We start from the raw sequence: 71,381 nt of genomic DNA on the forward strand, positions 1-71,381 counted from the left end.
AGCACGTTAGGCAATATAGAATATTCTCTAGGCTGTTACAGCGTTAAGTCTTTAAGCTGTTGATATGGTGACATATGTTGGGCTGCAATTCTAGGGGAGACACATACTGATGTACTTAAAGGCTTTTCAATGTTTAAACAGTTTTTACAGCCTTGCATTGGGAATATCTCTGCACTGGGGGCAATATTCCTAATGCAAGGCCATAATGATTGTTCGAATGGAATTTGCACCGACTGAATCCGGTTTCTGCTTATTCCTTGTAGTTGTCTTTAATGAGTACTGATTCATTCTACTAAGAGATGTCCGCAATGGTTTTCTTAAGTCCATCCCCATTAACCCCCCTGCTCACTTTCTAAGGAGGGAGAGAGAGTTAAGGTTAGTGGAAAATGGTGTAAATTTTGTACCAATTTTTTAGAAGCTACTTTACACTTAGTGCAGATGAGACAAAAAAAGCTAATTTTGTATTGAGTATAAAATTTGCGTAAATCATAGTTACAAAGCAATATATGCAACTGAACTGGTCGCAAAATGTGTGTCTAGTTCAAGTTTGCAGTTTAACCAGACCAACATTCCAAAGAAATTCTATTAGTTGTATATTACAAACTAATGAAACCATGCATCTTTACGGTATTGGGCGTTTTATTTATTTATTTTTAATTCGTAAAATACAGTGCTCCTCTCTCTGTAAGTCTCATGGGATTATGTAAAAATTCATGATAGTATGTATACAAATGAAGAATAGATATAGATTAATTAATTTAAATCTATTAAAAAATCAACATAATAATTATTGGGAATAGTACTTTGAAATAATTTGAACTTTTGTGTTGAAACTATATTGGATTCATAAGTTAATTATTGAATTTAAAAAAAAAAAAAACTAAATTATGAAGAAAATTAGCCCTAAAATTATATCTTCTATTTTTCAGACAAATATATAACTAACTTCAAAACACCTAACGTTCCCAAATGTTACTGATTTTTCATCAACCTTTAGCCTGTAAAATAAACCAACCCTTAACTTAAAAAAAAAACCTATTATCATCAATATTATAATGGACCCAAAGCCATCTTGGTTCCTCTTGATTTTGCTGCTGTAAATCACAACAGCAAGTTGGCCTTCGACCACCCTTTTTGATATGTGAAACATATTATACATACGCCTCTCATATTGAAGAGAAGTACTCGAGAGGAAAACCAACTGCAGGTAAAAATAGAGCAAATGTACATAGAATTTAGATTAGGTTTGGGAGAAGCCCTACGTATAAAAGCAGAGCAAATGAAAAGATCTGCTTCCCTAGAAAGCTAGAGTTTAAAAAACAATACCTGTTCTTCTTGAGGTGGTAATGTCAGTTCACCTTCCATGCACTTTACTTTGCCCCCACCCTTTAATCTCTTGGCAATATACTAATATGTATACCAGAAAAGTGTAGATAGTGAAAGACTCATTTGCACAAAAGTAGCTACGGATGTCAATGGACCAGGACCTCGTCTGAATCAAAATCAATTTGAATAGATTGGATGAACCAATAAGATAATTGAATTGGATCAGTCCAGATTTAATGGTCCAAAATATTTATTGGACTGATTGGACCCGGTTAATGGATTTATATTAGATGGGGTCAGATTGAACCAATATCTGGTCCATTATAGAAGATAAGAATACATGTGGCAATGGACCAGGTTTGGTTGGAACCAATTTGAATAGATTGGACAGTCCTGACTTTGAATTGGACCGGTTCAAAGTATTCATTGGATTGGATTACACCAAAATCCAATACATTGACAATCCTACACATGAGCCTCACATATCATGCTTCAAAAAATTAAACATGAATATAACACTCTTTTTGGTATTGTTGCTGCAAAAAAAAAAAAAGTCATTTTCTAAAAAATATTGGTATGGTTCTAAAACCATACCATACATTTTTAGAACCATGTACTAGTTATGCTTTTGACTAGCTAAGATATCATTTCCAAATTGTACCTACGAGTTTCAAGTAGCTAGTTCTAAGTACGTGTAAAAATCATTCCAATTAGTAAAACAGTAGGCTTTAAAAAATGAAAGTACTACACCAAACTAAGGTTTTCTCAAAGGAGAACAAGAGAAACTTAATCGTGTGATTATATCTATCTATATCTATACTATATTATAAGGCGATTAGGTCCCACGTCAGCGGCCATCTCCTTCTCCTATTCCCCTTTCTCTCTTCTCTCCTTAAACCTCTCTCTTTTCTCCCTTACCCCTTCTTAGGCTCCCAGGCCTTCCATGCAGCCACATGATAGCCCTCTCTTCTACACTAGAGTGTCACTCCAAATCACTCTCTCATGTTTTCAATCACTTAACCAATCCCCTCCTAAAATTTCTCCTAGACTATCTCTTATACCTAAAATTCCTCCTAAAACACCTTTTAATCTATATTCCCACGTGGCAGCCCTCTCTTCTTCACTTAGAGTTTCACTCCAACTCTATCTTTCATGTTACCAATACGCTCAACCTCCTCCGAAAATTTCTCCTAAATAATCTCTCCCATCTAAAATTCCTCCTAAAACACCTCTTAATCTATATTATAAACCATCTAAAAACCTAAAACGTGGGTAAATTAATTTGTGAAATATTTTTTATATTTTCAATAATTATTGATATTATTGAATATTATTTAGTAAATATCACCACCTAAACTATAATTTTCGTAACTTTGATAAATTGAAAATTTTAATTACTAAGAATTACTTGCTAAGAATTACTGGTTTTGGTAATTTAATTTCAAAATTTTTTGAAAATTAATTATTAAAATAAATAATTACTAAAATGTTAATAATTAATTAAAATATTAATAGATACAAATTTAATAATTAAAAATGATCAGTTTTAGCAATAAGTAGTTATTGACATTTTCAGTAATTTTGGTCAATTTATTAATATTTAATGATATTATAAAATTTCAGTATTTTTTTAGTGGAAAATTAATTTCAATAAATATAAATTTATTTTTTTCTATTTCCAGTAATTTTGATATTTACTATAAATTTTTAACAATAATTAGTGACTTTGTTAGTTTAGTGAAACTTAAATCATAAAACTTTCAAACTTTCAAATAAATAATTGGAAATTTTAATAATTTCCATAAGTATAGTTGCCATAATTAATGGAACTATATCTATGGGTTTGGGGGTGTTATAGGTTAAGGGGATGACCCCCAAGGTACGAATGGCAATGGGCAGGTTTGGGGCAAGCCCATCCCGACAACGAGTTTTAAATTAATCCCTGTAAAAAATTTTAGCTTTCATCCCCAGTCCTCAACAAAGAGGGTTTTCCCATCGGGGACCTGAATACTTGAATTTTTTAATTAAAAGTTTGTTTTTAGAAAGGTATTTATTTAAAATAAAAAATTAGAATGTAAATAATATTTTAAATATATTTTGATATATATAATATACAAAATATTATATATAATATTATATATTTAATATAATATATATACATATATTTAATATATATAATCGGAGTTGGGGCAGGGTGTGTGGGCTTCACTCCCTGTCCCCAATCAGGTATTCCTTTTAATTCCATCCCCACCCTATCCTTGCTAAGGCAATCTCCATCCCATCCCAAACTGATTAGTTGGGGCAGGGTGTGGGCTTCACTCCCTGTCCCCAATCAGGTATTCCTTTTAATTCCATCCCCACCCTATCCTTGCTAAGGCAATCTCCATCCCATCCCAAACTGATTAGGGAGGTTGGGTACTTGGTGGGGATGGAGAAAATTGCCATCTCTACCCCCGAGTTGTATAGCTCCCCAGAACAACAAGTTTTAAGTCCAATTCTGTGCATTGCACGAGCCTACTAGTACTATTATAAAGTCGCTAATCTCAACTATTTGAGGTTAAGGCTTTGATGTGTGATGTGATAAATTTTATACATACATACATATATGCATGCATACATACATACATATGTATATATACTTTGAACGTTGGGTGTTAGTATTTATTCTCACCAATCAATTTTACTAATTTTATCAAGTTAATATAAAATCATATATTTTATCCGTTTAATGAAAGAATTGGACCCAATTGGACAACAATGAGGCTTATGCCAAGCAAGGCAGGCACAAATCCAACACATAGGGGTGTCAAATGGATTGGGTTTGGTCCAATTTGATCCAGTCCAATGTGAGTCCATTACAAATGGACCAGGTCCATTCCAATCCAATGAATATTTTGGACCATTTTGGGCTAGTCCAGTTCAATGTCCAAACTGTCCAATCTATTAAATTTTGTTTTTAAAATAATTCTGATCCAAACCTGGTCCATTGAAGCCTATATTCTTACCTTCTATCAGAAGACCATATATTCCCTCAATCCAACCCAATCCAATATAAATTCATTATGGATGGAGACCAGGTCCAATCTAATCCAATAAATACTTTGGAGCATTAAGTCAGACTAGTCCAATTCAATATGTCTTACTGGTCCATCCAGTCCGTCCAAATTGATTTTGATTTGGATAGGGTCCTATCCAAAACCGGTCCATTGGACTTTGCTTTGATGCAACTCCATGAAATGGAAGGTAGAGATTCCAAATCCCAGCAATATGGAGGAAAACTCAAAGATTTTAAACCCATTGGAAATCACCTATACACTATGTTATATACGTAGGTACTAGGTAGGGGTGTCAATTGGACCAAATTTTGGACCAATTCAATTAAATGTCTGTACCATCCAATTTGTTCAATTGGTTCCAACCCAACCCTAATCTATTGATACATGTATTCTTTATCTTCTATTAATTATCCAGATATTGGTTCAGTCCAACCCAATCCAATATAAATCCATTATGGATGGACCAGGTTCAATCCATTCTAATAAATACTTTGGATCATATGGTTTGGACTAGTTCAACTCAATGTCTTATTCATGGTTTTAAAAATGACCTAAAAATGAAATTGTTCTGATTACCGGTTTTTGGGTCGACAGTTCAACTGATGGACGGCCCGTTTTAACAACAAAAATAAAAAAGAAATAAAATAAAAATGACTAAAAACCATTAAATGGGTCGATGGTTTGACTGCCTGAATCAACGGATCGTTGACTGATTTAACGGTTTTTGGCTAAGGACTAGGTTTGGAGTAAAACGGAACCAATTTCCTAGATGGTTCCTGGGCCGAACGGTCCAATCGTCTGAATCAATGACGGTTCAAAAACCATGGTCTTACTTGTCCATCCAATCCATCTAAATTGATTTTGATTCAGACGGGTCCAACCCAATACTGGGCCATTGACACCACTATACGTACCTGTATACATGAAGATGTACGTGTATATTTTACCAAAACAAGAAGTTATACATATACCACCATACAAGTAGGACACAAGCAAATTACATATATATTCTACTCCATGTAATTTAGTGCTTTTTTTTTTTTTTTCCTTTGCAGTTTTATTCCATATTTCCCCGGTTCAAGTTGGTCTTGGCTTCTTGGGCTTTACTACCAACTTGGGCCATTGGGCTAGACGTAAGTCATCCCAAGTCCGTCTACCCTGGATCGTGCATCTATTTAGCTGGAGTGAAATCGCAGCCGTCAAAATTAGGGTTTAAGGGTTAAGTTTATATTTCTTTACAACCAAGAGTTTTTGCAAGTGGACGAGAGAAGGAGCGAGGTAGAGAGGGGCAAGTGATCTCTCCAAACACAGGCGGCGTTCCGGAAACACTCACAGCCTTACAGGTGAGATTTCTCTTATTTCCGGCTTAAATCATCAGCTGTCTATTTCTCCTAGCTGATCTCTCTTTGTTTCTCTTCTTTTCTCTTCTCTTCTCTTCTCTTCTCAGATGTATTTTAGTTGTAGGGAAATCTTATATTCCTGTATCCATACTTGAAATCTTGAAAATCAACACTTGATTGTACTTCTTGGATTTCATTCATTGTATGTGATTTTTTACATTAGTATGTTTCTCCATGAATTTTCGTGCTGTCTTCCGATTAATGGCGTGCCTGGAGGATTGTACAATCTGTGAAAGTACTTGGTTCATGAGCTATATGTTCTATTATTTGGATTTAAAATGATTATGCAATTGCTATAGTTTTCGTTTGCTCTGAGGATTACAGATGGGAAGTGAATTTGTTCATTGTAGTTGGGCTTTTTAGACGAAATTATCTTAAATGTGAAATGAAGGTATAGAATCTTTTATTTTGTTTATAGCTGCATGAAATCGTTTAGAACTTTCACATGTCGGGAAAAATTTGCACTGTTGATGGGTTTTTCCTTTCGCATTTCTTGATGAATAGTTCCCCAACCTAAAATTTTCCCCGCTATTTACTCATCTCTCTTTGGATATATGGAGATGAAATCTAGTTGCCCAATACAACCAAATGCTAGTAGCGATGGTAGTAACGGTGGTAGTAACGATGGTAGCCTAATGCTAGTAACGATGGTAGCCTAGGAATGTTGCAATTTCTCTTCTATATGCGTGTATTTGGTTCCGTCCAACTCCCTTACCTTGGCCAAGATAGAAAAAAAGATATAACTCCCTTTGTCTTATATGCTGTGAGGATCTCTTGTCCAGTGCTTGATTCAGTAAGTTATTTATGGAAAAGCAATACGGGGATTTGATACTGGTAATAGAGTTTCACTCTTTCTGCTATTTTTCAGGTAAGTCATGGCTAAGCATAATAATGTTGTGCCTAATTCTCACTTCAGAAAGCATTGGCAGAACTATGTTAAAACATGGTTCAACCAACCTGCCCGCAAGACAAGAAGACGAATTGGTAAGATGTTGTATCCAACTAATGTTTCTCTCTTATGTTTATATCTCTTAGCTACTATGATGTTTTTTCTGTACCTGTTGATGCTTTAGTTACCATGCTATGGTTGGTTGTTCACATGGATGGCCTATGACAAACTTTTCAGCTAGGCAGAAGAAGGCTGTGAAGATTTTCCCTCGCCCTACAGCTGGACCACTTCGTCCAATTGTTCATGGACAAACCCTGAAGTACAATATGAAGGTTAGAGCTGGCAGGGGATTTTCTCTTGAGGAGCTGAAGGTGAGTATTGAATATTATTATTGGTTGCATTAGCACTAAGTGCTGAATAGTTCCATCATTTATAAGTCTTGGACATACTAGGGCAACTGAGAAATATTAGAATCCTTTGCTGCTGCAGTTAAGATGTTTGTGTATGTCGTGTTGACTGTTGCCTCTTCAGGATTGTTATTTTTCTCCTCGATTCTCTTTCTGTTTTCTGAATCCTTTTTGTATATTCTTGTGGCTTTTCTAGGCAGCTGGTATTCCAAAGAAACTTGCCTCAACAATTGGCATTGCAGTTGATCACCGCCGCAAGAACCGTTCCCTGGAGAGTCTCCAAGCTAATGTTCAGAGGCTGAAGACTTACAAGGCTAAATTGATTGTGTTCCCAAGGCGTGCCCGCAAGCTTAAGGTAAAAGTAACTTGTAGTAACTACATTTCAAGAAACTGTGCTGTAGCCTGTAGTAGGGATTGTTAGCCTTCAACTAACCTTTCCTTCCACCAACCATTTATTTGTTAAATCGACCTTTGTTGCAGGCTGGCGATTCTGGTGCTGAGGAATTAGCAACTGCTACTCAGGTCCAAGGTCCTTACATGCCCATTGAACGTGAGAAACCGTCTATTGATTTGGTGAAGGTTACAGATGAAATGAAATCATTTAATGCCTATGCCAAGCTTCGTGTTGAGCGGATGAACCAGCGCCAGGTTGGTGCAAGGATGAAGAAAGCTGCAGAGGCAGAGAAGGAAGACAAGAAGTAGAATTGTGGCATGTCATTTTTTTGTGGATTGTGTTTTGAAAAGAAAATCTCTCAATATAGAGTTCTAATTTGTGTGGGATTAGGTGAAAAGTTAATTTTCGTTAGCACAATCAATTTTATTTTTTAGCCTGGTTTTGGTTCTCATGCGGTCATGCCCAATGAAAATGAACTTCTACCCAGATTGGGGGAGGCTGTCTCATGATTTATCTAGTTTAATTCCTAGTGCTTTTGTTTTGACGTTTGTTTTGTTAGTGTTTTAGAACCTTGCTCCTACAATTGAGGTGGCTCAGGGGTTTGGGTTCGCAATGCAAAGTACATTCTTATGGCTGAGTTCGGTTGAATTTTGCACTGATGTAAATGCAGGGGAGTGTAAATATGGGAGGATATAGAAGCGTTTTGATCAAGTGGTTTGGATCAATATGATAGAACTACAAATTCTTATGCCCATTTTCTAGCTAGTGGAGATCGCATAAATGGCCTTTGGTTTCTATTCTGGAAGGATCATCAAGCAATTTGCAGTAGTTGGGCTATGTAATCTAACCCTGCTGAGGCTTCTGCCCTCTCTGAGTAATTAAATTCGTGTTAACTGAGACAAATACGAATCCCCTTCAAAAGAAGGTTATGTGCTGACTGCTGAGTGGGTTAAATATACTTTTAATTAAAAAGACATATAAAGAAGTGAGCGTGGTTACATGTTATAACACCCTAGGCTGTTACTATGGCTTTAAATTTTAGAAATTCTCTCAATGATAACAATCTTAAACTGAATGTGGTTCAAAAACCCTTATGCTCAGTTTGGAAGGAGTACAAATAGAAATATGTAGAGTGCAAAGCCTCTTCTTATTTTGTATGTATTAATACTGTACATATTTGTATCTGTACGCTTTCCAAACGGAACCGTATCTTATGTTTTAAATGCTTTTACTATAAAACATGTTGATACTTTGAACTAGGTTCCTTTGGTATATAGGCTCAGCAGGGTTTTAGAGATTAAAGGATCGTTGCAATCTTGAGTTAGATTTTGAATTTGGATTGGATGATGGAGACTGCCGAACCTTCTAATTGCTGAGAAGTGTTGTAAACTGCATTTGATTTTTTGATTTTGTATTTGATCATTTATGCAATGAAATCGAACTTGGGTAATTTAAATGTAATAGTGACTGAATTTGGATAACAAATTTCTATCAATTAAGGAGGCATTGTTTAGGAATCACCACATCGGCACACACACAAAAAAAAAAAAAAACCCAAGTCATTCTTGAATTCTGTTTTTGTTTTTGAAGAAAAACATACTGGTTTTGTTTCAAGAGACAATACATGTTTTTGGAATCATCCAAACAATGGTTTTTAAAACAAAAATAATTTTTTTTTTTTAATATAGAAATTAAGGGGGTGTTTGGCAACTTTTTTTTTTTGAAAACAAAAACTACCACATCAGCAAAATTATATGATTTTTGTCTATGTGGCAGTTGCTTTTGTTTTCATAAACAAAACCAATCATGTTCTTGAACACCCCTAAATGGTTCATGGAATATGATATTAAATAACAAGATGAAAACATGTTTTTGAAACCAAAAATACAAGAACCCATTTTTGGTTTCTGCTTTGAAAAAAAAAATACACTCAACCAAGAACATGTTTTTTGTGTTTTTGTTTTGAGAAACAATCTACTTTTAAACTAGATAGTTTTGATAAATTTTTGGAATTGGCAATAAGAAAAACAATTGAGTGTTGTAGAACACCCCCTAATTTATAGAATTGAATTTTGGCCCTGTTTGGTTCGTGGGAATAGGGGTCTGGAATCGGAATCGGAATGGGTTATTCCAATTCCAACTGTTTGATTAGGCGGAATTGGAATCCCATTTCCATTCCTGCTGGAATGGCCATTCCCTGCCCCTCCCTTGGGAATGAAACCCTATTCCTGCTGGTTCCAATTCTCATTCTCATTCCTGTTTAAACCAAACAGACTATGGGAATAGACTATTCTGATTCCGATTCTGACAGTGAACCAAATGGACCCTTAAATGCACCTTGATTCCATCCGATGAATATTTGAATCAATTATGATATGAAAATTATGTATATAATTGTTGTTTAATTATTGTAAAAAATAATTTTTTATTTCATAGATTTTACCCTTACGGTCCAGGTTTCCAACAGTCCTCACTTATGAAACATGAGCACACAATGTAAACAAAAAAATGTTCGATTTGATGTTATGAATTTATTTGCATGCTTGCCTCTCCATATTTCATCGGGGGACTACAAGGGATTACTGCCACGAGATCACTTTGGCTGTTTTGGGAGCCTCTGCACATGACACCTTAGCTAATTAGGTCTTCATTTGTAAATACCTTTTTGCCCACACTTATGATTAGATGTCATTCATACCTTAACTAATTCAGGTACTCATTTATTTTGAAAGCTTTTCCGCAGCAAATTGTTACAGGTAGGAGACCATCTGAGGACATGTTTAGAGTCTTCAGACTTTAAAGATGGTTAAAAGCCTTCATCCGTTTTCGAAGATGACTCATTGATCTACTTAATTAAGCCTACTCATGGACGAAATATACAATGAAGGCATAAAAAATGTTGCAAAACAACAGGAAATAACAAGAGTTAGAATGTATGAATGCTTGATATCTATATTTATAACTGGAGAGTAGTACTAGGTCTTACAATAGAGACAGATAGTTGCATTATTATTCCTACAGACAGAGATTGACCTTTGAATGGTCTTTCAATACAGACAGAGATTTGCATTAGTAGTGGTACCAGCACTTCAAGCATTGGAATGGTACTAGCTTGTCCAAACAGAATTCAATGCATACATCTACGGATCTGTAGTATTTTCTGCGATAATTCTTATTGTAGAGGAGAGGCCCAACAACACCCCAAAATCCCAATACATAGGACAAAGCCATGCACGAATAGAAGAAGAGAGGACTGTCTGTATTGATTCTACGTCCTTTTCCTTCTTTATCTTCTTTACTCCCAATATCGTTGTTGTCATGGTCATGGTCATCTCTTTCTGGTTCTTGTTCTCGGCACTTTCTTTTCAACGGCTCTCCGCAAAGAAATGGATTGCCGGTGTAACTACTGCTTACCCTTGTCGGGTCAAATGGGATCTTGCCGGACAGATTATTGAAGGCAACACGAAAAATAGAAATCGATTCCATTCTTGTTAATTCAACTGGAATTTCTCCAGTCAAGTTGTTATGGGAGAGATCTAAGCTTTCCAAGCTTGATAAATTTTGAAAGGATTTCGGGATTTGGCCTAGGAGAAAATTATTTGACAAATTCAAGGAGCGAAGCTAAGACAGATATCCGAGATTATTTGGAATACTGCCAGTCAATTTATTTGAAGACAAATCAATACCAGTCATTAAGGTGAGGGGAATTCCCTGGAAAGAGTATGAATTGCCTTTTATTGTGAAATCAATTGGGACCCAAGAGATATAATTTTGAAACTTGTTCTTCCAGAAGGGGTTGTTGTTGAGGCAAGATGGAATGCTCCCTGAAAACCCATTTCCAGAGAGATCCAAGAATTGCATTCTTCTCATTCGACACAAGATCTCTGGAATAGAACCTTCAAACTGGTTTCCACCCAAAAGAAGTGCTCCCATGTCTAGATGGACTGGTAATTCACCTGAAATTGTGCCTGATAGGTGATTATTTTTAACATTTAAGGTTATCAAGAACGGGCTATCCAACAGGCATGATAGTATACTCCCAGTGAAGCCATTGTCCTAAAGTAGTAACCATATGAGCTGTGGCATATTACAAGCTCCTGGAAGCATGTCACCTTGCAAGCTGTTATTGGATAAATTCAAGTACCACAGTGAAGAATTTGTGGTCAATCCATCTGGTATGCTTCCTGTCAGTTGAATGTTAGACAGATCTAAATGCTCTAAATTGGAAATCTTACCCAAGGATGATGGAATGCTATCATGAAGACCATTTGTTGACATGTTAAGCCCGTATAAATTAGGAAGAATTTGCTAATGTTGGAAGGAAGAGGCTCTGTAAAATGATTGCAGGAAATATCAAGTTCAATGAGCCGAGATGTATTCTGGTAGGCTGGAAGTAATGAACCACTCAACATGTTGTTCCTTAATCTCAACATTGAAGTACCATTATGTTATGGACCCGCACGTAGGATTTCGTCACGGGTCGGTCCACAGTGAGAAAGCCCTGCTTTCCCTTGCGCCTTCCCTTGCGTGTAGACCCTATTGTAGAAAACAAATGGGTGATTTGTCCAAGAGACCACCCGAACTCTCCTAATGGGTGATTTGTCCAAGAGACCACCCGAAGTCTCCTCACTCTTTTCTTGACTAGAAAACTGAATACTTTATTTCAACTCGTAGCTCCTTAAATAGGAGATTACAGAAGGGAATTCCTTGTTGGATTCGGCTAGGCTAGGGTAATCCAACTCAAACTAAAACTCCTAATTACCAACTCAAACTAAAACTCACAACTCTTACTTAAGAAGATAAAGTAAGATAAGGATAAGATAAGATAAGGGATAAGGGATAAGGTAAGCTGGCGGTGAGTTGGCGGGCAGAGCTGATGTGGTAAGATAAGTGTGGGCCTAGCCTGATGAGCTGTCATGTGGGTCCCGCCCTACTAATGCTGCCGGGCGGTGCGCGCGTCTCGCGGTGCTGTTGCCGTGCGGTGCGTGCTGCTGCCGTGAGGTGTGTGCTACTGCCGTGCGGTGCGTGTTGCATGCTGCCGGGCGGTGCGTGCTGCGCGCTGCGTGCTGCCAGGCAGTGCGTGCTGCGCACTATCGACGGTGCGTGCTGCTGTGCGGCGCTGCCAGGTGGTGCCTACTGTTGTGCGGCCAGCTGTTCGTGCTGCTGCTTATGACTGCGCCGCAGTGCGCTGCCGGTTGGTGTGACCATAACATTACACCCCTCCTGGACAACGAGCTTGTCCTCAAGCTCGAATTCCGGATACGGGGCTTGGAACTCTGCCAATGGATCAAACGACTGCACACTATCTCTCAGTCCACCAACAGCATGAACAACAGGGACTGCCCCGTAGCTTAGTGCATAAAGCTGGATTATTTGATGCAGACCCCAGCCCCCTTCTTTAGTTTCCAGTTCCCAGGCGTAACCATGGCTTACAGTGACTACACGATCTGCTGCACTCAGGCCAACCCCAAGGACATTGAAGTGTTCCCCACCTCTTGGGTCATATAGTTTGAAGTAGTTTTGTGGAAGATCCACATAACAAAAGTCGCATACTGGACCATGGCCCCGGTGTGCTATGTTGTGGATCACAGGAACGCACCGGGTATACTTATAGAAGGGAACCTCAAGAGCAGCCTTACCGAAGAGAACCATGTGTCTTAAAATATCCTCCATATCCTACCCATCCACCTTATATCTCTTGCGCACTCCTGTTTCTTGGGCTTCTGCATGGTTACCATGCCATGGTGCCACAACCATAACTCTATGTCCACGCTGAGCCAAAGCCTTCGGTAAAGCCCCAACAACATCACCAAGCCCACTTGTCTTCAACCAAGGAGCGCATTTTGCAAGTACCAATATAATGTTCGTGACATTGTCCCAGCCAAAGGAGGAGACCTTACAATTTCATCCTCCGTGCGCTGATCCTTGGGAATAACTACGACTATAGGGGCAGCGATCTACTGTTCGCTGGATGCCTCTGCCCAGTTTGGATGGCGACTGTTTGTGTTGGCGATTCCCTCATAACTCCCTTCTTTATTGGAGAGGAATGCTTCCAGCAGGCGTCGCATCTCCCAGACATCTTCCCTGACTTCACGAACCTCCATGCTGGTTTCTGCTAGCCTATGTTCCAATTCGTTGACCTTGAATGATAACTGCTCCATATCGCCCGTGACGTTTGGCTCTGATACCAAATGTTATGGGCCCGCGCGTAGGATCTCGTCATGGGTCGGTCCACGGTGAGAAAGTCCTGCTTCCCCTTGTGCCTTCCCTTACGTGCAGACCCTATTGTAGAAAATGAATGGGTGATTTGTCACCCAACTCTCCTCACTCTTTTCTTGACTAGAAAACTGAATACTTTATTTCAACTCGTAGTTCCTTAAATAGGAGATTACAGAAGGGAATTCCTTGTTGGATTCGGCTAGGCTAGGGTAATCCAACTCAAACTAAGACTCCTAATTACCTACTCAAACTAAAACTCACAACTCTTACTTAAGAAGATAAAGTAAGATAAGGATAAGATAAGATAAGGGATAAGGTAAGCTGGCGGTGAATTGGCGGGCGGAGCTGATGTGGTAAGATAAGTGTGGGCCTAGCCTGATGAGCTATCATGTGGGCCCTGCCCTACTGTTGCTACCGGGCGGTGCGCACGTCTTGCGATGCTGCTGCCGTGCTGTGTGTGCTGCTGCCTAGTGCTGTTGCCGTGCGGTGCATGCTGTGTGCTACCAGGCGGTGCGTGCTGCGCGCTGCCAGGCGGTGCGTGCTGTGCACTGCTGGGCGGTGCGTGCTGCGTGCTACCAGGCGGTGTGTGCTGCCAGCTGTCGGTGGTGCATGCTGCTGTGTGGCGCTGCCAGGCGGTGCCTGCTGTTGTGCGGCCAGCTGTGCGTGCTGCTACCTATGACTGCACCGTAGTGCGCTGCCGATTGGTGTGACCATAACACATTATACATCAGCCAAGGGGGAATGATCCCTGGAAGTGAGTTATGAGATAAATCTAAGGAGTGGAATACATGTTGGGTTGGGAGGAAGCTGGGAAACTGGTGACCACTGTGATTATTGAGATCACAGGCTGCCAAATGTAGATGTTGAAGTTGGAAAGATGGGGTCCAATTTGGAGACTCAGTATCGACATGTAATTGGTAATTGTATGAGAGGTCAAGATGATTGAGCTGTGAGAAATTGGCAAAGATGGACAATGGAACTAGACCTTGGAACTGATTATATGAAAGATCAATGTACTTAATCGTAGATTGGTTTCTGAATATGAAGTGTATGTTTCCCTGAAATTGGTTTTTGGATAAGTCCAGAATCCTAAGAGATGACATGTTGCCCCAACATGGAGGTAAATCATTCTCGATTAAGTTAGATGAAAGATCCAAATGCTTTAAGTTCTGAAGTTGACACAGTGCTGCAAACAAATTACAAAAGATAATAACTGTCATTATACATCAGAACATTAAATAGAGAGCTGATGCAGATGCTTCAGACCATTTCTCTTCTGGGCTTTACTATCAATCCAAAGGAGTTTTGGATTCACTCATCTTAGATCCCGTTTAGTATTTACTTGTCCGACTTAACAATTTTACATGGCAACACAAATAGCTCATTAGCTTAACTGTGTTACCTGTTGATAAATAGTTTTCATGGCATTACAAATAGCTTACTGGCTAACTGTGTTACCAGTTGATAAATAGTTTTCTTTCTATATTGTAATTTGCGTTTCATAGTTAGAAGTTATAAATTGTAAAGATTAGTAGAGATAATGATCTAACTCCATGTTTATATCATATATATCCGATGGACTTAGAAACCAAAACATTGACCTTTCATTAACCCAGGGTTGTAGAGTATCTAACTGATATAAGCTTTGCCTAGCTAGATTCAGATTCACAGATATTATTTGGACTTGGGATCTAGTTAAGGTAGCGATAGGGATGATCACCAGCCAGGTTTTTACAAGGCAGTAAAGGGTATTTAGAGCCGCCTGGGTTTGGCCAGGCCCACAGACTGGGAAATAATATATTTCCTAGCCTAAGCCGGGATGCAGGCCCACTGACTCAAATATTTATGCCCAAACCTAGAAATTTTCGGAACAAGCCAGGCACAACAATTCAAGATAAATGACAAATCTGATTAGATGGCAATTTTCCCCATGCATCCCCGCTGGGTACCTGACTTCGTTAACCTGATGGGTTGAGGATGGAGATTGCCTTGGTTAGGGGTGATCATGAAAAACTGAATTGAACCGACGATATCAAACTGAAAATTTTGGTCAATAGAATTAATTGGTTTAGTATTTTCGAAAAACCAAAGGTACTGGTTGAGTTTCAGTTTACTAATATAAAAAACCGACGGTTAATCACACTAACCGATATACATATATTTATATGTATATATTATATATTTATGTATATATTATATATATATATATATAAATATGCACTTATAATGTATAATATATCATTTATAATTTATAATACAATATTTTACATGTATTTTTAGTTTTTTATTATATATTTATATTTATTTATAATACATATTATAAAAATAAAAACTTAAAAGCTAATGAAATGAATCAACGGTTAATCAAACCGATGAACTAGTGAACCAATCGGCTTCGGTACAATTTTGTTTAAATTACTGGTATTATTAGTTTGGTTTGGAAAATAGGCCTATAGTTCGGTTAATCTTAATTGGGGTGGGAATGGGGATTGATAGTGATACCTGATTAGGGACATGAACAGGTATGAGGGTGGAGAGTGAATCTCCTGCCCTTTCCGACCCTGATGATATATAATAATATATTATATATTAAATAAACACATATAATATTATTTACCATATTGTTGATATTATTTATATTATATATCTCAAAATATATTTAGAAATACTTTTATATTTAAAAAAAATACTTATTTTGAATAAATTTATTTTCTAAAATATTTTTAATTTAAAAACTTTGGGATTCGGGTCCTTGGCAAAGAACCCATCTCCGTTGGAGATTAGGGATAGAGGGCCATTTTTATTCCTAGTGGAAATTAGGGTTCAGTGATGGGGAATATGGTCCCTGCCCCGAATCTGCTCGTTGCCATTCTTATAAACCAAACATCATCAGCCAATCTTTTGTGCTTCCCTCATCAAACTTTTGATATTATTCCCACTCTACTTTTTACTGGGGAGCAAGTAGCGAGGGATGGGCCCAGTTTAAGGTCAACCTAGGCTGAACCCTAAAAATATTGGAAGAATGATCAATCAGCCCAAATCAGAATTTTATAACCCCATAGTACAGGGGGAATGCATTCTGACCATGATGAATTGATGCCAAATTTACAAGTAGAATGTGGTTTATGGGGGGGAGAGGGATAGTAGTGGAGGGGCTGGAATTCAGAATTCTGCATCGGATGTATCCCTACTTCTCCGAAAAATATTATGGACCAAAGTCATGCTCAAACCAGAAACAAGAAAATCAGAAAATATGGGCCTAATCCATGCCTAAGAACTAGAATTCTAAGTCCAGTGTAAAATTGTCAGTGTGATCGATGTACAAATTCTTTCGTACAAAGCGCCAGCTTAAGGGCAATAAGCCAATAATTAATATAATTCAATAAAGTAGAAAAATTATAAAATATTATTATCAAATTTATGTTTATAATTTATACTATATAGTGCGAATCTGTATTTTTCCCTAATTAATTATTATTTAGGAAAATGGATAGAGAGAGAGATACCTTCAGGGCTAATCAATCGGCCAATGTGATTGCCTCGCAGACTTGGTTCCTCCATTCCTTGAACTGTGAGAATAGAGTCATGTTGGGGAACCAAGGTTGCATCTCTTCTTCCATGGTAAAATCCAAGAAAACTCCAGTCACATGAGAAGTAGACAAGGCAACAATCATCATCATACGTGCTAGATAGGAAACGATCAAGCTTATGATCCGTAGAGTCTCCGATCTGCCGGAGAGCTCTCCTCTCTTCATCCAGACATCCTTTGCACCCACAGAGGAAGCAACAAAAACTAACAGTATTCACAACCAAAAGAAGAGCAAGGTAGACACGGAACGTCTCCATGTTTGAGGTCTTTCTCTTGTTGAAAGTTGAAACACCAAAACACCAAAGCAATTAATGGATCTTTTCTTTACTATGATCATCACTATTCATCAGTAGTGTTACGACCAGAGTTTCCTCATCTTAAAGACTACTGAGGTGCCTACCTCTAGAGTCTAGACCATCTAAGTCAAGACTGGCTGAGGAGATAATCCAATGGATCTGATGACCTCACCTCATCAACAAATCAACTCGTTCTCAGTGATAATCCAAGTCTTTTCTGTACTCATTAAGGTCAGTGAAGGAGCGCTTTACGAGGAGCAGAACCTACCGTGTATTGAGAATATCTCGATAAAATGTTCCCGACGTGACACAACACAGCAAATCTCTCTGGCTCCATGGCCTCGACATTTCGTCAACGACCGTGTAATCTACGTTCTTTCATGCTGTTACCGACGATGCAATTTATGGTGAAGAACGTCACGACTGAGAGGTAGTTTCCCGTTAACATCTGTATTCGTGAAATGCCCCCTTCCTCACGTAAAGCCACAAATAGACTTAGGGCAAGGTAGTACTACTGTACTAGTAATATCAATTGGGGAATTCTATGAAAGTAGACTGTGGTATCTTATGCCGTTGGCATGTTCGGCTTCTGTTTCACCACCCAAACTAAAGTTGGAGTTGAGATGAGATCCCCACAGAGCCCATCCCGTCTCTAATATAATAATTCTTCCGAAATACATTTGCTATCTTATGCCGTTGGCGTAGCCTTTGGGTTAACACCAAAAAGATCGGGAAAGGAAGAAAAAGGTAAAAAATCTACATGTATTTTATGGTCCCACCTTAACATCAATTCATCGAGCATCTGTAGTGCATACAAAAAGTCATTGTTGTGGAGGCTAAGCAGCAAACTCGGGCGTTCATCATCATATCTCAACCATGAGATTTCTGTATGCAGACACGCTTTTGTTGCTTCTTCTGCTTGTTTCTCTAAGCTATTATTGTTTCAACTGCTGTCAAGGATGTAGGGAGGAAGAAAGAACAGCTCTGCTACAAATTAAAGACTCCATGAACTACCCAGATGGGTCTGCCTTCCCTGACTGGTTGGGAGAAGATTGCTGTATATGGGAAGGGATCGACTGTAACGAGTATACAACTCGTGTTGTTAGAATCTCCATCCCTTATAAGAGGGGAGATATCAAGGGCCAGATGAATAGGCAATCAAGGGCCAGATGAGAAATACTATCAGTAATAAATTATCAGTAATTAGTTAATATCAGTAATTAAGTATTATTAATAATTATTATCAGTGAGTTATTATTATTAGTAAGTAATAGCTGAAATTAATTAATTAGAAGTCATTAATTATTATCAGTACCCCTCTTTCAAAAAGTTGACTCATCATCATCATCATCAATGACAACAACTTGATAAATACATAATTTGTTAAAAATAGGTAAATATCATTAATTTGTTTTTTATCTTTTGAAAAACTGAATAAAAGAAAAATAAAATGGTTAGCATTGCAAATGAAAAATTATTTGGATTTTTGCAATATATTAATAATATATTAATAATTATGAAATCAGTAATAATAATAAGTATATTATTATTAACTAATAATATATTCTTATTATGTGTGTATTGGTTTTGAAATCAGTAATATTAAAGTATTATTATTATTACTACTACTACTACTATTATTTTATTTTATTTATAAAATATTTAATTTATTATAATTACGATTTTTAGTTAATTCATAAAATAATATTTGCTTTTATAATTCTTTAAGTTTAACAATATTGAATAATTGAAAGTTTTATATTTAGCTTTCACTAAATGAAGTATTTATTGGAGAACAATAATAGTATCAATTATAATTACTCGTAATAATAATAATAATGTAAATAAGTAACACTAATTTTATATTTATAAAATATTTAACATGAATTAATATTAATATAAAATGATTATATTCCAATTAATAATTAACATTTTTAAAATGCTTATTAATTATCATTAATTAATTAACATTCCAAAGTAATAATTATCATCATTAGTATTAGTAATAATTAATTATAATTATTGATAATAATAATATAATTACTTATAATAATATAATTTATTATTTCATATAAATGTATGAATTATAATTTCTGATAATAATTATAATATAAATAGTTAACATTAAATACTTTTTTTTGGAAAAGGTAATGTAATATTTATTGAAACACCATCTGCACATGCAAACTGAGATTAGTCCCAGAAAGGCAGACTAATGTACTCACTTAATACAAATATAAAATGATTATTTCTGAATTAATAATTACCATTATGAAAATAATTATTAATTATCATTTTGAATTAATAATGAACAATATTGTCAGTAATTAAGTGTTAGCAGTAATTATTATAAGAAATTATTTTCCAAATTAATAATGAGCAATATTATTACTAATTAATTATTATTAGCAAATAAGTAATAGTAATAATTATTATAAGAAACCTCAACAGTCATAGCGGCAATATGATTCCAAGTTTCATTTCCACCCAGCATTACCTCAACACCCTTGATTTGTCCAACAACCCCCTTGTTGCCAAAATTCCTTCTTGGTTGTTGTACAATGCTACTGAAGTGCTGAGGTTGAGTGGCAACAGCTTGAGTGGTCATTATTTTCCTGATCCGCCTAATTGGAATACAACCTCCCTGCTTTCCATACTTGAAATCTCTGACAATTTTGTCAATGGAACCCTCCCCACAAATCTCAACATACTTTTTCCTAATTTGAATCGGTTCGACATGTCTAATAATTCGTTGAGTGGATCGCTCCCTCCATCCATGGGTGAAATGGCTCGACTACAGTACCTAGACTTGTCGTATAATTTCTTCAGTGGACAGATTGTAGAGGGAATGATAGAAAATATGACCTCATTGGAGCACTTGAGCTTGTCGCGTAATGGTGTGGAAGGGCAAATCATGTCTGGAGATTGCAACTTGCCATATTTGAAATGGCTCTATCTTGATCGCAATGACTTCACAGGATCCCTCCCACATTGCTTGCAAAATCTCACTTCTTTGATACATCTAGATGTTAGGAATAACTTGTTGTCGAGTATTTTTTTCAAATCATTGTCTAATCCCATTAGTTCAAAACCCCTTAGTATCGTATGTTTTAAACGCTTTCACTATAAAGCATGTTGATACTTTGAACTAGGTGCGCGCATTTGGTATTTAGGCTCAGCAGGGTTTTAGAGATTGAAGGATCGTTGTAATCTTGAATCAGACTTTGAATTTGGATTGGTGGATGGAAAGTGCCGATTCTTCTAATAGCTGAAATCGAGAAGTGTTGTAAACTGCATTTGATTTTTTGATTTTGTATTTGAGAATTTATGCAATCAGAACGAATTCAGCCAACTGAGGGGTGCTCAGTTGGTGTGTTAGCTGGATTGCTCCAGATGCAAATTCAATTCCTAAAACTACCAACTTTAGGAAAGGGGGTTATTAGTGGTGAATAAGTTGGTGTGGATTGGCAACGATATATTTAGTTTCAATCCACACCACCTCTATGTCATGTGTTCGGTTAGCTGTAGTGTGGATTGATCCACACCACAACGCATTTTCTCATCCACAGGTTTATCTTGTGGAAGCATTTATACCACACCGTTTTGCATATGGAATAATGATTCCATATTTTACATGGATGTTTAACCCTAATATAAGACCTCATCATTGTTATTCTTCTTTATTTGAGCTATTGCTGTAAACGGATTTGTCTCAGATCGGATGCAATAAAGCCCACATTCAATCCAACTATTGATAACTTACATCTGAATCCAATTGGCTTGTATTTGAATTCAAATCCTAACAGACCTAGATTGGATGCAGATTTAATTCGACTCCACAATAAATTTTCTAAAATACCAAAAAAATAACATTTATTTATTTTTCAACTTTTATATATAATAAATTAATATAAATATAACATACTAAATTATTATATATGAATTCATATATAATATATTTTTATAATATTAAATATAATTATATAAAATTTATATATTAAAATTAATAAATATTATAATAATTAGTTTCATATTTTAATCGGATCGGATGGGGTCAAATCTGAATCCAATATGATTATTAATCGGATGTAGATTGTAACACCTGGATCCGATCCGATTACATAAATACATCATTTGAATACGAGATAATAAGACTGGATGTTAGATCAGGTCTTGGATTTTCTGGTATTACTGACATAACTACTTTAAACCTCTCACCTCTCCTCCTCCGACCACTGTTGCATCGGATTGTCGATGGTAACTTGACCAGTCACCTAACCGGTTCTCAGTTATTTCAATCCAACTGTCTGGTCCGGTCCTGTTTTGAAAACCATGGAAAAAGTAATAACATTTAATTGGATAAATGTATGTTTTATTATTTATTATTTTACAAGGTTTTTAAAACCGACTCAGAGAACGAACCGGTCAGGGGTCCAGTTCCCAGGTCGAATAGTTGACCTGTTCTAACAGAAAAAATAAAAAATGATCTAAACCATTGAACGATTCGAATGGTTCAACTGCTCGGGTCAACGGTTTGTTGACCAAATCAATTTTTTTTTGCTAAAATCCAGCTTTGGTGAAAAGCGAAACTGGTCACCTAATAGGTTCTCGATTTTTCCCATCCGATCATCTAGTCCGATTTTGAAAATCATGGAAAAATTAATAAAATTTAATTGGATAAATGTATATTTTATTATTTATTATTTTACAAGGCTTTTAAAACTGACTCAGAGAACGAAGCGGTTAGGGGTCCGATTCCCAAGTCGAACAATCAACCCGTTCTAATAGAAAAAAAAAACTATCTAAATCGTTGAATAGTTTGAATGATTCGAACGGTTCAACCGCTCAGGTCAATGGTTTGCTAACTAAATCAACGTTTTTTTGGCCAAAATCCAGTTTTGGCAAAAAACAAAACTGGTCACTTAACAGGTTCCTAGTTTTTCCCGTTCGATCGTCTGGCCTGATTTTGAAAACCATGGAAAAAGTAATAAAATTTAATTGGATAAATGTATATTTTATTATTTATTATTTTATAAGGCTTTTAAAATTGACTCGAAGAATGAACCGATCAGGGGTCCAGTTATCGGGTTGAACGGTCGGCCTATTCAGATAGAAAAATAAAAAAAATAAAAAATAAAAAAACAATCAAAACCGTTGAACGGTTCAACTGCCTAGGTTAGTGGTTTGTTGGCCAAATCAATGTTTTTTTGGCCAAAATCTAGTTTTGGCAAAAAACAGAATCGACCACTTGATCGACTCTCTATTTTTACGATCCGATTTTAAATACCATGTTAGTTTACATAAATAAATAGTAGTAATGTCAAATTGTCAATAACTTCATAAAACAATTTTAGTAATATTATTAATAATATTTTTATTAATTAATAAGCTTTGAATATTATTTTTATTAATATTATTAATCATTGTTAATTATTATTATTATCAAATATTATAAATATTATTATAATTATTGTTAACATTATTTTATTAATCATTAATTATTAATATTATTTTTATGATATTAATAATTACTTTTTAATTATTATTACTAATTTTAGTTAATATTAATATCATTATTTGTTAAAAATATCATTAATATTATTTTTAGTATTATTAATTATTAATTTTTTTTGTAATTTGTTAAATTTCTATATATTACTAAAAAATAAAATATTGTACTTTAATGATTAACATCATAGATAATCTCACATGTTGTAGTTGAGATGCATGGAATCAAACACAAGATGTGGACAAAAGCGTGCTACACTTTGTAGAACGCCCATTAAGGTGTGGTATAGATCAATAGACACATCTTTGTCCATGATGCAAAACAACTATCCTGTTGAGGTGTGGTGTGTTTTCATCCACACCACACCTGTGGTATGGATGGAAACGCACCACCCAATTTCTCATCTACGTTACAAAACACTCCCTAAGTATCACAATATACCAATTGAATTTCGATAATTTAAATCTAATATTGGTTGAATTTGAATAACAAATTTCTATCAACTAAGGAGGCATTCTACGGTGTGAATGTTTCTGGAATCACCACATCAGCACCAAAAGAATCAAAGACATATTTTTGAATTCTATTATTTGTTTTCGAAGAAAAACAAGTTGGTTTTGTACAAACAATACATGTTTTTGAAACATCAAAACAATGTTTTATATATAAAAACAAATTTTCTAATATAGAAATTTAGAGGTTGTTTGACAACATGGTTGGTTTTTTCAAAAAGAAAAACAACTCCCACATCAGCAAAATTATATGGCTTTTGCCAATGTGGCACTTGCTTTGTTTTCAATAGCAAAACCAACCATGTTGTTAAATACCCCTTAAATGGTTCTTGCAACTTGATATTAAATAACAAGATGAAAACATGTTTTTAAAACCAGAAATTCAAGAACATATTTTTAGTTTCTGTTTTATTGAAGCCAAAAAATACACACAATCAAGAACATGTATTTTATACTTTTATTTTCAGAAACGATCTATTTTCAAAGCCAGATAGTTTTGATTTATTTTTGGATTCGACAACAAGAAAAACAATTCGTATTGTAGACGGCCCCTAATTTATCAAATTGAATTTGAATACACCTTGGTTCCATTCCACAAACATTTGAATCAATTATCATATGAAAATTTATTTGATAGATTTTGGCCTTTCGGTCGAGATTTGGTACTATTCAGTCTTCTCTCCCCTCTCTATTATACTAACAGTTCCCACTTATGGTACATGAGCACACAATATGTTGTAAATAAACAAAAAATGTTCCATGTGATTTTATGAATTGATTTGCATGCTCGTATCTCCATATTTCATTGGGGGAGGAGCTGAGGACATACTTAGAGTCTTCAGACTTAATTTAGAGATGGTTAAAAACCTTCATCCGTTTTCCAAGATGACTCATTGATCCACGTAATTAAGCCTACTCATACTCATGGTCGAAATATACAATGAAGGCATAAAAAATGTTGCAAAATAACAGGAAATAATAAGAGTTAGAATGCATGAATGCTTGATATCTATATTTATAACTGGAGAGAGGTAGTTAGAGCTTCTAATTGAGAGGTCTTACAATACAGACCGAGATTTGCATTATTAGTGGTACCAGCACTTCAAACATTGGAATGGTACTAGCTTGTCCAAACAGAATTCAATGCATACATCTATGGTGCTGTAGTATTTTCTGCGATAATTCTTATTGAAACAACATCCCAAAATCCCAATACATAGGATAAAGCCATGCACGAATAGAAGAAGAGAGGACTCCTTTTCCTTCTTTACTCCCAATATCGTTGTGGTCATGGCCATCTCTTTCTGGTTCTGGACACTTTCTTTCCAATGGCTCTGCGCAAAGAAATGGATTGCCGGTGTAACTACTGATTACCTTTTCTGGGACGTCAAATGGGACCTTGCCGGACAGATTATTGAAAGCAACACGAAAAATAGAAATCGATTCCATTCTTGTTAATTCAACAGGAATTTCTCCAGTCAAGTTGTTATGGGAGAGATGGAGGCTTTCCTAGCTTGACAAATTTTGAAAGGCTTTGGGGATTTGGGCTAGGAGAAAATTATGTGACAAATTCAAGGAGCGAAGCTGAGCCAGATATCCCAGATTAATTGGAATACTGCGTACCAGTCAATTTATTTGAAGACAAATCAATACCAGTCATTAAGGTGAGGGGAATTCCCGGGAAAGAGTATGAATCGCCTTTTATGGTGAAATCAATTGGGACCCAAGAGATATAATTTTGAAACTTTCTTCCAGAAGGGGTTGTTGTTGAGGCAAGATAGAATGCTCCCGGAAAACCCATTTCCAGAGAGATCCAAGAAGTGCATTCTTCTCATTCGACACAAATTCTCTGGAATAGAACCTTCAAACTGGTTTCCACCCAAAAGAGTACTCCCTGTTGGTAGAGTGGCCATAGGCTCTCATTTGTTCATCCTCAACATGTTGGACAATCCAGTGGCCATGTGACAAGTCACATGTTGATGGAAAATAAGTTAATCTCTGTGCTACACTTTTGCACTCACAATGAAGTTTTTTCTTCTTTAATTATATTATTATAATTATCTATTTTTTATAACATTCTTTTAATTGTTCTTTTTTATGAAAGTGTTTTTTCTTCAATTTTTATGCACAGAGAATCCATTATTTAGAATCTTTATTAGATCCTATTTCCAGCTCTTACTGAGTCAATGACAAATCATTTGACTTAGTATAGATTGGATGATCAAGTGGCAAAATCCTTGACCAGTGAGACACTTGTCTCAATCCGGAGGGGCTTGACTCAATCAACCAAATGGTTGCACTTTAACGTTCCAATTAGCATTTATTGCACACAATAGGGTGTTGTTATAAAAGGGCACTTAGCTTATTTTTGACACACACCCGAAAGGAAGTTATTGGGGGAAGAGCATAGAGCCTCCCAGCTGGCCCAACTATTGATGAAAGAGCATAGAGACTCCCAGCTAGTCCAATTCGGATTAAGCAGTTTCAGGTTGCACTTTGCTTCCATGGGATACTGTCTCGGATCTCCTTTGTTTCCTTTATTCTTGCAGGTTGAAAATTGGAACGGATGACAAGCGGATAGAAATGGGTGATTTATCGAGTGGTTCATCACTCCCATGCCTAGATGGACTAATAATTCACCTGAAATTGTGCCTGATAGGTGATTATTTCTAACATTTAGGCTATATTTGGTTTGAAGGAAAAGGTAGGGAAAGAAAGGGAAAGACAGTGAAACATTTACAAGTCTTGTATTTTGTATAGGTTTCCCTATCTTTCTCTTTCTTTTCCTACCTTTTCCTTCAAACCAAACATAGCCTTCAAATTATCAAGGACGGGCTACTCAACAGGCATGATGGTATACTCCCATGAAGCCATTGTCTTGAAGTAGTAACCATCTGAGCTGTGGCATATCACAAGCTCCTGGAAGAATGTCACCTTGTTGTTGGATAAATTCAAGTACCACAGTGAAGAATTTGTGGTCAATCCATCTGGTATGCTTCCAGTCAGTTGATTGTTAAACAGGTCTAAATGCTCTAAATCGGAAATCTCGCCCAAGGATGATGGAATGCTACCTTGAAGACCATTTGTTGACATGTTAAGTTCGTATAAATTAGGAAAGAATTTGCTAATGTTGGAAGGAAGAGGCTCTGTAAAACGATTGCAGGAAATATCGAGTTTAATGAGCCTTGATGATGTATTCTGGTATGTTGGAAATAATGAACCACTCAACATGTTGTTCCTTAAGCTTAGGACCTGATGTAGGCGCATTCGGCTAAGTCAATGCTGGGTTGACGCGTGTCCAGCCAATAGGTGCCAGCCGGGATCCATTGTGGTACATTTAGGGCTGCTCTAGGCCCAATTGTAGGACGTGTCTACGACTCGCATCTTGTCCATCCGAGTCCACCTATCTGTAGGCAGCTCCAAGTATAAATACAGAGTAACTCTCACAAGGTAAAGGATCTAGACCTAAGAGACTCTTGGTATTCTTATTACTAGGGACTTGGTGCTTACGAGTGACCTCGTCTAGGGCCTTGTCTATACCAGACTCCTTTCCTCTCCTTCTGTGTGAATACTAACTTGATCATTAGAGTCTCCGCTTTGGGTCATCACCTGAGGCCTCTGACACCTTCTCCCTTGCAGAGCTTTCTCCCCTGCATCTTTCGGACAACTCGTACGACCCCTCAAAGAACCACTCCTCGGCCTCTCCGGTCCTCATGGAAGTTGCCCACCTCGGCCATTAGTCCTTGGCTTCTTCGGTCTTCGGTGCCTCGAGTCCTTCAGTCCTGCCCCAGATCTTAGGAGTGGATTTACAGTGCTGCCCTTAGCCAATCCGAGCAACAACAATTGGTGTCGTCTGTGGGAAGCGTTGCTAAGGCACTCCCCTATTCATCTTAAGTCTAGAAGAACTCTCCTAAGCTTCGATCGGCATGGTACGAAGAACCAGGAACGCACAGAACCTGGTCACCAACGAACAATTCCAGGTAGTCCTCGACCATCTAGACTACCTCACTTAGCGTGTTGAGCAGGTCTGCCCCCAGGCAGGAGGTCGCCCCCGAGGTGACCGCCCCGTTTGACCACCTTGTCGGGGTATCAGGCCACCAGGGTTGATGCGAAGTCGTAGAACCACCAACCCTCGGCTCCATCAACCCTCAGCAGGCAGGAGGTCGCCCCCGAGGTGACCGCCCCGTCTGACCACCTTGTCGGGGCATCAGGCCACCAGGGTCGACGCGAAGTCGTAGAACCACCAACCCTCGGCTCCATCGACCCTCAACAGGCAGGAGGTCGCCCTCGAGGTGACCGCCCCGCTGGGGCGTCAAGCCACTAGGAATGGCGTGAGTGCATGGAACCACTAGGCCTCGGCTCCGCCAACCCCCAACTGGCCGAGCCCTTAGATTTTGACAGCAGCCCCCCAGCCAGCCCACCACAGAGAAGCATGAGACCTCCTAGCTGAAGGGAGGAAGAAGCAGCGCAGTCCGATGACAGTCATCAATCCTCTGAGTAGCATCACTGTTGTAGAAGGGAGAACCCCCAGGACGAAGGCGGGCAGTTTGGCTACCATATCACCCACTCAAGAGTAGGGGGCAAGCGTCGTGCCTCTCCCCCATAGGTCTCAGATCCCAGCGACATCCTGAATGATCATCACGCTAGATGGGAGGCGCATAGTTCCGCATCAGAACACTCTGGGGTTCGTGTCGACCACCATTGCGCCCGTGAAGACAAGGATGGGGCACAAGCTCCACCCGATCCTCGAATTACGGAATTACAAGCTGAGATCGGAGCCGTCAAGGATGAACTCCGCTAGGTTAGAGAAAGCTGAGCGGACGCCTTGGCCGGCTAGAGCAATCCGACGAGAAGGATAGATGCCTTCACTTGAACATCATCTCTGAATTGCTCTCCCAACATTTCAAAGCTCCTGTGCTAGAGATGTACAATGGGAACACAGATCCGGAAGATCACTTGAAAAGTTTCGGGGAACTCATGATCCTGTATGGGTATTCCGATGCCTTGATGTGTCAAACTTTCTAGGCTACTTTCAACGGGCCACTCGTCAATGGTTCTCCAGCCTCCCGTCGCGGTTAATCAACTCGTGGGAGTAGTTTTCCAACCTATTCCTTGCTCAATTCATCAATAGTAAACGATGCCAGAAGAGTGTGGTCTCGCTGATGTCTATCAAGCAGAAGCAGGGTGAGAGTCTGCAGTTCTACATTGACCACTTCAAGAAAGAAGAGCTCGAGGTCTAAGATCTCGACCCCATGGTCTCCATGCACACTGCCATCAGCGGACTCCCCCCCGGCTCGGCCCCGAAGTGCTTAGTTGCCAAGACCCCACTGAAGTCAAAGATGGAATTCTTCAAGAAGGCCCAAAAGTACATTGCAGTCGAGGAGGCTTCGGTTGGAGAACCAACAGAGGGAGCCGAGCACCATAGTAGGTCCCTAGAGAAGAAAAGGAAGAGCGGAGACCACCGCAACAACAACAACAACAAGGACAACAAGAAGCCACCGGTCTCGGCCCTAGCTTACAATCAGTACACACCACTCAACTTCTCCTGGACCCAGATATTGATGTAGGTCGGTGAGGAGAAGTACATGAATTGGCCAGAGAAGATGAAGAGGAACCCCAAGAGAGGGAATCCGAAGAAATACTGCAAGTACAATCGTGGCACCGACCATGATATAGAGGACTGTTATGAATTGAAGAATGAAATAGAGTTCCTCATCCGCCGCGGACACCTTAAACAGTTCGTCGGAGAAGAGGCCAGTGCCTCGTCCTCCTAGCAGTGGCAGCACTAGCAAGTTGCCAGTGTCATCGATGTCATTGTCAGGGGTACAACATTCGGTGGGGCCTCGGTATCAGCCTGCAAGGCTTATGCCAGGAAGTTGAACATCCAGGGGCCTGCCCCCAAGAAGCTGAAGCATCAGGAATCCCTTGCCTTCACAAACGAGGACCTGAAAGGGGTCACAATCCCCCATGATGACGCCCTCCTGATCTTAGCCGTCATCGCCAACTTTGTAGTAAAGAGGATCCTTGTTGATAGTGGCTCCTTAGCTGACATCCTGTTCTACGAAGCGTTCCAGAAAATGAAGATAGCGCCTGATCTCCTCCAACCTACCGACATCCCACTAGTCAGCTTCTCTAGGAATGTGGTCAGACCTGAGGGAAGAATCACCCTATATGTCACAATAGGGACTGAGCCACGGCAGGTGACGAGGATGAATGAATTCTTAGTTGTGAAGATTGGCTCACCCTATAATGCAATCATGGGGAGGCCGACCCTCCACGCTCTCAAGGTAGCCATGTCCTCCTACCACATTGCCCTCAAGTTCCCCATTGAATACGACGTCGGATTCATTCGAGGGGATCAACAAGTTGCACGCCAGTGCTACGTGGCAGCGCTAAAAGTTAAGAACAAGGAAGCACTGCAATTAGAGGGCCTCGACCTCAAGGAGGAGCCAGCAAGTCGAGGCTAGTCGGCCAAGGATCTCATCTCGGTTCCCTTGGACGAGGCCGAGCCCAAGAAAACAATCCATGTCAGGTCCAACCTTCCTCCAGAACGCCTATCTGAACTGGTAAGTTTCCTCAAAACTAATGCCGACGTCTTTGCTTGGTCTGCGTTTGACATGCACGGAATTGACCCCTTGATCATCACTCATAGGATGAGCATGGACCCAAACTCTAGGTTAGTTCGACAAAAGAATAGAAACTTTGCACCAGAGCGTTGGAAGGCCATACGAGAGGAAGTTGACAAGTTGCTCGACGCCAGATTCATTCAAGAGGTACATTACCCTAACTGTCTGTCAAATGTGGTTCTCACCCGAGGCCTCTGATACCTTCTCCCTTGCATCTTTCGAACGACTCATACGACCCCTCAAAGAACCTCTCCTCGACCACTAGTCCTCAGCCTCTCCGGTCCTCATGGAAGCTGCCCACCTTGACCATTAGTCCTCAGCTTCTTCGGTCTTCGGTGGCTTGAGTCCCTCGATCCTGCCCCAGGTCTCAGGACCGAAGTACCGTTATACATCAGCCATGGGAGAATGATCCCTGGAAGCGAATTATGAGATAAATCCAAGGAGTAGTGCATGTTGGGTTGGGAGGAATCTGGTGACCACTGTGATTGTTGAGATTATAGGCTGCTGCCAAATGCAGATGTTGAAGTTGGAAAGATGGGGTCCAATTTGGAGATTATGTTTTGACATGTAATTGGTAATTGTATGAGAGGTCAAGATAACTGAGCTCTGAGAAATTGGCAAAGATGGACAATGGAACTAGACCTTGGAACTGATTATATGAAAGATCAATGTACTAAATCATAGATTGGTTTCTGAATATGAAGGTTATGTTTCCCTGGAATTTGTTTTTGGATAAGTCCAGAAATCGTAATAGATGGCATGTTGCCCCAACATGGAGGTATATCATTCTCGATTAAGTTAGATGAAAGATCCAAACGCTTTAAGTTCTGAAGTTGGCATGTTGCTGCAAACAAATTTCAACAGATAATCAATGTCATTATACATCCGAGAGCATTAAATACTAATTTAAATTGAAGTAGAGTGAATTCTGTTTAGTTGGTCACTCCAAATAGAGAGGAGAGCTAATGCAGATGCTTCAGACCATTTCTCTGCCGGGTTTTACTATCAATTCAATGGACTTTTGGATGTTCATTCAGCCTAGAACTCGTTTAGTAATTTCTTGGCTGACTTAACAACACAAATAGTTTATGGGCTTAACTGTGTTACCTGTTGATAAAATAGTTTTTACCAAGAAAAAAAAACCCAAATTCTATCTTACAAAATTCCAGCTTAATCTAATCAAGGGCAATGGGCCAATAATTAATATATTTCAATAAAGTAGAAAAATTATACATAGTATGGATCCGTATTTCCCTTAATTAATTAATTATTAATTAGGAGAATGGAGCTTTACAGCCTGACTTTGAAGATTGAAGTTACATGGTGGGATGCTTGGTGAATGTGGCCAGACCTACTTCCTTACGTATATATATTATATATATATGGTGGGTTGCTTGGTGCTTGTGGGTTGTCTCTTGTCAGAGTCGGGAGCGGTTCTCTTTGTAAGATGGGTTACCTACATCTATGGCTTGCGCCTTGCGGCTGGATTGAGTATTGACCAATGACCATTGAGATATATTCTTAAATCTGTTAACAACCGGAGCGGTTGGGTTAGTCACTCAGACAGCTATTCCAGTCCGACCAGCTTTAATTTCAAGGGAAAAGCAACAAATTGGGTGAACAATTAATGGGGGCCGGAGAGAGAGACCTTCAGGCATATACTATTTCATATCTATATCAATTATTTTTTATTTTAATATTTTTACTTTTCAATATTAATAAAAAAAAGGCCAACCAAATATTAAATTTTGAAATGTTTGATAAACAATATATTTATTTTTCTAAATAATAAATATGTTATTATAAAATATAAATCAAAGTATCAATTGATAATTTATAAAATATATAATGTTAACTTAAAATATTTCATATCTATATATTAAAATTTTTAAAAGCATATAATATTGATAATTCATAATTTTTAATTACTAAAATGATTATTCCATTATTAACACTTTTATTTCAATAATTTTTCTAAAATAGTAAATAATTTTTATATAAATTCAAATTAATGTATTTAATAGATACAATATAATATTATTTGTTTGAATATTTTTGTAAAAAAAATTATTTTTATAAATAATAAATATGTTATTACTTAGTGTAAATTAAAATATCAATTAATAATTTATAAAAATATATTAAAATTTTAAATATATGATTTTTAGGAACTAAAATAATTATTCTATTATGAATATTTTATTTGTATAAATTTATTGAGTAAAAAATCAATATTGAGTAACATCTCGGGGATCTATACATTCAAGTCAACCTACAAATCTTTTGAAACCCAACAACCATCTTCCTCACAAGCCCGCTTCATTTGGAAAGAGATATGGAAGCTGAACATCCCCCATCGATGTATGGTTTTTGTTTGGAAATTAGTGTGGAATGGAGTGCTCACCTGAAACAAATGTGTGAAATGGTTACCCCAATCTGAATTACATTGTCCTTTCTACCAAGTTAGCAAAGAAACCATCCAATATATTTTCTTGGGATAATAGCATATAAGGGCAACTTTTGGACCTTAATATCAATAAAAGTAATATATTTAAAAAAAAATTAAAAATTAGGTTAACTTCTTGCAATCAGTTCAACAGTGCCGCCGTCGGCCTCCGGCTACACGCTGGTGGTCGTTCCTCTGCCCAACGCCTCCACCTCCGCCTTCGGCAACGTTGTTGGAGGTGGGCGGAGATAGAGGCGGCGGCGGGCGGTGGAAGTGGCGGCATTGGGCAGAGGAATGACTACCAGTGCCGCCACCGCCATCTTTGCCTCCACCCACCTTCGACAACGTTGCTGGAGGTAGAAGCGGAGGTGGGTGAAGATAGCCAGAGGCGGTAGCGGCCAGGGGCGACGTTGTTGAACAGATTGCAAGAAGAAAAAGATGAACGGTGATTTTACCCTTAATTGATATTATTTTTAAAAAGTTAACCTAATTTTGATTTTTTTTTAAAATATATTACTTTTGTTGATATTAGGGTCTAAAAGTTGCCCTTATATGCTATTATCCCTAAAAAAATAATATTTTTGTATAATAACAAAAACGAGATAGATTTTTTGGGAAATATCAGACAAGGGCAGTGGAGGGCAGTGGGCACTGTTGCTCGTCTTCCTCTGCCTCTGTATTCAGTGAATGGAACTTTTAAAGAATGGTGATAGAAAACAAGAAACCTAGTGATAAATCGTCACCTTTTTCTCACGTGCATAATCGGAAAAAACTATAGGGCATATTTTCGGCAAGATTCAATAACCTTTGCAATACAAATGACAACGAGCTGCAGAAAAGAATCTTTTTTTGGTATGGTATTTCCAGCAGCTCGTTGGATTGTAGAATGACCGACAGCTCATTGCAATACAACCTTTGCATTACTTAAGTAGTAAAGCTGGCAAAGGGTTTCTTCTCTCATTCTCTTTTACAGCTTGATCACAAGTTTCTCACGAGTCCGTTTGCTAAACCTCTTTGAGTTTCTAGTGAAAATTCCATTCGTATGAATACAGAGGAGGAAGATGAGCAACAGTACCTAATGCCTTATTTGATGTTTTTTTCAGAAAAAAGCTTTATCATTCTAATTATTCTATGAAAAATGTTACTTTTATTGATATTAGGGGCAAAAAGTTGCCCTTATTAGCTAAAAACCTTTTTTTTTTTTTGAAAAAGGAAGGCAGCCAATCCATTACTTAGGTAAAGAAGAAAACTGTACATGTTGACATGCTGTCGAGTTGTATATTATCCTAAGTTGACCTTTGCATGCTAGATATGCTAATGTATGAGCAGTAGTATTGTAGTTTCTATTTATATGTACAAAAGTGGACAAAAACCTTCTCACGTGTGTTCCATGGAGCTGCTCGATCCAGTTTCTTGCAAAAAGTTGATCAGCCTGTAGATTTTTAATACAAATATCTTATTGTTAATGGCTGCCTTTAAACCTTGGACTAGCATCCTAATTGTCAATGACCCAATAGGGTTTTCCTTTCGCAATATTTGTACTTCCACCGAGATATTGGAGGATGAGAACTTATCTTATAAAACCTGAATTTGGATCGTATGAAACATCAATTTGTAGTGTAAACTGTAGGAAAATCTTCCCTTGGCTGGTTGTTGAGGCTGAGTTCCATGTGATTCTCATGCAATGGTCTTGACATCCTTAGGACTTAGGAGCGATGTGAGAATTTTAAAAAATGACTTCATTCCCCACTCTCCAAATGACATATAATAGAACTCATGTCATGTGCTCCACACCCAAGATTTAGATTTAGCCATGAATCCATGATTGATATCTTTAGCTTGGAGAAAAGAAATATAATTTGCTTTAGAAATGGTGGGTGGGCTTCTGGGCCTAATTCACATGGCAATTATGAGGAATGAGGAATCGTTCCAACTTTGAAAACTCCGCCGCTACACGACCCGAATAGGGATACCACTGGGACTGGGACAGTGGCATCGACGTTATTTACTATGAAATCTTAGGTTCGTTTCGAACGATCATTATATTTATACCTCCCCTGTTTCAGTGCTTCGACACACAGAGTAGAGCACGCATCTCCGATCTCTTGCCTTCGAATACGAGTGAAGCAGAAAGGACGAGATGGGTTTGAAGGTTCGTCCCTTCTCTGTTTCAAAATTTCTATTGCTTCCTAAATCCGTTCATCTATAATGAGCTTTTATTTTTCCCGTTAGTCTTCATTTTGTACTGCATTTTGTGTTCGAAGATTAGATCATAGAGCCATTTGTTTTACTGTGAGATACAGTGAGAATTCATAGCTTAGTTGTCTCCTTCTTGGTGTTAGTGGCCGTCTTTCTTTGTTTCTTGCATAAGTTATATGTTCTCAATCTCGATTACATAAACTTTTCTCCTGATCTATTATGATTATCGATATGCTGAAACAGGCATTTTGCCCTGGTCCATCAGTTTATGTTGAATCTCAATATACGTAGTTAAAATTTTTAATATTTGAACAAAAATGTTCTGTACAAAATTTGTATTCTTCAAAAAATTGTAGAATGAGTTGAAAGATCAGGAAATTTTGGAGTTGACGGGCAATCCCTGATAGACAGATTAGATCATAGAGCCATGGCAGAAAAAAATTGGAGTTGGCTCGCTTATTGAGTTTTTCTGCATCTTTAGGAGTTCTGTGCTTCTAGTTTGGTTTGAGATTTTCGTTATATGAATGAGTTGAAAGATCAGGATTTAGTTGGCGTTTTTAGCCATCTTGATTAAGAACAGGTTTTTAATGCTGGAGAGATTCTGTTGCCTCATGAACATTTTGTTGACCTTGTTAGTACCACAAGGTGATGGTTCAATTTAAAACGAGTAAAGTCGCTTAAACTTGGACTGAGATAAGTTGATACACAACAGATTAGATTGAGTCAGTGTGAGTCTTTCCAAGTTTGGGTGAAGCAATGTTCATGCTTCAGTCTTCTTGAGATTCGTCCGCTCTGGCTTAAACATTTTTTAGTTACATCGATTCTAGTGTTTACAAATCTTGTTCTGTAACAACTGTTTTATTTTCAATTTAATTTTTTATTTTTATTTGGTGTACAAGCATGTGACCCGAGTTTAGTTTAGCAACCTGGACTTCACAAACTGGTATCGTAGAATTTACATAAGATCTCTTGTTAGAAAAGTTCCTCTGCATGTGAGGAGTCCTTTATTAAATCACCATCTTGTATATAATATTATAATATGAAAAAATAGTACAAGCTAATCAAGTCAATTTCAGTTTTTGCTGGACTAGTTTTTCTCCAGGACAACTAGAATCATCAACTTGCCATGTGGAAGTGTTAATCCATACCTACCTCACCAATGTCTGCACATGCCGATATAATTGTTGCTCAGAAACCTATGGTTTGATGTCTTGACCTGCCTATGCTCAGCCAAGTACTAATAGTTTTTGAGATTGTTTATGTTTGAACATAGGAAACAACCATGAGAAAATTAGTTAATCTATGAAAATACAGCATCCGTGTTGCTTCTATTTTATTATTAGTATTGATGGAGCCTGCTGAAACTTAATGTGAACATACGTTTTCCTTTTTTTTTTCAGAATTAGTGTTTCATGAAAGGTGTGCCACAGCCGGATATAATTGTTGTTTTTTCCTAGGAAATTTTAATTACTAATTTGGTTTTAGACAGACTTTTCTCACCTCATGTAAACAAATTCAGATTTGTATCATAGCATATTCAGCTTACAACATCGTGTTTCTGACGGACTGGTCTTGGCCCTTTTGCAGGAGGAATTTGAAGAGTATGCTGAGAAGGCAAAGACCCTCCCAGAGACTACAACAAATGAAAGCAAGCTCATTCTTTATGGGCTGTATAAGCAAGCAACTGTTGGACCTGTGAACACCAGTATGAGCTTTTCTTCTTCTACAAGTCAAGTGATAATAAATTATTGTAGTTATTCATAAAACAAGTATATATCCCAACTCCCAAGCCGAGGTTTCATTACACTGGGATGAATTTTCGTGGCATAGAAAATTCAGAGATTTGTTTTACTTTTGTTGATGTTCAAGTAATAACTTATGACTGTTCTTTCTGTAGGCCGCCCTGGTATGTTTAACATGAGGGATAGGGCAAAGTGGGATGCTTGGAAGGCAGTTGAAGGTATGGGATGTACATGTACCTCAGAACATCTAATTGGTTTTGTGTTTTGTCTCTTCTGGGATGCATTTAATTTCTCACTACGATTACTCCCTCTTGACAGGAAAATCTCAGGAGGAAGCAATGGGTGACTACATCACCAAGGTCAAGCAATTGCAGGAAGAAGCTGCTGCCTCTGCTTAGTATTTTGTCCGACTATATTGAGCTTGAAATGAGGGATCATATGTAGCTTTTAACTAGAAAACATGTTTAGTTGGTTTATCAGGTAACTGTAGTTGAACATTGCTTTGCCAAATGGATTGTCCACTCTGCTTGGTTGTATGGTTTTTCTTCTTATATTATGTTGCTGCAAAATGCATGCAAGTTACTTTCATTGTTTGGTTTGTTGGAGGAAGTATGTGATGGAATACCACATTCCTGTACCTGCTTCCAGGGCCAAGTGCTGTATTGCATATTCAATGCTGTCAGACTCAAGACAGATCACCAACCTGAGAAAGGTGGTCACGCACATCAAATGGTCCGGACCACTTGGTTGACCCAGTGACTCATGATGTGATATATAAAATATTAGGATTCTACAAGTTTGATTAAACCCCTAGATTCGATGGGATTCAGATTTAAATTCTAAATAATCGGGACCCGATTACAGCCCTAATGCCTACATAAAAGTTATAAACCATCCATGACTATGATCTTTCAAAGTTGAAGCTAATATTACCAAGTTATTCTTGCAATTGCTTGATCGGATCCTCTTTGATGTGGGACTGGGACGTATGGCAAAGTCCTGAGATTCAGAACTATTGCTTTTGCCAGTTTTTGTATTAGTTAAAGTGTAAGTGATAGAAGGCAATAAATTCTTTGAGACTACAACACAAAAGGGAGTTCGGATCTTCTCTCCATGAGAACTCTGCCTACGTTTAACATAGTCACACATGGAGAACATCTCATTCTCTGCATGATATTATGTAGGGGGAAATGTTCTTAATTCACAGGGGGATAATGTATTGTGGGTAAGCATGGGCGGAGTTCTTGTGGGCAAAAGATCTGGAGTCCACACACAAGGTGGGAATGTGAGAGCATTCACGAGACATAGATGATAAATCTATAATCCAAAAAAAAAAAAATTCTCAAAAGACAATTCCTACCAAATCCTGATAATGTTTAGACATTAGACGGCCTCCCCATGATGTTGATTGAACATCTTCACATCTGTGCTACTTGTACCAAAGAATTTTCATGTACAAACCCACCTCCCCAATTGGCCTTGTTCTCGACCGTGGAATGGGAGCCACTAGAAACAAAACTGCGAACAGAATTTCGGTGGCAGCCTTTTGAGGCTTACAGTGGTAAAATTAGGCGGAGTTGAGTTGATGGAAGAACTTCAAAACCCACCTCCAGGCGAAATATTTGTCTCAAACAAACAAAAATGGGAGAATGACAGTTCAGCCCAAGGTCAGAATTTGTATGCTCAAAGTATTATTGAGATAGGTGTCAGATTGGAATTGATGCCAATTTATGGGCGGACATTGATGTATAATATGTGGATTATTGACATTTTGAATGTTTATAGCTTTACAGTGGAAATAAAAAATCTGCATTTTACAAGTATAATTTGCTAGCCCATGGACAGTTCAAAGCTATTTATTATATATGATAAAATTTTGAAGGATAAATGAACACATTGGATACTCGATCTAAAGAAGAAATCTCCTTTAATTTTGCAAATCCTTTGTCTAAAATTTCCCGACCACATTCACATGCATATTTGTTCTCTTATTTTCTTTCTTCATTCTAAGGACAGTCTTAAAATAAGAAAATAAATGCTTGACCCCTTCAAAGCCTTCCTCCACCAACTGCACAGCATGTCAACATGTTATTATTGCATGTTTTATTTAAACTACTACTATTTGTAAGCAACTGAGAACACCAAAAAACTTACCATTACCAACATAAATTGAGAGAGAAATTTAGAGAGATTGCACTAGGATAAATGGACCAATGAATTAATCAAATGTTGTTCTACTACCTAGTCGGTTAATAAATTTACGACTAAATGTTGTCATCAACACTTTTCAACTAAGTCATTATTTGTTTGCAAAATCATCATCATCAAATATGTCCACATCCGGAGACCAGAGAGTCCAGATAACAGATAGTCCTGGCTTTCCTAGATATCCAATAGGCCCTTTAATATGATCTCTATCCTTCCCCACCTCATTAAAGTGCTCACCCTGATTTTAACCAAACCTTACTTGGCTGGGACTGATATGGGGAGTATTAAAAGAAATTTTAGCGAATGACAAACTGTTGCTTAGATTTGAGGGAGACAACATAAATATGGAGGAATAGTCGTTGAAAGATCCACTTTTTTGGGGCACATCTTGATAGATGGAAAAAAAGAAAGAAAGAAAAGAAAATCAAAGGTACATAAAGGGTGCCGTTCTATTCAAAAGCATAGCTTGTGACCTAATCACAACCCTTTTGACAGTGTCATTGGGAAAGGTTATTCTTCAACATTTGGACAGGGGATTTTTACGCCACCCTTTTCTTATGGAAAAGTTATTTTTCTGCAATATTGTTTGGTTATTGTAATAAAAAAAGGACTAAGCATAACGCCTGTTTGGATTTTACACAATTTGGAGGCTGGATAAGCTGCACTTGATGGCTGTGTTAGGGGCTGTTTAACCATTAATAACACTCCACATCAGTCAATACATGGGTCCTATCATTGGTCAAACAGATCAGCCCCTAACACAGCCATCAAGTGCAGCTCATAAGTACCACCATTGGTGCTGTAGCTGAACTGTTAATCCCTGGTTCAAAGGAAACAAAGTCTTGTCATATGCAACAGGGGCATGGGTTTGTTTATTGTTAGACCAAGACAAGGCAATTGCAGCTCCTCATCTTCAGCCTCCAATCTATCAAAGATTAATTCTAAACTACTAATTTCGAGATTATTCTTTGGTCTACTTGTGTTGACAAATGTCCACAGTCCAACGCTTTCTTTGCATTTCGCAATGAGAATTAAAGAAACGAAATGAATGCCTATGAATGTTAGAAACTTTATAAATTTCCACTCTTGTTTTTGATTTATCACCAAGCTAATGAATGAAATGCTTCTTGCCTTCAAAAAGCCCTCCTCCCAAATGCTGCCTTAGTGGTTCCGTATTTTGGGTTGAGGGAACCTGTTGATTCATTTGCACCAAGATGCCCTCTTTTAGCTGAGCCACAAGCCAGGCCAGGTTAATCGGACCAGACCAGCCCATCCATTTGATCAGAAAATCAGACCAGACCAGACCAGCCCATTCTAAGATTGTTCAAAATCTATTTCTTTCTTTATGATTTTTATTTCTTGAAATAACATTTTTCATGTGTTTAAATCATAGATTTTGATAATGGAGGAAATCTAATTCAACATTCTTAATACATTGTTCAGCAACCATCTTATGCCTATGCCTCTTGTTAGTAATTACAGTCAGTTGGTTGAAATAACCAAAATCTTGACTGCAGAGGAAATTGAGAAGGCATGAAATAACTGTGATAAGGATTGGGAATTGGATAGTTGAGGCTCTTCTATGGTTTACCAAAGAATCTTATAAGACATAGAAAAAAGTGGCCGGGAACTAAACTGTCAATTCATAAAGCAGATCATTATTCTCTCTCAAATCAACCATAGAAATGTGATGAAGCTCTTTAAGTTGTTGTCTAGTGACAGACAAGAACTGTGGGAGTGCTTGCCTATTTACTAATGACTCGTTGGCTGCTATGCCAATTATTCATAGAGAGATAAAGTCAACAAATATACATTTAGTGCTTGATATTGAACCAAAATAATTATATTTGTGCAGGGGACTTTGGGGTACTTGGACCCAGAATACTTTTACACAGGCCAGTTTACAGAGAAAAAGCGATGCCTATAGTTTTAGACTAGTATTATGGAACCATTAACTGAGAAGAAAGAAGTTTTTATTCATTAAAAGAAAATTATTTGTTTGAAATTTTTGCAAGGAGGAAGGGGTGTGAGCAAAGGGTTGCTTCTGGATAGTAGAGGAATTAAGAAGTTTCATGGAAGATCCATGATTTCAACTGGACATTAAGAAGTCACTTCTTGGTTCTATGATACAATCTCATGCTGACAAGAATGAAAACACAGGTCTGAATCTGAGAGCAGTCACTTTGTGACAAAAGAAATGCCAAAGATTAGTTCCTTACCAAGTCCACCCCTCCCAAAACCCAGATAGACAGGACAGTAACGGCTCTGTTAGAGATGTCTACACAGACATACACATATATGTAGATTTTTCATTTTCAGTTTCAACTAGACCCAAGTGTACCCTTTGTGCAAGGACTAACAAATTCAATACTGGAAATTATAAATCCCGTACTAATGATAACGCAATTAAATCTCAGTAAAGATCATAAAGAATATGTGGTGTACTCCTGATCTGTGGTTCCACAGCTTGCTAGCTATGGAATAAGCAAGATAGGAACCCTGAACTTAAGTAAAATAGGTAATTTAAGGGCCAATAGTATAACATTTGATATGGCATTAAACAGAATGGAATAGCGAAAAGGATTCATGTAGCCAACCCCATATAGTTGGGATATGGCTTGGATGATGATGCGGAGATGGGAATTAGTCCAATGGATGCATCTAGTCTTTCATCTAATAAATAAATACTATCCTGAAAATCATTTTCAAAGCTTAAAAGTACAAAAATCCTGAGAAAATTAGCATGTAACAGTGTTATTTTATCTCTGGACAGGCCAAGGACAAGAGCAATGACCACATATAAACGACAAAACATATTGGCCTTTTGATTCAGTAAGATAAGGCCTGCAAAGTGTTACAGCAAAAGTATGCACCATAAGTAATCAAACCATTTACATTTACCACTTTAAAAGCTAAATTACCACAAACAATTACAAGAGGGTAATTGCAACAGTTCTTATGAGCTGATTTTTATGCTGAAACACAATGAATTCGTTGTTCTAAAGCATCATGTTTCTTGTTATTCTCTTTCTCCAACAAATACATTTGCTCAGCCTCTGGTATTGCCAACAGGATTGCATGCATTTTGACATTCATGTCTTCAATCTTTTTAATGAGATTGTCATTTGTAAACATGCCAAGAATGACATTTTGGATTGTCTCCCAGCTTTCATGAAGTGGTAAAGCAATAATCACAGCAGATGCAATGGTACCCCATGCAATGGAAATAACTGCCCAAAATGTGAAGTACTTCAAACTGAACTCTCCTGTATCAACAAAAAAGGCACCAAATTGAGAATAGTGAATCAGTACAGATTTAAAGGCCTTAATAATTATCAGTCAGTTCACTAAGGGAGTAGCATATCATTTTACTTAGACATATATTTGGAAGGTACTGTCATATTCAAGTTTTACCTGCTGGAAGTGAGAGAATAGGCCATAGTATCACAATCACGACAGTAAAACCAACACCCCATCTCACTATCCAAGCTTTAGCTCTTAATAGCTTTTCCTCTTTAAACTCTTCATCTGGTAAATCACTCTTGTCCTTTTCAACCATGGTTATCTGTTTAGTTGTCTCCCAATCATAGTTTTGGGGCCATAAGAAACTAAATATTGCATGAATAGCTCCACCAGTCAGTATAGACACCAGGTTTCCTGCAAGCATTGGTGCATTTCGGCCTGTTGTGTCCAGATTAACCCGACCATACTGAATGCTGGTGACCGATAACCATGTTATAATTCCGACAATGCAGCCAACAATGGTTCCAAAAATAGCACCTTTTGAGTTAGCCTTCTCCCATAGAAGCATAAAAGCAATAGGAAGAACTGCTGAGCCAATAAATATTCCCATGGCTAGATACATCCAACCCAGTGAAACTCCTGCTTTGTTCAGAACCACTGCTAGAACTCCCATGAAACATCCAAATCCTAGGATGACCCCCCTTGAAAATTTCAGGATTTGTTTCCCAGTTGCATTTGGGTTTATGTACATACGATATATGTCATATGTGCATAAGGAAGAAACAGCTATTAGCTCAGCAGAACCGGCAGATGTCACAGCCCTGAAATGTAAGTGTATCCAAGTTAGCCACTTTTTCCTTGTTAAGATTGTCATTAGAAAGAAATAAATTCTGGCAAGAAATCTTAGGACTAGGCTCAATCCAATATGAGTATGCTTTGACCCAGATGGGGGGGGGGGGGGGTGGGGGTTGTTTTCCAAAACAAATGGTGGACACCTCCTTAGATGTTCTGTTTCAGTGTTCTTGAATTTGTTTGTCCTATTAAAGTTGGAATGATTTTGGAGGCAATTTGGCCATCTGTAGAGTTATTTGCATTCAGCTTGGATAGTTACATTTGCTTAAACAATACAAGAGCAAGCTAATATTTAATGCTAATTATCATTGGATATGCTATTTGGTATTGGCATGCATCACCAGCTCAACATGGAGTGAACCATTTTTTGGCTTTGCATGTGAGCTATATATCTTTTATTCATTTATTTATTTTTTTGCTTCCATGATAATGCAAATAAATAAACTTAGAAGGGTAGTGAAGCTCACATAAAAAGCATTGTGAGAAGCAGGACAGATCCTGCTTTTCCCATCAAAGCTATAGCAGTAGCAGGAGGAACAAGTCCATGGCTGGCCTCACTTGCTGTTATTGGTAGATCAAGAGCTAGAGCTCCTATACCCAGTGATGTTGCCAACGAGAAAGGCACGGCAAACCAAACCAGCCCACCCAACAAGTAGCCTTTGTGAGTTGATGAAGGTCGTGCTGCTATGGCACTAACCCAATATCCCTGTGAAGCTCCATAGAAAAAATTGTAACTGGTGGTAACAAATTGCTGATCTAAAGCTTATAGAATAACTAGAACTGTGATACTCTCCCACCACATATTGCCACATTGAAATTGTCAAGAGGACATTCATACTTACATTATCAACAAAAACTGTGCCAAAGTTTCCAACAATATTGATAATTCCAAAAACAAGGCCACCAGAGCTCAACATAGTTAAGTAGGAGCCCTTGTGGTTTCCACTAACAGGTCCACAAGCTTGTCCATTATGAGAAAGTGGTTCCTGACATATTCTTGATTTGCTGGCAACTTCCAAGAGACGATTATATACAATGCGTGGACTACCAAGATCACTACTAGAAGTGTATACAAGGTAGACAAAGATTACCAAAACCACATGCACTGAAAGCATAAATAAATATTAGAGAAGCTCAACAACAAATATAAATGTAGAAGTTGTCAAAGATTATTCAGATGCCAGGTATACCTATAACAGAATGTATGTAACTGGCCAAGAAAGTAGCTTTTAGTCCTCCAGCTAATGTGTATACTATCACACCAAGAGGAATTAGAAAGCTTGCAGCATAAATGTTGACCCCAGTAAGTGCATTTACCACAGCAGAACCACCAAGAAGAAGCATAGCAGTGACAATAATGTTTGTCAAGAAGCAGAAACAGAGGAAGACAACATGAGCAGCAGTTCCCCATCTGATGAAGAGCAATTACAATTACATTAGACAAGGCACAGCCTGACAGACGGGTAAAGTGTATCTATCACATGAGAACTATAGAGGAATAGCTTCTATCTGCACAGAGAAAGCAATACATATTCTGTGCATTCAGTGGTCCATACTGGCTTCTGATGGAGACTCTAAATGCATAAAAAGAAAGACCTGATTAATTACTGCATTTGATGCTTTTGGTTGGATTGAGGAAGACCCATTAAATAACAGGCATGCCTACCAGATATAATATCTTCTCCATGATCAATATTCTGTTTCTTGACACTAACTACCACACAGAGTGATCAAGATTATAGCCTTAAGCATTTGAAAATTTAAGAAACTGTATGGCAGGTGATACTTACCGAGCTCTTACAATTTCACAAACAGTATGAGCATGAGGAGCTTTTCTCTTGATCTCTATAGCCATGACACCAAACAAGAGTACCTGTTTGATCGAATTGAAACACCACCTATCAATGCTCTCTTTTTCTTTCTCCTCCTGCCCAAGAAAGAATAAAGATTTTTGAGTTGACAGTACAGACCTGGATGGTGGCCCCGCTTGCATACCAAAATGGCCCGCTAATGCCATACTCCCAGGCAACATTTGAACTCTGTAAGATTGTGGCAGCCCAAGTCCACTGCAAAATTCGAATACAAAAGCTGTATATTAACAGATTTCTCCCAAACTCAATCTAAGTTTTCAAAAGATTGGCACTGGAGAAAAAGAATGTCACCTGGGACACAATCACACTAGCAATCAGTCCTGTCTTAACATTTCTGCCCGCAGTGTTGAACCATTCAGATGTGTGGCGAGAACCCACATATCGCTTCTCAAGCCATACCTAATTAAACAAAACAAAGATGAAATCAAATACAAGAAACATGGATTATACCACCCTTAACATGGTCACTGTGTTGCTGTCAGTGTTGGAGAAAACTAGAGACCGTATGCTAAATTGCAGGTCAAAATTCAATATTGAATTTAAAAAAAAAAATACACATACAATTTTGTATCAACAACAATACAATTGAAAACCAATTAAACTAAGATTCTGGGACACTAGACGGGTAACTGGTGTGGGGCCCTAAGATTTGCCATCTGTCCTGAATTAGGGTGATCAGGAGATTCAAGACCCACCATTTAATGGTTCTGACGTTAAAGATTATTTGGAGCAGAAATCATCACTCATGGACAGATAATTTATATATTATGCGAACTAATTAATACATGTATAAAGGTTACTATTATATGTCGTTCAGACTTCAGAGTTTAAACTTGTCTTAAAAGGAGTTTAAACTTTAAACTAATGAACTAGAGTCAGGTTGGGCCTGTAGGCTGGGCCGCTATATATCCCAATGTAGAGGATGACTTTGGGTCCATTAAGAGAGCCTTAGACCAACACTACAAGATAAGGCTTGTAGGCCCAATTTGTAGCAATAACTGTTACCTCAATTGGAACAGGCAAAATACACACACCATGTTGTTTGGCAGGACTAGAAAGTGCTTTCTAACTACTTCCATGTCTGACATATTCAGTACTGGCACAACCACCAACACCAACAACCACAACGAAAATCAAAAAGGAAAAACTTACAACCAAACAAGAACAGTGACGACTACATACATATGATATTTATGGCACCAAATAGATATTGGGTTTGAACAGAAGTATAAATTCTGCCTAAGTGAATAGAATAGTCCTGATGAATTTAACAAGTGAGAGAGAGAGAGAGAGAGAGAGAGAGAGAGACCAGGAAAGAGGTGAAGACGGCAAAGAAAGCCCCAAAGCCCAGAATAACAGAGTAGCCAACTCCTTGATTGAGAACGGCTTTGCCCTCAAAGAAACTACTCTGGCGCATGCAGCTACCTCCATCGGAGACATGGTAGTACTTGCTGGCGAAGGAGAACGGCGGGCACTGCGGGGAAGAAGAAGCCATGAGTGAGGGGTGGATGAGTGGGAAGAACTGTCAACTGTGTATCTGTAACACTTTCAGGCTTTCAGTTATCCATCTTCTCTGATCTCTGCTATACTATATATATAATAGGAAAAAGAGGAAAGAGGAAAGGATATTATATTAGTTGCGAAGGTTAGTTCATAGTTATATACAAAATGGAGGTCGAACACTAGAAAAGTAGAAAGTAGAAAACAGAAAAAGTACCTTCGAATCTTGGCCCTACCCGTCGCTCTCACCTTCTCAACTTGGAATATTCACTACGTTTTCCCCCAATAAAGTCGTATATTTGGAAGGTGGAGACATTTGCTTGCTCTTGCTGGGTTGACCCTAATTTGTAGGACAAATATCTGCTGTACGTTTTTTGTTTTAATTCGTGTATGACTTTGGTGTGTAGGTCCCATGATGAGCCAGTTTGGATCCCCACCTGACAATGAATTAAACATTCAAATGTTCAAGAACGTACATAAAATCCTATGCACTCATACTCGTTAGTGAATTAGCATCAATTCCGATTTGGGCCTATGAATTCTAACCCAAAAGACAGTTGTATTTAGGAGTCTCAATGGACCGATTTTGGGTTGAACTTTGTCCAAATCAAAATCAATTTTGCAGAATGGATGAACCAATTACATATTGAATTGGATCTGTCCAGTCTTAGTACACCCATAATAGATTTATATTGGATTAAGTCGGATTGAACCGATATCTGGTCCATTGACAAAAGATAAGAATGCAAGTGTCAATGGACCAGGTTTGAACTGGAACCACTCTAAATTAAAAGTGTTGGACAATCTAGTCATTAAATAGCACCAATCCAAAATGGTCCAGAATATTCCTTGGATTGGATTGAACCTGATCCATCTATAATGGACTACTCATATTGGACCATGCCAGATTGAACCAAATTCGATCCAATTGACACCTCTAATTGTAGTATGATGTCTTCTAATATAAACTCGTAGAATTGGAATGAATAAATAAATAAGTTTTCCAAACAAATCTCTAATTGTAATGCATGGATTCATTGACTAATTTAATATATCTTGATCATCACCTAAAGCAGCAGACGTGGCTATTTATGAACCGCGGGTGTTTTCTTTAGACCAAGATTTTTATTGAATTTTCTTATTGGAAGTCTAATTTAAAAGCTAAAAATAATCCAAATACCAAGCTCCTAATGTGAGTTATATAGGGAAGCATGATAAGGAATCTTATCTTAATTAAATATATAACCTTTCCTAAGCCGGTAAGGACAGAAAACTATTAAGATTATCACTCTATCAATCTCTCTTATAGTGACGGGGTAAAAGGGTACCTTTTTCTGCTTGCGAAGAGATCACGTAGACCATGAAGAGGTAGACTGGAATAGTACGTTTGCAACGTGTTGCTGTCGACCATAAATCAATCCAATCCAATATGTTCTAACAAGAACGAGAAACTTTCTACCCAAAAAAAAAAAGAAAACAAGAACAAGCAACCATTCCAGTCTAACCGGTTGATCAGGTTAAAGAAACTAAAAAAAAAAAAAAAAAACAAGCTAAAATTTCAAATTATTCTGCAGGAAAACCCAGATAAGAGATCTATTATCGTCGTGGTGGTGAATTCCTTTCTCTCATTCTAATGTCGATTCAAATGTCGGTTAGAAGCAGTGGTGAAGCTAAGAATTTCTTTTTTTGGAGTCAAGTTAAACAAGAAAATGGGCTAAGAAGGTTTGGGTTTATTAAAAATTTTTTAAAGAATATATATAACAATATATATTATATTTAATTTGGCGAATTGAAGGAGCCTTTGCATTTTATTTCAAGATTTTTTTTTCCGCCCCTCATTCAAAGTCAAAACTCTTTCCTTTCTACATTTATCATTCTTAAATTGAGATTCAACAAGTGGATATGGCTCATCTGTATGTAGGAGATTACCTAGAGTAAATGTGATGCTCTCAATTCTCAACTCTCTATATATCTTCGCTCTTTTAGTTGTATTATTGTCCGATAATAGAGCTTGAAAGCAGTCCACTCAAAATACCAAGGGCTCAGTTTGTTTGCTCATTTGCACTGAGTGCAAAGAGGATGTGTAAACTTGGATTTATTTTTGCTTGGCATTTCAATTTGTCATTGATTGTGAAAAGTTAAATAATGTGCCACCTTATATAATAGAGAATGGAGGTAAGAGGTTTGTTTGTTTGAGAATAATGTAATTAGCAAGATGATGTAGTCACCACTTTAAATAAGAGAGAATTTATGTACGAGGAGGGTGGTGTAAATTTTGATCAAGTTTTTGAGATGCAAAATTTGCACTGCCAATGAGTGCAGATGTGACATTAATGACTACAAATGTTGTATAAGATAGGTGTGCAAATCATCGGTCAAAACTCATCGGATTAATCATGTTTCTTTTATCAGAATGTCCTTAAGATTTGCATGTTATGGAACTTATACTCAGTTTTGAAGGAGTACAAATACAAATATGAAGAATACAAAACCTTGTATTTTGTATTATTTTCTATGTATTTGTATTATACAGTATTTGTACTCTTGGAAGGAATACAAATACAAATAGGTACAGTATAAATACACACAAAACACATAGTTTTGCATTCTACATATTTGTATTTGTACTCGTTCCAAACTAAGCCTTAATTACAACTTTCACTTTCACACTTATTTTCTCAACAAGCAAACACAATGTAACTACGGAGCTCTAAACTTAAGCCTGGTTATCTGTAATTAAGTAGGGGTCGTTTGATACACTAGTGTTGCCTTGCTGTTGCGTTTTGGATTGATTAATACAAAATTGTGACAGAATATGTGTTGCCACATCATACATAAGTGTTATTTCAACTAAAAGAGTTCATGTATATAAGAAATATCAAATTTTACATTTTAGGTATAAATAAGATTGTATTGATCAATTCAAAACATTTCAAGTAGATTAATCACTTTCCCACAAAATTGTATTGAATTATTGGTCAATGCAAAATGCAACAATACAACACCATTATATCAAACACCCCCTTAATTGGGCAAGGATAGAAATATTAGAAATACCCAGAATATTTATTTCTCTCTCTAATATGATTAGGCTAGAAAAGATAAAAGGCAATACTCCTAAGCTTTTCAGCATTATATCCTTTTACCCTTGAGTCTTGACTAGTTTATATTGTGTCCCTCCAAGTTTGGATCGGATAAGCTGCCTTTAGTTGCTATATTTGGGGCTGTTTAACTAATAATAACTCCCTATGTACATCCGTCATGCATGCCAAGGAAGAGATTCAAAGTGGTTGTGGGGCATACTTGTTATATAGTGTATGCCTTTAGTTTTAATTAGACTAATGTATATAAATATTTATCTATAAACAAATCAAATACATTATTGTTTCATGTTTATATTGATATATTTTTTATGTATTACTCTTTAAATTAGACACTTATGAGACTCATGCTTGTTTATAATGTTATCAGCTATTAGATAGACTTGGGGAATTTATCCTGACAAGACTAGCACTGGTATGTTACCAAATAGTTGGAGCAGCTTATCTCAGCTATTAGGGTTAAACCCAAAGCATAAGTACTGGGTGTTTGAAAGAAACATTAAACTTAGACCAATTTTCAATTATGCCCTAGACCTTAGAGATAAATGGGTAAAACTGAAATTTTACACTTTACTCTGCATTTGATTATGGTACTACACTAAGTGTTGGACTGATCTATCTTTGATGTACCAACCAATGAGATCCATCAATGGTCAGTTTGGGAAATCACCTGAGTGGGTGATCATAGTGATAAGATCGATCCCTTTGTCGGATAAAGTGAATATCAGGGTTTACACACTCTTTCTCATGGAAACCTAAACTACCTACAATGGATTTCAATTGTATTTGAAATCCAATTTTGCAAAATATATTTATATTTTATACTAGTATTTTATGAAAAAAAATTGCAAAAGGTAATCATAAGATCTATTCGAGTAGAGAGTGTGAAACTGCACTTTGCAGTTAGGGGAGAGGTCATTCCTTGTCAGGCAATATTGTGATCATTATGGGACAAGAGGTTAAGTGTAAGAGAACATTACAGGGTTGATTATCTGATGAGCTTCACCTCATATAAGTCCATTATCCTTGGGTCTTTATAGGGTGGTTGAATCCAATGATCATTTAGGTGTAAATGTTGGGCCTAAATTGAACCAATGCTAATTGGGTCAAGGGTTCGCTGCCCTGAATAGTGAATTCGACCTAACATCTTTAAAGGGTAGGGCAGAACCTTTATGGACTTGTGTGAGACCTTTGTGGGGTCCCACCCCATACAATATCAAGCCCAAAGCGGCCATGCAACACCTAGGGACGTGAGCCTTTGAAGAAAATGGGCCAAGGGCCCATTATTAATGAGATTAGTTAAGTTATCACATGTGTTTTGGGTCGAAACTAGGCATGATTCTAAGTATAGAGCATCTATCTTCTTAAGAGGATAATGCTTATCTCTTACAAGAGTTTAGATCCAAATCAGATTTAGATAATCTCTTAATCACATTAGGAGAGTGCTCCATAAAATGGGATTAAGAGGGAGAGGGCGAATAGAACTTATTCTCTTCACTCTCTTGCTTTCTCCTATTCTCTCTTGTTTCCTAGAAACCCCAATTCGACCTAAGCATTAAAAGAACTGATTTTTATCAATTTTCCCGTTGTGCTTTTGCAAGAAAAAAGTTGGGGAAATCAGGCTAAAAATTCCAGTCAATCCAAGGCAATTGGATAGTAGTTTTGCAGAAAACAGTGTTGTTGAATCGACTTCTCATTCACTATGTCATCTTCAATTGGAGGCCAGTTTTGGGAATGATTTTGGGCATAAACTACCACTCTGAGATATGTGATTTGTGGGCTTCGTAAATTTTGGATTCAAATCTAGTCTGGTTTAGTGAAAGATCGATCCAAAAATTTCAAATTTCAGAATCACTTAGAAATCGGTTCACGGGATGGATTAGAAAAATTTTTGAAATTCTCCTAGCCATTTAAAATGGTTTGGCCATCCATATGATGGATTCTAACCCTTCCAATAATACTTACACTTGATGACTGATATGGGGCAATATTATTGGTTAAACAACCCCTAAATATCTAGCCAATGCACCTAACCCAGATTCCTATTATTCCTTCTCTCTCCCTAGTATATGAGATTAAATACATGAATCCTATTTCAGCAATCGTTCTATTTAAAACCATATCTCCTACATACATGTTAATATATCTGTCCCATTTCTTTCACTTATCTCTTTCAACCTGATTGCATGTAAACCTCCTCCCCCCCCCCCCCCCCATGTGCCACGTGGCATGTTAAACAAAAACGAATTAATCTAAAGTGAATGTCTCTCTAAATTAAATAAACTCTAACTGATATTTTTACTTTGGCTCCAAGGAGTACAAATACAAATATGCAAAGTACAAATAGATGGAAAATAATACAAAATACAAGGTTTTGTACTCTACATATTTATATTTGTACTCTTTCCAAACTGAGCCTTAGGTTGTGTTTCGTTGCAATGCAAAAAAATTTGCATGATGCAAAACCATGGCATTTCAAATTATTTAAGTGTAAATTCTGACCTATTTTTGTTTCAAATTTTAGCTTATTTTGTTTGATTGCAGTATAAATGAAGTAAATTAAAACATGAAACAGAATAAAGTAACATTCAAAACAAAATTAAACCAGAATTTGCATTTTTTTACATTTGCACTCACATAAATTTGTACTAGTGCAAATAAAATTGCACTACACCAAACACAGCCTTAAGTTTTGAACCGGAAGAAAAAGAAATAGTAAAAAATATAATTTTTTTTGGGATATATAGACTTCACTCCACCTCAGAATTCTAAATTAAACTACAAACATACAACAATTCAAAATTATAAATACCTCCACCTATAACACCCATACCCACCCATAAATTGACATCAATTCCAAGCTGACACCTACTCCCAATTATACGAGAGGTAGGATTTCTGAAAGTGGATTGAACAGTAAAAACCCTTTTTTTCACTTTTCTCTTGTAGCAGCTCATATTACAAAATTCCATGTCGGCTTAGGTCCCAGGGCGAATCTAAAAGAGAATAAATATTAAATAATATATATGATCAAGTCGATATGGGCTGGGTCGAGATGGGCCTATGCAGATCTTCTGGAATCCGCAGCCATTAGTCAATGAAACAGGAAAAGAGAGGCCCAAATGAGAAAGTTAGTTTTGATATTGATCTCATTAAATCTAAATTAAAATCACTCTCTTCCACAAATTTATTAAGTTGATGGTGTTGTGTAGCCCATTACAGGTTTAAAACACGATTCAAGGATAATTAGAACATTAAACCCAGAACAACTCTGTGGCTTTGTAGGTTGGTCCAAGAAGTCAAAATAGGAAACCTCAACACTTCTATTGGTCAGACGAACGAAAGGTGATGAGGGGTAATTTAGCCTTTCCTATCAACACCCGAACACGTGGAAGTGATCTGCCGATTGGATGACAATTCAGTGTTCTTTGCCACCTCAACAAGTTAGGTCAATTTGGGTACCTTGGCTAAGACCAAGGTCCGAACAGCTTGTGATGGCCTGATCTGTCGAGGTGATATATAGCCAACCTTTAGAAGCTAGCCAGTTGTCTCTGACCTCTCTAGGATCACATTGTACATCTGCAAGCCTTATCCTTATCCCGCTCACGCCTTATCAGCTCAGACGAAGTGCACCTCCAAGTGTGGAATGGATTCCTAGTAGCACGGGCCAGGGATCTTGGAGGTGTTTCGTAAGACCTACGGAAGCTAACCTATATAAGGGCATCAACCCCAATGTTACAAAGTACGCAGAATTATTTGCTCACTAACCTTTTAGCATATAAGTTTTCAGCTCGCAAACAAACTACTAACTTAAGCATCGGAACACCCACACCGGATAAACCACCCTAGATTCTCTGAGCGTTTTTCTCTTGCAATTCGTCCGGCCAACTAAATGGACCAACGTCCAAACTGCCCTCCAGGTAGGAGCATCCAGACCGTGTGCCATCAAAACGGACGAATAAGATAACTGTAACATTTGTTTATATACAAAACAGGAGAAGCAAATTTTTGGCAATACGAATTTGATTATGCATCACACAGATTTCTCAACATAAGAATGCATTTCCTCATACGATGATACGATATATAGAGAATGAAGTTGAGAATTTAATATGTCCCATCAAGAATTTCATTGCAATGTACTCAAATCAAAATAGTGGGATCAGGCCAAAAGCCCAGCCCACTTAACACCCATAACAACTAACTTATTACTTAATAAAGACAATACAAAAAAAAAAAAAAGACTAAGGTCACTTTTATTTATTGACAAACAGAACACTATATTATTCAGCTTTTTCTGAATCATAAATCACTTTTCCTCCACTCTAAAAGTTCAGTGATACCCCAGTGGAGCAGCAGTTTCCCTCAGCTCATAACCTTGGTTGTGTATGTCCTACAATCCAAAACAAACCAAACAACACAGAGTTGTGAACTAGTCAGATTTGGATCAAATATGACTAGTTCTAAATTCTATCCAATTAATATTCAGATTCATTTAAAATCCTACCAGTAGGATCCAGATCATGACCAAATTTGGATATTTTGTATCATCAATTACAAACTAAAAATGATAACAATTTATATATTTCAACAAAATGAATTAAAACATGAATTGAACATTATCTACCATTAAATTAAAATGTGTTCAAAAACAAATTTCTTTTGTTTTTGGGGGTTTTAAAACAATTTTCAAGATCTTTAAACCAAATTTGCCAGAAAATATATAAATGCTTGTTCATGGCGTAGGGAATATTTTTAATTGGAGCCTATTCTTGAACCATATGGGAGATGTGGCTAGTGATGGTCCCTAGAAGGCTAGACCCATATCACTGATCGTCCGGTTCTTGTCCAAAAAGTACCAGAGCGAAATCTACTAAATCAGAATAGAATAAGATTGAGGAGCCTTGCTAAAATTAAATTCTCATCAACTATATATATGTTGATAGGGAATTTTCATTTATGATCGGTTGAACCATCATCCTGTCAGAATTATGGGTCTGTTTTTGCCCTATTGTTCAGAAAAGTCTTGACTGAGTCAATGGACCAGGTAGTTCAGTCATTTCAACCCTTGGCCCCGTTCGACCAGATCAGTTGGGTACGGGTTAGCCTTTTTTTTTTTATATACCTTTTATGGAATTTTTAATCACTTCCATCGTTAATAGCAATAATTCTTTTTCATTATTTGCTAAACTCATTTTTATAATACGATGAATATACAATTTATATAATTCCTAAAATTTCTGAATTTTTATCTGCTCTTTATGTTTTTATTATTGGATTTAGACTACATGATCCCAAAAACTAATTCTCATTCATAATAAGAGAGAGATTATAAAGAAGCATTTTTTTCTATTTTAATTCTTAAGTGGTAGAATAATAAAGTGAAATAAATGGATTCATGAAGTTGTGCTAAATTTAGAACATAGAGGGTATCTAACTATATCTATGTTATATTGTGGAAAATAAGGCTATGAGTCCTCCATGCTTACACGCACTTACTTTTCCCTTCCTTTCTCACACATGTATTTTATTTACTTTTAAGTTAAATTAAAAACATAAAAATCACTAACCATCTCAAGCCCTTTTAATTTCTAATAAAATCCTTGTTTAACTCCCCCCTCTCTCTCGTGGACATGGTCGGTGTTTGTAACTCTTTCTCTCATCTTAAATCTCCCAAATTCCTTCCACTAAAAAAGTTGGAGTATAAATGGAATGGGCTTGTAGAGTTAAAGGACCAACCCAAGCTCATCACTAGATCTGGACCTTAGGCTTGGCCATGGACAGAGATCAAAGCCCATTTAATGTGACTCGGGTGGATTTTTTGCCAGAAACCGGTTTGAACCGTGATCGTCCTCTCCCGAGTCCCGAGTGCCGGGTGGTCCGCTTGAATAACATTGAATAGATTGATGGAAGGAATCAAGATAAATATGGGGAATGGAGCGAGGCTTACCGATGCAAAGTGGTTAACGTCGCGGTGATGCGCCTCGTCGGCTCTCACGGCCACAACCACATCACGGAGAGTCGAATTCGGCGGTAAACGCCAGTAATCAATAGCGATGGCCGGGGCCGGGACGTTCTCGATAGTACCCTTATCCAACTCGTTCAAGAACTCAGTGTACGAGTGTATTGCCTCCTCTTCTAGGTATCCGACTGCTCGGTGTGCCAACTTGGGCGATATCAAGTAAGTCAATAAGTAGGCATTGAAGAAAATGCCCTGGACCGAAAAAACCAGAGCTCGCTCATACCATTTGGGCTGCGACACCTCCATGAACGTCATGAGATGCATTCTCTCGTTCTCAGCTTCTTCTAGAAGAGCCTTGATCCAGCCCCCACTATGCTCAAATCGCCTCAGGGATCTCAAGTGCAAGAGAATCCCTGCGGCCACGCCGGGGATTGCAGCCACCGTCTCCAGCATCATCGCACGGCATCCATATCGCTTCTGTAACACGAACAAAACCGAAAATTAATGTATTACTGTACTGTACATTCAATATATGGCCGAGTTGACTTGGACGTTTCTCCGTCCGCATCTGCTACCTGAAAGAAGAGGTCGGTTGGGTATCTGAGAGCTTTGATAGTCCGGTAAGCAAGTTTGTCCACGAACGATCTTGGTTGGTGGTGCTTCTTTAGATCGATCGACAGGTTCGCATTATACGAGTCAATTGGCTATTCATTTCATTTCAAGAGAGTAAAAAATACAAAATAAAACGATATCGTCAGTGTTGAATAAGCCAAGATGCAAACTAGCCAGTTGGCAAGTAAAGAATAGCTCTACATTGCAACATAATAGTAGTAGACCGCGAGTGCTAAAGAAATAATATAGACACGTGGCAAGTGTTGTTTTGGGTCTCTTAGCTGCCACGTGACTCACCCGGTCACTGATGCATAATGCATGCCATTTCATCCACAAGTACCAAGGGATATACGTACCCTAAAACAGCTCCACTTCCAACCGGTACCGTCGTCCTTGGTCACCCTGGCTGGAGTAATGTTCCAGTAGCTAAAAATGGCTTTGTTTCCCGAACCATCAGCTGGGAATCCGGTCGAACCGGTTTGCACCCCGGTCTTTTGTTCTTCTTCACCCAATGCCAAGGTGCTCCCATTCCGTATTCCCAACGCGGGGAACCTGAGCCAGACCATATTTGTCCATGCTGCTGGCACACCTAAATCGCCGGCACGCAGGAAACTCGTCTTCCGGCCACGGCCAGTCCCCATCAAAAGTCCTTTAGCCGGTTCTTTGGCTGCGGTCGAGAAAACGCGGGGGCCCAGATGCTTCAGCTGCAGTAGGGATCTGATGGCCATTTTTGAGTTTCTCAAAATTGAGGACGGAAGAATGAGAAAGGAATGAAGAGAAGCAATTGAATCGGAATAATGTCGTAACGTTTCGGTGGCCAAGCTTTTGCTTATTGTATTTGTAATTTGTATGAGAGAGGTCGAGTACGAGCGGGTTTTTCTGTTGGTTAAGGCCATAATTAGGAGGGAGGGGTTTGTTTAAATAGAGGCATTTACGAGCAATAAAATAATGTGAACAGGGGGCTGGTCAGTGGTTTACTGGTTTATGCTTGCGTGGTGGAGGGAAAAGTTTTCTGGTCAAACTTTAAAGCAGCGGCATTCGATCACGTGGATGCTCTACGAATGACAAGTGGACAATGTGACCTCAGAACGTGCATATTCCTTAGATTCTTTCGGGATCTTGTCGCCATCAGCGGCTGCTAAACCGTTAAGATTTTTCAAAACGTGAACATTCCTTAGATTCTTTCAGGACTGATATGCTACATCCGAACTCACACCATGGGTCAGAGGGGTCGGGCCACAGTCATAGGCCCCGACCACAGAAGAGTTGGAATCACCTGCCAACAATAGGCGTTCCAACACTCTCCCAACATATCTGATACTGCATATTTTACCATGATATTGGGACCTACTAAAAGGAGTAGGACTCGCCGTATATTACATGTATGGTGTGAGATCATGTTGGGAGGGTATTGAAACATCTTTTGTTGGTAGGTGATCCTGATTGGCAACATAATCATTTCCGCAGAGCTGCGCGTGTGCATTGTTATCAAAATAGATAAAGACGCGGTTTATAAAAGCCTAAGAACAAAATTGCTGAAGACTTTGCTGAAGTTTTGACTATTGATCAAATCTCCGCTGAAGTCTAATAATTGCAATTACTTCTTTTGAATATTCAGACAGTTGCAAATAAACCCCTTTATTTGGAATGCTTTAATAAGAGACACAAAAATGTCCACCACAGTCATACATTACTATTGAGGTTGATTTCTATAGAACAACAATACACACATTATGAATAACAAAAAAAAAAAAGAAATTTTAAAAATTGTAGCTATAAAATTAGGAAATAAATCAATTGAAAAGGTTTGGATAAAATTGATATAAAGAGAAAATTTAGAAAATAAACATTTTATTCACAAGTAATTATATATGCATTTTGTTTTTACATTTTCTATATCTCTTGTTAGAGGATTCTAATAGAGGAATCTTCTTGCAACTGTATTAAAAAAGTTCTGGGAAAATGATTGTAATTACCAAACTTCGGGGAAAGTTTCAGTAATTTATCCTTAAATATTAAAAAAGAAAAAAGAGTGTGAACTGTGAAGATTATTTGTTTATGATGGAAATAGGAAGATGACAGATGAGCTGACGGACATGGGAAGCAGATGGTTTGAACTTTGGACAATGACTTAGGAGATTACCATTATAGCCTCAAAGAATCCCATAATGACACTTCATAGCTTTAAATGTATATAAGTGATTATGGGAGTCTTTGGAGTTCAGATCTGCTGCCAACAATTTTCCAACAGCCATTATAGCTGTACATGGGAATCTCCCAATTATGAGATGGGAGATGTTCCCAATGTAAGGCTGCAGTGGCTAGTTGGGATAGTGTTGAGAGCGTTGTATTGGTAGTAGATCCTAGCCCAAGACCACAATATCTTCATTTGATTTCCTCTGTATTAGGTATTACAAAAAATGATAATACTAGAGAATATCAGTTTACTCGATTTTTTATAATAAATTTACTCCATTACCTGATACCCTCATGCAAGGTGCCAATCCACTGATTGATAAGGTCTCCTGTTTAATTGTAGCGGAAACATGATATCGAATCCCACTGCACTTGGATTGGGGGCTTATAGGTTGTGTAGATGGGCAAATAATTTAGGCCTATGGGAGAATGATGATTCAGCTTAGGATCAGAATCAGAATTTATAGGTTGAAAGTATATTTAGGATAGGTGCCTATTCGGAATTAATGTCAACTTACAGACAGACATTGGTAAATAGAGTGTGAATTATTAACATTTTGAATATTTATAATTCTGAAAATCAAAAATCTACATTAAATTTGTCCATACTTTTCCGAATAATTCATCCAAGAGTAGTCATCAATAGAAGCTCTTTCCCTCTGGCCTCTCTATTTATCCGGGTAGGTGTTAGTGTACAATAACGCTGGAAACATAGTAAAAAGTAATAAAGAACGAGCCCTAAGTAATACTTATGCGCTCAATTTTAAAATACGGAACGTGTCGATATTTGAACCAAGTTTACACCCTTACCCATAAGGCCATAAATAAAAGACCAAAGATTGATAGAAAAAAAAAAAAAAAACCCTTGAATAGGTCACACATTCTCCTGTATACTTGTGTTAATGGCTAAATTTTTATTTTATTTTATTTTTTGCTTGCAGTGATAATTAAGCTAAAATGGCAACAAGATTTGAAATTTTGATTTCGTATTCTTCATCTACAAGAGTAATTTGGTGCACGTTAACAGATTCTTAAAAAGCAAAGGAAAGACCCAAGAAAATACGGCTTGGACTTTGAAGTAATTTAAAAATAAATAATAGAACTGATTATAAGACTTTACACAGTTTGACCCGAAAACATGGCTCTTGACAAGATACAATGACAGGAAATGAGGATTTGTGTAGCCTACCCTGTGTTTGGTTTGCCTTCCTCTCTCTACCTTTTCCTTCAAACCAAACGTAAATTAGTATCAAGGGTGAGTTGAATTCGAGATCTCCTAAATCCTAACGCAACTAGGCAAATTTAACTGTGCTTGCGTTGGAAATCAAGGAAAGCAAAAGGGAAAAAAAGTCAGAATCGTCACCAATAGATTACATACGTTAACTTCTTCTCACCAATTATTAAATAAACTTGAATTCTCAGAATCCATCACAATTTTGCTCAATTTGGAAAGAGTTCAAATACAAATACGAACACTGCAAATACAAAATAATACAAAACACAAGGTTTTGCATTCTACGTATTTATATTTATATTCCTTTCAAATGGAGCTTTTGAAACCTAAATTGTAATAGCAATTAACAATCGATGTCGTAAGAGAATACCGAATAAGGGGAGTGTTACATGCCTTTAGAGAATTCACCCCTAACAGTTAGCTATTAGAGGGAGGGAATTCAAACACATATATACCTCAAAACAACATCCCATACTACTAATGTGGGACAAATGGATTGTAACAAGGAGCCGAAAGACAACGGTGTGAAGCTAGAAAGAAAACTAGTATGAGAAGATAAAATAAAGCACAAGAGGAATTGGAGTAAAAAGTAGTCCTCTGGTTGCATCCCACGAAAGTTGAATAGTGAAAGGTTAGTGTTCATCGTTTTCGACGAAGAATAGAGTGACGAGAGCAAAGGAGAGAAGCGGCACAGTGGAGCGGAAATAACCTCCATAGAGGATTAAAAGTTACTATCTCCCCCCGCCCCCCTTTAATCCCGAGGCTCTCCCTTTGTAGATCTTCCTTCACCATCCTCTCCAACGAGAGCAAAGGAGAGAAGTAGCATAGTAACTTCCATAGAGGATTAAAGGTTATTGTTCTCCCTTTAGTCCCAAGGCTCTCCCTTTATATATATCCCTTTGTCATCCTCTCTGACGAGAGCAGAGGATGACAACAGTAACCTAGCGCGTTCGCAGTGTTTCTCCTCCGAGGAGAGCAGATGATGACGGTGAAGATCGAATGGTCACAATCATTCATTTCTGCTCTTCAACATGGTCAACAATTTCTTTTTTTGAAAATTCATTTTGGATTTCTCAGAGTTGATTGTATCGGTAGACACTAGAGTCGTCATTCCCTAACAATCATCACTATCGGAAACCTACTGATACCACCTAGACCTTAAGAATCAGTCACACCGTCACTCACAATAGATGCGGCTAAAGATGGTAAAAGGGTTTCTAGTAGGATAGGCAACGATGATGAACGTCGACAGGACATAGAGAGCAAACAAAATTAGTCGTTCAACAAGTGATAGGGATTTTGATTAGCCGAGAATAGGTGATGTTCAATAAGTGATGGGGATCTAGGTTACAATGACGATGATAGACATGGAACCAAGAAGGAAGTGCTAACGTTTGAGGAAAGATGGACAAGATTTAAATCATTTAATAGAAGGGTAAAATTGACGTTTCATCATCTTTGTTAGAATTCAATGAGGACGACAATTATAAAAACAATAGGGATAGTTCAAAACAAGAGCTAATCAATAAAGGTATAAGTTGTGAATTAGTTAAACCATAAGAAGGGTAGTTTAAGAAATTTTCCCTTTAAATACTTTACCTTTTTATAAATTCCATCACTACTAGTGTTTCATTAGGGATCAGATAGGCGTGTTGTGATTCGAAGGACTTGGGCTAATAATTCTTGTGAAGAAAATTTTGAAAAATAAACATTTTGTGTATTTTGGATATTTTTATCTCTTTTTAGAAAATTCGAACAAAGGGTATGATGAGAGGTGATTTGACCCTCCAGTGATATAGTGACATGTGGCACCTCAAAACAGTGAGATGACAATTCAGCGCCACATAAGTAAACCTCAAGAGCAAGGAATAGAACAAGGAATAGAACAAGGACCAACCTCCCCGAGACCCACCACCAGAAGAGCAGCCCATACATGGCATAATCAACATGATTATGGGCGGGTCCACAATGGCAGGATGCAGCACCTTGACTGGGAAAAACTCAATTCGGGAGTTCATGTATGAGGACGAGGACGAGTACCGCCTACGCATCCTCGTAGAGAAAATAATCTATTTCACCGAGAAGTGGTGTGGCCTCTAGGCCACATAAGATTGCTAATGATAACAGGCTCGCAACCAAACCAGGTGCACTTCGACCACAACTTTCTAGTGGTCGCAACTCCCTCGTCATATGAATCCCACCTTGGGCCGACCAATCCTACACACCCTCAAAGTTGTGGTGTTGACCTATCATATGTTGATGAAATTCCCGATAGATTATAGGGTGGGAGTGATGCGAGGAGATTAGCCTGCATCGTAGAAGTGCTACGTTGCCACATTGAAAGGGCAAGGAAAGCAGGTTGCCGATGTCGACTTAGAGTTGCTGCCGGAGAACGGCGATGAGAGAGCTCACCCCATGGAGGGTACCATCCTAATGTTTGTCTTAGATTCCGACCCTGTGAAGATGGTGCAGATCAGAGCCCCCCTCATAGAACCACTGCTCTCTGAATTAGTAAGATTTTTAATTAATAATTTAGATGTTTTTGATTGGTCGGCAGCAGAAATGCCTAGCATAGACCCCTTTGTCATAACTCATATGATGAATGTTGACCATTTAATTAGACCAGTCCAATAGAGAAAAAGAAACCTTGCCTAGGAGTGGTGGAGGATAGTGGACAAAGAGGTAGGGTAGCAAACCCAATGCTCGTAAAAAAGGCCAATGGCAAGTGGCGCATGTGTGTCGACTACACCAAATTCAATAGAGACTGCCCAAAGAATAACTCCCCACTCCCTAGGATAGACCGCCAAATAGGTAAGACCTCAAGGTTCAAGCTGTTGAGCTTCATGGATGCCTACTTCGGCTATAACCAAATCCAAATGTATCTAACCGGCTAGGAAAAACTACTTTGTAACTAAAATGGGCTTGCACTATTATAAAGTTATGCCCTTTGGATTAAAAAATGCCGGAGCAACCTACCTATGCCTTGTAAATAAAGTATTATTTTATTTAATTGAAAATAAATTAGAAGCTTATGTCAAAGATAAGGTTGTTAAAACCCAATTTTCAAACTCTTTAATTTCCAACCTAAACTGTGTTTTTAACATTCTAATAAAATATAACATGAAGCTCAACCCGAACAAGTGCGTCTTCGGGGTTACGTTGGGAAAGTTCCTTGGATACATAGTGAACTGAGACAACATTGAAACCAACCTGTAGAAAATCCATGTCATCCTAGATATTAAGTCCCCCTAAGTTGAATAAAGAAGCTCAAAGGCTAATAGGAAGGATAATTGCCCTAAACTGGTTTATGTCTAAGTCGGTTGGGCGGTGTCTTTCGTTCTTCAAAGCCATAAAAAATAACAAAGACTTTGAGTAGACTGAAGACTTCCAGCTCACATTTGACAAACTAAAAAAGATACCTAAGTTCACCACCCTTGCTAACTAGGTCAGAACTTAAAGACGAGTTAAAACTCCACCTTTTAGCGAGTGATGAGGTAGTCCGCTCAGTTCTAATTTACGAGGTGGATGGGGTGCAATAACCTATATATTACATAAGTAAAGTTTTGCATGTTCCCAAGATGAGGTACCCGAACATTGTAAAGCTAGCCTTCACGTTGGTGCTAGCAACCTATAAACTATGCCCTTACTTTTAGGCCAATACTATCATAGTTCTAACCGATCGACCTCTGAGGCAGTTCCTTCAAAAACCCGAGGTCTCAAGAAGGTTAACAAAATGGACAATCGAGCTTAGTGAGTATGATACCGGTCCGAGCCACACCCATCGATCAAGGCCCAGGTCCTGGCAAACTTTGTTGTTGAATGCACATTCAGCACGCCAACCCCTGAAGTTTCCGAGCCCATGACCACCTCGGAGGTATCTACCATCTCAGTGCTCAACCCGACTTGGGACGAGGAGCCCTGGATCCTCCACGTGGGTGACTCATCCAACTAGTGCAGAAGCTGAACTAGGCCAATCCTCTATGGACCTAGCGAGGTGAAGTTGGAGTATGCTCTTCGATTTGCATTCCAAGCTTCAAACAAAGAAGTTGAGTATGAGGGCTGATAGTCGGGCTATCATTGGAAAAAGAGGTTGGCACAAAACATCTCGTGGTGTGTAGTGACTCCCAACTACGGGTGAATCAAGTGAATGGGCAGTATGAGGCTCGGGAGCCCGCCATGTTGGCCTACCTGGCCATGGTTAGAGAGCTCTTGCCCAATTTCCACTCTTGGTACATCCAGCAAGTTCCAAGGTCTGAAAACACCGAGGCCAACGTGCTCTCGAAGTTAGCCGATGCAATGGACATCACAAAGAGGACAATTTACATTGAAGACCTGCCACGACCTAGCATAGAAAGGGTGGTAGAAGATGGCACTCTTGTTTTGGTTACGGAACTGAGTTGGATTGACCCGCTCGTTGACTATTTGCTCTATTGAACCCTACCAACAAAATGCAACGCAACTCAAAGGGCAGAGCAGTAGTAAGCTCGACATGTTATCATTGTCGAACAACTGTACGGAAAGTCATTTACGCTCCCTTACTTGTGTTGCTTGCGACCAACAAAAGCGAACTAGGTGTTACACCAAACCCACGAAAGTCTCTACGGTGGAGACTTGGGAGATCAGGTCGTTAGCCCAGAAAGCTCTAAGACAAGGCTACTACTGGCCCATAATTAAGGCAAACGCAGTGGAGTTAGTTCGAAAGTACGACAAGTGTCAATGGCATGCCGACATACCACATCATGCCACTGCCAACCTGAGATACCTTACCAGCCCTGGCTATTCGTGCAATGGGGAATAGACATTATCAGTCCCTTCCTATCTGCAACCAAGTAGATGAGGTTCTTGGTGGTCACGATGGACTATTTTATTAAGTTGGTGGAAGTCGAGCCGCTGGTATCCATCATTGCTCATAGAGTTCAAAATTTCTTGTAGAGGAACATTATCTACAAATTTGGATTCCCTAAGGTGTTGGTATCAGACAATGGAAAGCAATTCCAGTGTGCCAAGATGAGAATCCAACAGAACTTCACCTCGGTGGCCCACCCTTAAGCGAACGGTCAGGCCGAAGTGATGAACAAGGTGATTCTCTATGGACTGAAAGATCGACTTTCGTGAGCCAAGGGTTCGTTGGTGGACGAGTTCTGTAGTGTTCTCTAGGCCTACCAAACTACCATCAAGACCGACTGACAAAACTCCTTTCAACTTGATGTATGGGATGGAGGCTGTCATCCCAATTGAAATAAAAGTGCTAACCTTGTAGTCTAAGACGTATGGCAAGGCTAACCTTGACCTAATGGAGGAAGTTCACGACTTAGCTTATATTCGAACCACGACATACTAGCAACAAGTAATTTGATACTATAATGCCCAAGCCAGGAGACGCCAATTTCGAGTTGGCAACCTAGTACTAAGGAAGGTTTTGGTACCTAAGCCTGAAGTGGAAAAGCTAGGTCCGAATTGGGAAGGCCCCTACATATTGCACAAGGTGATTGGTGAAGGCACATATGAGCTTGAAACGTTGGAGGGGAGGCAGGTACCCCATGCGTGGAACATTAATAACTTAAGGAGATATTACTTATGAGGAGTTCAAAAGTTTCGAGTTGCATCTATAAAAGCAAAAGTATTGACTGCTTGTTACGGCGACCTGGTCAAACCGCTAAATGAATGAGGGGAAGCCAAACCGCATTCAGCTCTACGACTCCCTATGTCGACCTCGGAAGATGTCGGTAGCTCGACAACGCTTCGACTTAGCCGAGAAGATATATAGTTCGACAGTATTTTGGCTTAGTCAAAATCGCAAGTCTTGTCACTTCAAGATCTAGGCATAGGTGCACCATGACAACCTCATATCGTGTTTTAATAAAGGGCGCAAAAGAAGACACAAAGTGTACAGGAAAGACTGATCTATTCATTCAAAAAAGAGAAAAGAGGGACATCCATTCAGAAAAATGAAGGAAAAGAAAGAAACATTCAAGAGACACAGGCTCTAAGAAAGAAACATTCAGGAACACGCAAACTCCAAGCATAGTAATTGTCTAAAGACATGAACAAAGAATCACCACCAGTAGCTACTCTTCTTCATCACCCTGCAGACCTTCTTGACTTAGAGCCTCTTGGTCAACCTGCAGGACTTGCTCGTCCAATACCAACCTAATCGATAGAGTACCAAAATTGAAGTTGGGGTATTGAGAATTGAGGAAGCGGTGGCATAGCTTGAATCCTCTCTTCATAAATGGAAGGGTGTAGTCGATCTTCTCCTACTCATACTCTAATGATCGGTAGAGACGCTCGACTACTACGACCTCAATACGTCAAATATCTTCAGTATATTTAGTCCGCCACTCTTCCAGCTAATGATCCTTGTTCTGCACTTCATCGGTCAGAGTGGCGATGGTCCCTTTGACCTCCTCCAAATCTCGCTACATGTCAGCGCTAAGCTCATAGAAATGTTTGCCTCGATGCTCAGTCAAGCTCCCTTCAGTTGGGCTTGCAGGACCTCTATGTTCGCTTGCATCTCCCGCTTTTCACGCTTAGACACGACAACCTGATTCAGCAAGATCTGGCCCATCAAGTTTGCCTGCAAAGAAGAAACAATAGTAATAAGGTGCAAAAGGAAAGAAAAGTAGATATTGGAAATTAAGATCACACACTTGTACGATGCACCGAGTCATCCTTGTGCTGACGTTAGCAAGATTGAGCCCGTTGTAGTACTAGAAGTCCTTAAGAAGAAGGATCCCCCTCCCCAATCACAAAGCAACTAGAGGGTTGGTTAGATGGTCAGTAATGAAAATGTCAATATTAGGGACAAATCGAGGTATGTCAGAGTGAGAGGGGCCAGTGGTGCACTCTTCTGGGGCGACAAGGCGATCTGACCTATGGCGACCTGAGCAGGCTCTATGACATGAGGTTGCTGCCCCCTTCAAGGTCGACAACCTCAGGTATGCACACAGTGGGCCTCTCCTCGGCATCGGTCAACGAAGTCTCCATTGACAAGCCGACTAAGGTGTCAACTGCCCTTCTCTTCTTTTTTGAATGCCTCTTGGTTGCTGCCAGGAGGAAAGCAACACTTGCCATTTATGAGGAAACACATAGTCCAGTATAAAGACAAGTGACGATTAGGTTGATATACCTATACGAATCTCGCCAGCCCGAACGAGCATAGACTCGGCCAAGAACTGATCTATCATTAATCGTTGATGTACAAGGTATTGGACCTCAAGACACAACTATTTATTGAATTCAACCTCAGAAACCTTTCTCACCCTATGTTGCCAAACAGTGTCCATAGGCTAGCCGACCTCCTGGGAAAGAAGGAAATACCTACTCTTCTAGTCCCTCACCTCTGTTGGAAATCCTCCAAAAAGCTTATACCCCTAGCAGTAACTCAAGTAAAAACAATAGAGATCGTTGGGAACCTTCTTTATATTGCATAGCGCCAAGAAGATTAAACAACCCAAACATAGCCTCGAGAAGATAAAACAAGTAAAAACAATAGGGCTCTCATACACTCTAGCTCTCTTGCATTATTACAAATACATTAACAGCTCATTGACTTGAATATCGGAGTACCCACCTTAAATAAAAACAATAGACATTGATCTATTCTTTCTTGCAACTCGACAAAGTGACCTTCTCACATCCAACCTGTCCAAGCACCAATGTCTAAGTGCAACTATGTTAGTGGAGGTGAAGTGGTGTAATGGTAAAGGTTTGGGCTAATGATTATTATGAATAGAAAATTTGAAAATAAACATTTTGGTAAAAAAACTTTATGATATTTTGGATATTTTATGTCTTTTTGTAAAATTCTAAGGCTATGCAATTATCAAGATAAGTGATTGCAATTATCAAATTTAAGGTGCATTTGAGCCAGACCTAAACACAACAAAGTAAACACATTAAATGAACCCCTCATAAATATTGTGACAAGATATTAATCTTTTTGAAGAGTAGGCTGGATATTTTAAAGGAAACGTAGGGAATGTAAGGTTAAGTACACAATGACAGCCTAATAACCTTAACCTGCCCCTAAATTTGTATCAATTCATGGCAAGATTCATCACCTGTACAGTGGGATTAAATAATTTTGAGCTCAACTAAACAGTTATTTTCTCAGTAAATGTGTAAAAAATTGACACCCGTCGCTTAAAATACCCTCACCCATCCTTATGATGCAACCAACCCCATAGTCTACTAGTAGACCCTTATTCACGTCCGGTTCCTACTAGTGAACTTGGCATCAATTCACCGTCCGATTCAGCCCGTAAATTTGGTATCAATTAACGGTCAGATTCATCCCCTGTACGGTGGGGTTAGAAAAATCTAAGCTGGACTGATCAGTCATTCTCCCAAAATCAAGCTGGACTGACAATTAGAATCGTGCGGCAACGGTCAGAAACTTCACGGGTTCAGCAATTTACCCTAACTCTCATAACATGACAACTTGAAACTTCATTTTCAAAGCTTGGCTATGGCTCAAGCCTTCTAAGGCATCCGATACTTTTGAAGATGGCGATGATAAAGAAATGGCATAAGAGCGTCCAATATCAAGTCAATAACATTTAAACATATACACTTCATATATTTACAGTAGAAAACTAGAAACCGGTAATTCCATGCACTACCTCCAAAAACTCATCAATAGATCCTTCACACTTTTTCCTTTTTAAATTCAGGACAATATCTTCATCTTTTATTGAAGTAAAAAACAAACAATGGTTTCTCCATCTCTCCATTCAGACAGCTCAGTGATATCCAATCGGAGCCGGAGACTCCCTCAGCTCATGCCCCTGGTAGTGAATGTCCTGTATTCCAAAACCAATACAATTAACAACTATTAGTACTCGATTTAACTAAATCTAAATCAACTATCAATAGTCATGACAAATTATAACTTACCGATGCAAAGTGGTTCACATCGCGATGATGCGCCTCATCGGCCCTCACAACCATGACCACGTCCCGGAGAGTCGAGTCCGGCGGCAACTGCCAGTAGTCGATGGCTATGGCGGGGGCCCGCACGTTGTCGATGTTTCCCTTGTCCAATTCCTTCAGGAACTCCGTATACGAGTGTATCGCTTCCTCCTCCAGATACCCCACCACCCGGTGTGCGAACTTTGGCGAAATCAAGTAACCCAGGAAGTAGGCATTGAAGAACACACTCTGAACGGTGAGAACCAGCGCTCTTTCATACCAACTGGGCTGCGACACCTCCATGAACGTCATCAGGTGCATCCGCTCGTTCTCCGCTTCTTCCAACAATGCCTTTATCCACCCTCCGCTGTGCTCGAACCGCCTTAGCGACTTCAAATGCAATAGCATCCCTCCCACCATGCCCGGAACTGCCGCAACCGTCTCAAGCATCATCGCCCGACACCCATATCGCCTCTGTGATCACAGTTTTAATCAAAATTTCAGGACTCACCGACATTTTCCGACTTAGGAATCAATTAAGCTTTGAAAAAAGAAGGATAAGCATACCTGAAAGAAAACATCAGTTGGGTATCTGAGAACCTTGACAGTCCAGTAAGCCAACTTGTCCAAGAACGTAACGGGCGCGTGGTGCTTTTTTAGATCGATCGACAGGTCTGCTTTGTACGTCTCCCATGGCTGTATTGCATAAATTAAAATAGTAAGTGAAAAGTTAGAAAATGTTTTAATTAAATTATTTAAAATTCGCAAAAATAATCGATTTCGGAAGCAACAAGCAAAGAAGAAGGTACCCTAAAGCAGTTCCACCTCCACTCTGTGCCATCCTCCTTCATCATCCTCGACGGAGGCACGCCCCAATAGCTCACAACCGCCTTTTCCTCCGGATGCTTGGCGATTGCACCGGCAGAAACACTTTCTACGTTCTTCTCTTGTTCTTCCTCCTTGAAAGCCAAGGTGCTATCGTTCCGTACGCCCAGCACGGGGAACCTGACCCACGCCGCGCTTGTCCTCACCGGCACCCCCGACGCACCCCCATGGAGGAATCCGGTTAGAATCCCATTCGCCGGTTCGTTGATAACCGTGCGGACGGTCGTAGTGGAGAAGAGACGGAAACCAAGCTGCATGAACAGCGGTGCGGCCGCCTTCGAGCTCCTCATCATTTCGGATTCAGACTGGGAAGTCGAGAAGCGAGACGGGAAAAAACCGATAAAAATGAAGATGAAAATCAAGAACAGGCAGGACAACAATTTAAGGAATAGGAAAAATGTCGTAACGTTTCGGTGGAAATTTTCAGTTATGGCGTCTTCACTTGACTTTGAATGATGACGAGCGTCGGGTTTAAAGAAGGGGGTTTAAATAGGATGCCGGAAGGCATGAGGCCGTGCCGCCGTGGCAATCGGAAGTGTTAAGAGTTAACATGATCTTAACCAGGGTTAGTTTCACGTGCCTTGATATGCATATGGTAAGGCGGTTGAGATTTTTGGTGGTACAATGGTACACGTGGCAGAACGGCAAGGGAGCAACTAAGGTCTAGAAATTTCTCGGTTCATATGAATTATCAAAGCTATCCTTCATCTATTTAGTGTATTACTTTTAAGAAGCTTCTTCGGGTTATTGTATGATGGGGGGCGTTTTGGTAAAATTAGAAAATATGAATATTTTAGGGTTACGTACTTCTGGTTCCGGACAAAACTTGGGAGGCAAGAAAGTCTTGTTTGGGGTGCAAGTCAAAATAACTGAAGACAGCCAGCATTTGTTAAATTGGCGCGGTCTCTTCCAAAAGGAGAACGTTGCCAGAAGTTGGGACTTGGGAGTAGAAGGGTGGACCGACAGCCCTATCAAGTTGGAAGGTTGAAATGTTCAATAAAGACAGCGGCGATTACGACGACGGCAAAGGGGAGAACTGGATCCCGTCACACGTGTCAATTAATATCCTCGCTAATGAAGGCAATGGTCATATTATTTTTTTCTTTTCAAAAGTAACATAAATGTACTGCAAAGAGAAGAGAACAGAGATTACTTACTACAAAGACAGCAGCGATTTTGGTAAATGTACGTTTACAAAAGTAAACAAATAAAACAAGAAGAGAAGGGGGACGAGATGATTTGATTCTCGTCAAATATCCATATTTCTTTTTCACCATTATTATAAGAGACATCAAAATTTATTTTAATATAATCATATTTTGAAGCATTCTAACTAATTTGTTTCCAAAACTTGTGAAATGTGATAGAGGTAGTAAATTGGCTTCCGTGCTTATATCATACCATTCACAGAGCCGGCCTTGCAGCTTTGCATTAAGAATATCTCTCTCCATAAAAAACAGCATATTAAGACGATCTCATTGGTCACATGTTTGGACGTTTGGTGAAAGTTACATTTACACTTCATACATATAGAAGTTCACATATGCTCTTTGATTCGACTATAGGTGTTAGTATTACAAATTCTAATTTTAAATTTGACATTTGACATAATTGAATCAAATTAAGATAATTTGAATATTATAATTGATTTATTTATACCAATTATCTAATTGGATTATATTTTGGATATAACCTGATTCGATTCGATAAATATTCAAATTTAATTACTTATTTAATTTTTATATAATATATAAAATATTTAAATGTTTTATATAATTCATATACAATAATTAAATTATATAAATAAAATATTTATTTTATATTTTATTAATTATCTAAAATAATTAATTTTAAAACAAATCGAATTTAGATATCGAATTTTCTATTCAAATTCAATTCGTTTACACTCCTATATGCGACTCCAATCTCATAAGGGAAAAAGAAAGTTCCACCCTTCCGATGACCGACAACCGATTTGTGTTTTCCAAACTTTTCACCCAACATAACTTCTGGCTGTATGGGGTTCACTGGAGAAAAGCAAGAAGCCCTCACAAACAAGTAATTAAATTAGTTGATTCAGCAGCTTTCAAATGAGCCAAGCTTATATTAATAAAAGGATGAACAATCCAAGCGGCCTACACTTCAAATGCCTGATAGACAACACATTTAGGATGGTGTTTTTCGGAGCAACGAT

General features: G+C 38.3%; 6 protein-coding genes across 6 annotated transcripts; 2 read left to right on the forward strand and 4 right to left on the reverse strand.

Annotated features, from left to right (window-relative positions):
• Nucleotides 1–5,641: 5,641 nt before the first annotated feature.
• Nucleotides 5,642–8,016, forward strand: LOC148864636 (large ribosomal subunit protein eL13y-like). The gene is made up of 5 exons (XM_088977521.1): nt 5,642–5,725; nt 6,651–6,766; nt 6,909–7,042; nt 7,275–7,433; nt 7,559–8,016. The coding sequence occupies exons 2-5, from the start codon at nt 6,658–6,660 to the stop codon at nt 7,778–7,780; spliced, it is 624 nt and encodes a 207-aa protein (XP_088833647.1). The 5' UTR covers nt 5,642–5,725; nt 6,651–6,657; the 3' UTR covers nt 7,781–8,016.
• Nucleotides 8,017–10,398: 2,382 nt separating this feature from the next.
• LOC148864637 (cuscuta receptor 1-like) lies at nt 10,399–18,096 on the reverse strand. The gene is made up of 2 exons (XM_088975742.1): nt 17,198–18,096; nt 10,399–14,877 (listed from the first exon to the last, which is right to left on the reverse strand). Exons 1-2 carry the CDS (start codon nt 17,535–17,537, stop codon nt 14,264–14,266), a joined length of 954 nt encoding a protein of 317 aa, XP_088831868.1. The 5' UTR covers nt 17,538–18,096; the 3' UTR covers nt 10,399–14,263.
• A 16,648-nt stretch (nt 18,097–34,744) lies between these two features.
• Nucleotides 34,745–37,146, forward strand: LOC148864638 (acyl-CoA-binding protein). The gene is made up of 4 exons (XM_088977522.1): nt 34,745–34,821; nt 36,456–36,573; nt 36,766–36,828; nt 36,929–37,146. The coding sequence occupies exons 1-4, from the start codon at nt 34,810–34,812 to the stop codon at nt 37,006–37,008; spliced, it is 273 nt and encodes a 90-aa protein (XP_088833648.1). The 5' UTR covers nt 34,745–34,809; the 3' UTR covers nt 37,009–37,146.
• A 4,402-nt stretch (nt 37,147–41,548) lies between these two features.
• Nucleotides 41,549–46,361, reverse strand: LOC148864639 (urea-proton symporter DUR3-like). Its single transcript, XM_088980087.1, has 9 exons — nt 46,094–46,361; nt 45,076–45,183; nt 44,884–44,979; nt 44,704–44,786; nt 44,104–44,324; nt 43,756–44,018; nt 43,381–43,619; nt 42,233–42,882; nt 41,549–42,084 (listed from the first exon to the last, which is right to left on the reverse strand). The coding sequence occupies exons 1-9, from the start codon at nt 46,277–46,279 to the stop codon at nt 41,789–41,791; spliced, it is 2,142 nt and encodes a 713-aa protein (XP_088836213.1). The 5' UTR covers nt 46,280–46,361; the 3' UTR covers nt 41,549–41,788.
• A 7,109-nt stretch (nt 46,362–53,470) lies between these two features.
• Nucleotides 53,471–56,759, reverse strand: LOC148864640 (ubiquinol oxidase 2, mitochondrial-like). Its single transcript, XM_088977523.1, has 4 exons — nt 56,316–56,759; nt 55,923–56,051; nt 55,336–55,824; nt 53,471–53,778 (listed from the first exon to the last, which is right to left on the reverse strand). The coding sequence occupies exons 1-4, from the start codon at nt 56,685–56,687 to the stop codon at nt 53,719–53,721; spliced, it is 1,050 nt and encodes a 349-aa protein (XP_088833649.1). The 5' UTR covers nt 56,688–56,759; the 3' UTR covers nt 53,471–53,718.
• Nucleotides 56,760–67,904: 11,145 nt separating this feature from the next.
• Nucleotides 67,905–69,775, reverse strand: LOC148864641 (ubiquinol oxidase 2, mitochondrial-like). The gene is made up of 4 exons (XM_088979447.1): nt 69,112–69,775; nt 68,870–68,998; nt 68,288–68,776; nt 67,905–68,193 (listed from the first exon to the last, which is right to left on the reverse strand). The coding sequence occupies exons 1-4, from the start codon at nt 69,478–69,480 to the stop codon at nt 68,134–68,136; spliced, it is 1,047 nt and encodes a 348-aa protein (XP_088835573.1). The 5' UTR covers nt 69,481–69,775; the 3' UTR covers nt 67,905–68,133.
• Nucleotides 69,776–71,381: the final 1,606 nt, after the last annotated feature.

The sequence above is a fragment of the Nelumbo lutea genome, chromosome 3 (genome assembly GCF_056320005.1).
Source record: "Nelumbo lutea isolate HS-2025 chromosome 3, American lotus-T2T, whole genome shotgun sequence".
Lineage (NCBI taxonomy): Eukaryota > Viridiplantae > Streptophyta > Magnoliopsida > Proteales > Nelumbonaceae > Nelumbo > Nelumbo lutea.

What these genes read in the sequence shown, in the direction of transcription:
- LOC148864636 (XM_088977521.1), top strand. Translation starts at nt 6,658, where the DNA reads ATGGCTAAGCATAATAATGTTGTGCCTAATTCTCACTTCAGAAAGCAT. An exon ending in CAAGACAAGAAGACGAATTG is followed by an intron (nt 6,767 to 6,908) that starts GTAAGATGTTGT and finishes CAAACTTTTCAG; the next exon opens with CTAGGCAGAAGAAGGCTGTG. An exon ending in GGCGTGCCCGCAAGCTTAAG is followed by an intron (nt 7,434 to 7,558) that starts GTAAAAGTAACT and finishes CCTTTGTTGCAG; the next exon opens with GCTGGCGATTCTGGTGCTGA.
- LOC148864640 (XM_088977523.1), bottom strand. Translation starts at nt 56,687, where the DNA reads ATGGCCATCAGATCCCTACTGCAGCTGAAGCATCTGGGCCCCCGCGTT. An exon ending in GGAAGTGGAGCTGTTTTAGG is followed by an intron (nt 56,052 to 56,315) that starts GTACGTATATCC and finishes TGAAATGAATAG; the next exon opens with CCAATTGACTCGTATAATGC. An exon ending in ACGTTAACCACTTTGCATCG is followed by an intron (nt 53,779 to 55,335) that starts GTAAGCCTCGCT and finishes TTTGGATTGTAG; the next exon opens with GACATACACAACCAAGGTTA.
- LOC148864639 (XM_088980087.1), bottom strand. Translation starts at nt 46,279, where the DNA reads ATGGCTTCTTCTTCCCCGCAGTGCCCGCCGTTCTCCTTCGCCAGCAAG. An exon ending in CTAGTGTGATTGTGTCCCAG is followed by an intron (nt 44,980 to 45,075) that starts GTGACATTCTTT and finishes CGAATTTTGCAG; the next exon opens with TGGACTTGGGCTGCCACAAT. An exon ending in TATTCTCTCACTTCCAGCAG is followed by an intron (nt 42,085 to 42,232) that starts GTAAAACTTGAA and finishes TTGTTGATACAG; the next exon opens with GAGAGTTCAGTTTGAAGTAC.
- LOC148864637 (XM_088975742.1), bottom strand. Translation starts at nt 17,537, where the DNA reads ATGGAGACGTTCCGTGTCTACCTTGCTCTTCTTTTGGTTGTGAATACT. An exon ending in CCGATTGATTAGCCCTGAAG is followed by an intron (nt 14,878 to 17,197) that starts GTATCTCTCTCT and finishes ATTTGTTTGCAG; the next exon opens with CACTGTGTCAACTTCAGAAC.
- LOC148864638 (XM_088977522.1), top strand. An exon ending in TGTTGGACCTGTGAACACCA is followed by an intron (nt 36,574 to 36,765) that starts GTATGAGCTTTT and finishes TTCTTTCTGTAG; the next exon opens with GCCGCCCTGGTATGTTTAAC. An exon ending in TGCTTGGAAGGCAGTTGAAG is followed by an intron (nt 36,829 to 36,928) that starts GTATGGGATGTA and finishes CCCTCTTGACAG; the next exon opens with GAAAATCTCAGGAGGAAGCA.
- LOC148864641 (XM_088979447.1), bottom strand. Translation starts at nt 69,480, where the DNA reads ATGATGAGGAGCTCGAAGGCGGCCGCACCGCTGTTCATGCAGCTTGGT. An exon ending in GGAGGTGGAACTGCTTTAGG is followed by an intron (nt 68,999 to 69,111) that starts GTACCTTCTTCT and finishes TATGCAATACAG; the next exon opens with CCATGGGAGACGTACAAAGC. An exon ending in ATGTGAACCACTTTGCATCG is followed by an intron (nt 68,194 to 68,287) that starts GTAAGTTATAAT and finishes TTTGGAATACAG; the next exon opens with GACATTCACTACCAGGGGCA.